Below are 70,073 nucleotides of genomic sequence, written 5' to 3' on the forward strand. Positions count from 1 at the left end.
CCTGGGATAAATGGGGAGGAGGAGGGAGCATGAGGAGCAACTGTAGGGCATGGCACAAGGCCAGGAATGTTCAGGAGGGACAGGGAGATCCTGGGACTGTGTCTTTGCTTAGGAAGACACCATTTGGTGGTCTCTCCTGAAGGCAGGTGGGTGCTGACAGCTCTGACCTGCCCCTCTGTGGGAGCCTGGCACCATCCTCAACATGTGCATCCTCTTTCCCTGGGATGGGGCACCAGCAGGCAGCAAAGGCTGCTCGGTTCCCCAGGATCCCTGGAGACACATCCCTGCCCAGCTGGAGTGTGCCTGCCCTGAGGGGCAGCTGAGAGCCCCCACCCCTCACCCAGGAGCAGTGATCCCTCGGGAGTGGGGGCATCAGTCCCACTCTTCATGGCCCAGAGGAGAGCCTGGGAAGAAGGCAATGGTAGAAAGGGAGTCTCTACATAGAGGAGGGGAGGATGGGCTACATCTTCATGTGGGAACTCTTCCTTCCTTCCCAGGGACACTTGCTGGGGTCTTCCAAGCTTGGGGTGAGTCTTGCCTTTGCCTGGTGGCACAACCAGAGGAGTCCAGTGCCCACAGCTCAGTAGAGAGAGGTGCAGTGCTGTGTGTGAGCCCAGCACCCACTAACGAGAGCAGCAACTCTACCCTGAGCCAAGAACCCCCCCTGTACAGCTCCTGATCCTGCCTAGTCCTGTGGGGAGGCAACCAGGGAAACACCACAACCATGGCTCAGAGAGCTCCCTGCAGCTGTGGTGGGAAGCAGCCACAAATGTGCTCTACTTTGAAGTGGCCCAGCTGTTTCCAAAGGGTCCAAAGTACCTAAAAACCATCAGCCACGCTTGGTAAAGGAGATGGTGAAACGGTGGGAAATGGATCAGGGCTCCAAGGAGCAGTGATGGAGGTTGGAGGGAATCTGGAGCACTTGATGTGACTGCCCATGGTTCCCACCTTAGCTGGTGACAGGTGCAGGCAGCCTCGGGACTGAAGATGTCTGTTCATTGAAACATTTTGGTTTTAAATCATAGAATAGCTTGGGGTGGAAGGGATGTGAAAGCTCATTTCATTCCACCCCCTGCCATGGGCAGGGACACCTTCCACTAGTCCAGGCTGTCCAAGTCCCATCCAACCTGGCCTTAAAGGAGACTGGTTTGTGGCAAACTGCTTGGGGGGGTTATTTTATTCATATCTGTGCAGAAATATCCTTAAACTGGAAAAAACAGTGGGGAGACAAGAGCAGCCACCCCAGAGCTCTGTGCACCTGGGGGAAGGCAGGTAAATCCAAGGCTCTCCAGAGCCTCCGTGTAAGGATGTGACAGGGGAAGAACCAGCCAGGCACAGGCAGCCGGGTTTTCACACTTTTATTGTAAAGCTTTAGGAAGGGCTAATTACAATGGAGTTGGTCATCTGACAGCTCAGCAAACAAACAGAACAGGAGAGAGAACGGAAAGGGGATCACGACGGTGTCATGCTCACTGCTCCGAACAGAAAGAGTTTACAAGGGAATCAATTGTGCTCACAGCGCCCGGGGAAAACCAAGCCCAAGGCCCAAAGCCTTCCCCGCACAGGGAAATGCATCACACATTGAGAGCAATACAACCTTAGCAAGAGGCGTCGCCTTAGACATAGGTCACCATCTGAAAAATAGTTGGGTACTTTTACTCTGCCGTAGGATTTCTCCTTTAGAAAAGCTACACCTGCATGTACATAAAACTGTACAAAAAACAAGGCATCACAAGCAAGGAAATGAAATCTCGTATAAATAGAACCAACACTGAAGAGCTACAAAGGGGTCGCTTAGATCCTTCCCACGCAGCCCGCCTGCTCCCTGGCTCCCACCTTTGGTTTTACCCCTGGCTTGTCCTAGTGCAGTGTGAGATACAGTGAACCCTCCTCAGAGGTGTCCAACCCCCTCCTCTTCCCTGTGCTTGTCTAGACTGGAGCCCGTGGGGAGCTTCCCCCTCCCCACGTGCACAGAGGCTTTATCCTTCTGGCTTATAATTGTGCAAATGAGCTTCTTTCCGACAGACAGCACCTCTTCTTCTCCCTCCCCCAGGACTGATCCCCAGTGACACTGTCAACTTCACCCCGGGACAAATCCCCAGCACCCCCTCTCCCAGGGCCTTCTCCTCCCCAGGGCCCCATCCCTGCTGCGCCCCACAGAGCCTCCTACCCCTCTGGCACCCCACTGAGGACCCAGTGCCACTGCCCTCTCTGTTCTTCCCCACACACCCACCCTCCCCTCCATGCTCCCCCCAGCCCCTCTCCACCCCCCAGCCCCCCGTGCCCTCTCCCCACTGTGCTGCCCTCCAAACCCCCAGCCCCACCATCCCTCTGTGCACCCCCCACGAGACTTATCCCCCCCAACCCTCCCTCCCCGTGGCACCCATGCCCACACCCACCCCTCGGGGACCCCCTCTGCACTCCCCCCTCGCGTCGTGCTCGCACTGAGGACATTGCCATGTGCTCCAGGAGACAAGGACAGCACCTCCAGCCGCGGGGCTTCCAACCTCAGGGGCCCTCTGGAGACCCCGGGCCCGAGGCAGGGAGCCCACCCGCAGCTGAGGGGCCAGGATAAGGTCGGTCTTGGACAAGCACCCCTCGGATGGGGCCACACCGCTGTCCCAGGGGGTCCCCACGAGGGGCACTGGACACTGCCACTGCCTGAGCCCAGGGGAGGCGTGAGCAGCCGGGTTGGCAGCGGGGTCAGAGATCCTGGCCAGCGCGGCCAAATTGCACATTCTGCCCAGTTTGGCCCTGAAACTACAGAGCTACAATAAAAACAAGTTCAGGAGCGGGACCTGCTCAGGCAGCCAGACCAGGGGAACGCGGGCCCCCCGCGGGCGAGGGGAGAGCAGGGATGCCCGGACGGGCGGGCTGGTCCACCGGGAGCATCGCGCCCGACGGGAGGGACGCCCGGCCGGTGGGCGGGAGCAGCAGGAGGCCGGGAGGAGGGTCCTGCCTCCTCCGGGGGCACCCCGGGTGCCGGGGCCGCGGGCGGTGCGTGGCACGGTGCCGCTCGGGGAAGGCAGGGCCGGGGCACGAGGGAACGGGGGCGAACAGGCGCCTTCTGCCGCCCTTCCTTTGCCACCCGGGCTCGGCTCGCACCGTGTCCCCTCCGGCCAGCGGGAGCCGCACCCGCGAGCTGGCCGCGTCCTGCCACCGCGGAGGGAGAGGAGCTGCTCAGAGAAGGATGCTGGAGGGAGGGAGGAGGCTGGGCAAGGGGGGCCCGGCGCGCTGCACCCCGACAGGCACTACAGCTATGGCAGGGCAGTCCCTGAGCCGCAGCCCCGGGGGTGTCCCTGTGCCGGCGGAGCCCCGCGGTGACGGACCGCGCGGTCCGAGGATGAGCCACCACGGGGGGAACCATCCCGCAGTTACCGCTGGCCCCGCTCCCTAAGGAAGATGCCAGAGATGAAGACGCGCGAGTACGGGAAGAACTACGGTGCAGCACAGCCCCTCCCCGCGCCCCGGCGGGGGAGGGCCGGGAAGGGCTACCCGGGAATGAGGCGCGAGTCGCCCGGACCCCTCCTGCCAGGGGGGCACGTGGAGCCCCCAAAAACAGGACCCCTCAGCTCCCAAGGGAGTAGAGAGAGTGCCCAGGCGGCCCCTCTGGGGAGTCCCTGGAGGGGCAGGGGGTCCTCTCCCCGCTGCCCACGCAGGGTTGCCCTGGCTGGGTGCCCTGCAAGGGAGCTGAGGATGCCAGGGCAGCGGGGACCTGCCAGGGAGACCGGTGGACCTTTGACAATGGAAGAGAAAGCTGGACCCCCTGAGAGTGGCCCCGTGGCCTAAGGGCAGCGGAGTCCAGTGGGCAGGGGCTCGGTGGCCCCCGGTGTGACCCTGAGACAAAGCTCCTCCTCACAAAGGCAATGGTGGCTTTACAGGCGGGTGGGACGGAGGTCCAGGGCATGGCACAGCCGCCTCACGGGCATCCCCTGCCCCGGGGAGGCACGAGGGGATGGGCTGAGACACCACAGCCGGTGACGGCCTCCCTGCCAGCAGAGTGGGACTGAGGGCTTCTCCGGACCCAGCCGGTCCCTGCACTGGGACATCCCCTCCCCGGACCCAGCCGGTCCCTTCACTGGGGGCTTCCCCATCCCTCCTCCACCCGCCAGGCGCCCGGCCACCACCAGGGAACCCCCCATCCCCCAAAAGCAGACCCCACCTATGGCACCGGGCAGTCCCTAAGGACCCTGCAGCTTGTGGGCACAGTGACAACGTTCAGAAAGAGATCCAGGCTGAAAAATAGCAAAGTCCCTACAGTCCAGCAGGGATGCTGCCCCTCTCCTCCAGCTCCCCAGCTGTTGTTTCAGGGACTGGTCACATCTCTATTTACAATATAGAACATGAGTGCGGGCCGGACGCTGCGCTCCCAGGGGCTCTTCCACGCAGCAAACCATTCCAAGCTGGAACTTGCTCCCTGTGGTTTGTTTTTCTTTTTCCTTTTCTTTTTTTTTTTTGTTTGTTTTTGTTTTGTTTTTTCCTCTTTTTTTTTTTTTTTATGTGTGTTTTGTTTGTTTGTTTGTTTCTGTTTAAACGTCTTTTTTTTTTTGTTTCAAGGACAATAAAAAGTTTCGATCAGGCAGGACTCGAATGTCATTCCTAAGTATTTACAGGAGTCTACAGCAAAGAGACAGGCAGCTCGCTCCCCGTGTGCGGGGACACCCCTCGTCCTATGCCCCAGGAACTCCACCAGCTCTGCACGGACCTTTGGTACGTAAGCCCTTCTCCCCAGCCGTGCCCTCCGCACCAGGAGCCTGCCCAGCCCTCCCCGGCGACGCAGCAGTTCGGAGACATGCACCCGCAAGTGCTCGGGAATCGGGTTTCGGATGCTTTTCAGCCTTCCCACCCACCCCCAGCCCCGGGAAACAGCGGGTCAAAAAGGCGCTCCTCGCATCCCTGCCTCGCCCCGCCCTGCTCTCTGCAGAGCCCACTGCCTGGAGGACCGGCCGGAGCCGTAAAGCATCGAAGGTTTAAAACGTTCCTCTGGGCACTGGCCTCAGAAGCGCGGCTGCTCCCTGCCCCTCACGCCCAGCCTCACAGGTAGATCTCCCTCTTGGTGGTCTGCGCCGAGGGGGTGGTGGCTGGCTGGAAGTCCGAGGTCTGGGTGAGAGGAATTTCCTCCATGGGAGAGTCCTTGCAGGGCTCATGGCTACTATTGGAGAAGGCACTGTACGTGGGGAGCAGGCGGAGGTTGGCCATTTTGGTGCTGCGCTCTTCCGAGAGTCTGGGGCTGCCATTCCCGACTTGCTCTTGACTCCCTCTGTCTTGGTAAGGCACAAAAGTGGAGAGTTTGAGGGCGTTCTTGGGCCTGCGGCTGGGGGAGGACTGGCCGGGCATCCAGCAGGTGTCGGAGTGGCCGAACTCCGTGCACTCCCGGGTGCAGGTCCCAGTCATGGCTACGTCGGGCAGAGGCCGGAGATCTGCGGGGAGGGAAGGGAGAGCAGCGTTACACACCCGGGGGGGCAGGACGGGGCACGGGGATGAGCAGCAGAGACTGGGGGTCTCCGTCCTGCCCTCACCCTCCAGCGGTGGGAGGGAACGGCTGGACCCACAGACACCCACGGAGCTGGACCCATGGACACCCCGGGAGTGAGGCAGAGCTGGGAGGGGAACCCAAGGCTCCCATCCAAGGTCACAGCTCCAGCTCCCCCTGGACAAAGGACCGCCCTGCAGCAGGTCCATGCAGAGAAGTGGGGGGCAGAGCGCTGGGCAGAGCTCACCAAGCCCACCCCCTTGGAGACAAGGATGGCACAGGAGGTGCTCCACAGCCTGGATTTGCACAGCAGGGGACACGCTGCCCCCAGACCTGTGATCCCACAGCTGTGGGCACCACCTGGACCCTGCAAGGCTCCAGGAACTCCCTTGGTCCAGCACCTTTGGGCACCACCAGTGGCTTCACCATGCAGAGATGGAACTGCCCTAAACACAGCCCAGCTCTTCACCACCCTGAGGCACAACCGTGTTTCCTGAGCAGGATCCTTGGGCAGCCCTGCCCTGCTCACATCAGTCATGGCAGCCCACCTGCCAGCCTCCCCAGGCACCCATCAGCAGGAGCCACAAGCCCAGCCAGAAGTCCTCAGGCATCTTCTGGTCTCCTGCGGGGTCTGAAATCCCTGAGCGCAGCAAAGCACACCTGGGCAAAACCATGTCCAGCCCCAGAGAGGCTGGACCTGCTGTGAGACCCTGTCCCCAAGCCTCTCTGTGCACCAAACACCTGCCCCTGGGGGAGCCTGGTATGTGAGGGCACCAGCAGCCCCCTGCTCCTGGCACACACAGGACACTGACCACCAGTTACACCAGTTCATGGTGTGGTGTCCTCCCATACCAGCCACCCCCTACCCCAGGCACTACAAGGTCTTCTCGAGCCTTGGCCATGTGTCCCTGACACAAGGAGTACCTGTCACAAGTTTTCAGAAGCCAAAACTTGGCATTTCCATCCAGAAGTGTGTCCCTCCAAGAGCCATCCCAGACAGAAGCCATTCCTTGACTTCTCTCCCCATCTGGGACACAACACAGTGCCCTGCTGCTGCCTGGGACCCATCACTGCCTGCTACCACAAGCACCTGTGGGCACATCAAGCCTGGTGCTGATGCTGGAGTGAAAGGGGGGGACTCTTTGTGACCTTGAGACTTGCAGATGTCCCTTGTGGTTCCCAGAAGTCCTGTCCACCTCTCCACCCAGGAGTTCACTACCTCACTGATAAAGACTGACAGAGGGAGCTGCTGAGGAGCTCTGGGACCTGAGGCACACAGGGCATCCCCCTTCCCACCAGACACACACTGGTACACACAGTTCCCTTCTCCTAAAAAAGAGACAGATCCAGTGGCACTGCCTCAGCCCTGGGAAGAAGGAAACCAGAGCACCGTGCTGGGAGTTCTGCCCTTGTCAACACTCCCTCCTGCCTCCAGTTTGGGACCTTCAGACACAGATGTCCCCATGTCACCCTGGCACAGCTTTCACACACAGGCAACCCCGGGATTCAGGGAAGGACTCTGCAGGAGAAGGCTCCACACAATGCTGGGAATGCTTGACAAGGGTTACAAGTGACAGGGGAATGGAAGAAGGGGCAAAGTTAGCAGCAAACCAGGGTGTGAGCATATCTTGCCCTAAAACAGCCCCCAGCGACTGCATCCCAAATTCTCAGCTCCTCTGGGGGCTGAGGCACCCCAGATGTTTCCCCTGGTTCCTGCAGGGGCTCTGGCCCCCGTGCTGGGAGCCGCCTCCTGTATCCCATGCCCTGGCACACCCGGGAGCTGTGATATCCTGGCAGAAGCCACGGGGACATACCTCAGCGCAGACCCCCTTCACAGCCTGCTCCGCTCAGGGGACTCTAATGAGGAGCAGAAAAAGGACGAGAGGGTCACATCAGTGCACAGCCCCCACCTCCACACCCCCCACAGGATCCTCCTGGACCCCTGACCCTCTGCCAGCCCGAGTCCCAGAGCATCCCCCTGGTCCCCGCTGCCTTCAGGAGTCCCTCGGCCTCTCCCGGCCCTGCTCCAGCCTCCTTGAGGCTGCTGGGCCACCGCTGCTCATCGCTCACTAGTTTCTCCAGCCTTATCCCAAGCCTTCCTGGAGCCCACTGGCCTCACACGTGACCCTGAGGCAGAGCTTGGAGCCACCTGGCTCGTGGCACCCCAAGTCCAGGCGTGCAGAGGGGCCGTGCATCCCCCCACAACACACAGGCACGGGCACACCACCAGCGGGACAGCGACCTGAGCACAGGGGACAGCCAGGCTCACACTGCGGGGACAGAAGCAGGAGCTCAAAGCATCTCAGGGGACGAGGCACTGGCACGGGGCAGCACGAGAGCAGAGCTTGGAGGGCATATTTGTGGGGTCATCTTCGGGGCTGGCCACCGACCAAGTGTCCTATTTCCCGCGGAGCTGCCTCGGTTCTCTCTCCTGGCTGCAGCTGGAAAGCAAGAGGTGACACCAGAGGCACGACAGCTTGGTTTTCATCTCTGCTCTGTGCAAGTCAAAGCAGAGAACAGAGCTTGAGCCCAGGATGATCCATCAGGTCTTCCTCTCAGGACAACACAGCATCTTGGTCACTTTGAGGTCACGTTATGTTGTTCTCCACCTCTGTCCGAGAGGAAATGTTGCCATCTCTTTCTCACCAGCTTTCCTACTGGACATCATTTCCTCCTCCAGCAATGCCTTGGGCTCCAAGGGCAGGCAGTGGATGGGTGCCATCCCTTCTTCCTCGGGCACAAGGTGCTTTGCTGAGCCCACAAAAGGGACTGGCAGGACCAAAATCAAACCCACCTCTGCAGTGAACAAAGCCCTGGCGATTTCCTCATGCCAGCGGCAGCTTGGAAATGGCAGGATCAAGCAGGAACGCTGTGTTCAGGGCCTTTTATTCTGGTTTTCTCATTGTTTGTTGTTGGCACTAAAGCCTTTTTCCAGTGTTGTCCCCTCGTTTGCAGTGGGATGTTGGCACTGGAGCTGCTGGAGGGAGGATTATGTGCCATGAGCTCTGCTTTGAGAGCCCGGGAACGGGGCAGGGTGTAATTCCTGAATAGCTGTGATTTAGGGCAAACACGACCCTATGGCCTAATTCTCAGCACATGCTGGTGCTTCAGACTCTGATGTGCCACCGCACGTAGGCAGGAATCTTTCTTTGGTGGAAATTTTACCCACAAAATGCTGACCTTGGATGCCCTGTGGGGTGGTAAGGTGCCCACATCACCCTACAAAGGGTACTCGGGATTTCAGATCCCTTCTCCACCCCAGAAATGCGGTTTTGTGCCTCTGGACCCCTGAAATCTGTCAGAGTTCCCAGATGATGAAGAGGATGGCCGTGCCCTCTCCAGCATCACAGCATCCTGGCTGCTCAGAGCGAAGCTGTGCCCGTGCAGTCTCCGTGTTTTCCTGAGCTTTGCCAGCTCCCAGGGCTGGCCCATCCTGTGTTATCCTCATTCCAAGTCAGAAGGCTGCACTCCTCAGCCAGGAGGGCTGTGGGATTGGCTGGGCATCCTCACAGCCTTCTGGCTCCCCCCTTCCTACAGCTTTGCGTTGCTCTGACATCCATCCCCTTGTCAGGTGCCTCCCAGAGCTCTCCTCAGCACATTGCTTAGGGATGAATCCAGGGTAGGAAAAGTGGGATACCCTTGATTTCTGCAGATGAAAAGGGGGCACAGCTGGGGTTTTACACCAGGATGCACCCTGGGCCCTCTCTCCCTGGCTGGAGGAGGGGAGGCTCTCTGGAGCCGTGGCACTGCTCTCATGGCTGTTCCCACCTCCTGCCATCCAGGGCACCTCTGCTCTTTGTGAAGGAGACTGTGCCAGGCTGGTTCCTCCGGGAAGAGGCACATATTGGTGCTGCTGCTAATTATTCCTCTCTCTCTATCCCCACCCAGGGCAGGAACACATCCTGTTGCAGCCATTTGCAAGGGCTCCTCTGGTGACATTATTGCTCTTCGTGGGGGATTGCAGCAGTACCCTGGAGCACTGTGAGGGATGAGACAAAAGCAGGCGCTTCCCTCTCCTGCAGGAGCCCTGCAGAGGTTCCCTTGCCCACTCCAAGCCAGGTGGCTTCAAGCAGAGGCTGAGAGCCAGCCCCAAGCACAGTTTTTATGCCACCATCTGCAACCATCCACAGCCTGGTTTGGTTCTCCCTTGTCTTCAGACATCAGCACTGTCCAGGGGAGCAGGATTGATGCAGCACAGGAGGCCAGACCTTGCAGGTGAGGGAATGTGGTGGAGCAGCTCTGGGAGGGGAGGCAGTGGGGCTGTGACAGAGCAGAGCAAGACAGAGGATGCAGAGAAGCCTGGAGAGAGGAGGAGGAGGGAAGCATAGCATGCTAGGAGGGACTGGAGAGGTTTGGTGGCATGGAGAAATGGGGGATATGAGTGTGGGGAGAGCAGCTCAGAGGCAAAGCAGGATGTTTTCCCAAAGCATTAGATCAGAAAGTCTCACCTTCCCTACCTGGGGAGAACATCAGCCACTAATTTTAACCAGCTACCCCACAAGCAGAGCCCAAAAACCCTGTACCTCTGCTACCCGGGCAGATAGAGGGATGGAGGGTGGCCCAGAGCACAAACTGAGGTGCAAGGTGTCCCTTTCAAATGTCCAAGGGGTCCCTTTCAAATATCCAAGGGGTCCCTTTCAAAGGTCTTTCTCCCAGCCAGGGAAGGATGCAGTGTTTCCAGTAGAGGCAGCTTTGCCACCTCATTGTCCTGCTGTGGACACCTGGAAACACCCCTTCTCCCTCTTGGAGCCCTCAGGGCTCTGCAGACCACCCTGGGCCATCCCCTATGGTGGTGCCTCCCCCGACATCCCACCCCAGCAGCGCTGTCCTCCCTCCCTGTGCCCTGGGAACAGCCTCCCTGATGCCGCCCTTTCCAGCAACTCCCTTCCCACAGCACAGCTCCCGGGAGCGGGCACCATTCCCTGCTCCCCTTCCCGGTGTCCCTACTCCCTGTTCTCCCGTGCCATCGCTCCCTCCGGGCTCCCCGGAGCGCCGCTCCCCACGGGCCCCACTGCTGACGGATCCCGCTCTCCGGTGCAAACATTCCCTACAGGTGCCACTCCCCCGCGGCGCCACTCCCCACAGGTGTCCCCCACAGGTGTCCCCCCCGGGTGCTGTCCCCCCCTCCGTGCCCACCCGAGGTGCCCCTCTCCCGTGGTGCCGCTCCCCACGGCGCATTCCCGGGAAGCGCCGTTCCCCGCGGTGCTGCTGCCTACAGGTGCTGCTCCCCCACGGTGCCACCTGCTCCAGGTGCCACGTTCTGAGCTGCTGCTCCCTCCAGGTATCGCCTCCCCCCGCTGCTGTGTGCCCCGCAGGCGCTGCTGCTCCGGTGCCATTTCCTCCAGGTGCCATGTTTTACAGCGCTGCTCCCTCCAGATACCACTCCCCTGCCGAGCTGCTTCCTCCAGGCGCCACTGCTGCTGCTCTGCTCCCTCCTCTTCCTCCAGGCACCACTGCTGCTGCTCTGCTCCCTCCTCCCTACACCTCAGTGCTGGATAGTGTGTCCCAACATCCCATTTCCTTACACCAGCAGCCCCATTGCTATCCTACCCTACCCTACCCTACCCTACCCTACCCTACCCTACCCTACCCTACCCTACCCTACCCTACCCTACCCTATTCTACCCTATTCTATCCTATCCTATCCTATCCTACCCTATCCTATCCTACATTTTATCCTATCCTATCCTACCTTCTATCCTATCCTATCCTATTCTACCTTCTATCCTATCCTACCCTATCCTATCCTACCCTATCCTATCCTATCCTATCCTATCCTATCCTACCCTATCCTATCCTATCCTACATTTTATCCTATCCTATCCTACATTTTATCCTATCCTATCCTATCCTATCCTATTCTACCTTCTATCCTATCCTATCCTATCCTATCCTATCCTATCCTATCCTATCCGATCCTATTCTACCTTCTATCCTATCCTATTCTACCTTCTATCCTATCCTATCCTATCCCATCCTAATCTTATCCTACCCCATCTTATCCTATCCCATTCTGTCCTTCATGCCTGTGCATCCCAACACTGCTGGAATAACTGTCCTGCATTATCCCACCCCTTTATTTAGCCCTCTCTGTGCCAGACCCAGTAGCCTGGAGGAGCCCCCTCGACACTGGCACCAGGAGATGCTCACCAGCCCATCCCCACGTGGCTCAGCTTCCTCTGGGGAACAGGAGCCCAGTGGCTCCTTCCCAACACATCTTCCCCTTTCGAGTGCTCTCGGGAGAGGGAGGCTGTGCTGGAGGGGGCTGTGGGGCCGTGACCTCCTTTGCAAAGCTCAGACACCTCCTTCAGGGTCCCCACATGATCTGGGCACAGTCAGTGTGTTATCCCAGCAGGGAATCATAGAGTATCCTGAGTTGGAAGGGACCCCAAAGGTCCTCAAGTACAACTCTTAACCCTGCCCAGGACACCCCCAACAATCCCACCCTGTCCCTGAGAGCGTTGTCCAAACCGTCCTGGAGCTCTGGCAGCCTTGGGGCTGTGCCCACTGCCCTGGGCAGCCTGGGCAGTGCCAACCACCCTCTGGGGGAAGAACCTTCTCCTAATATCCAACCTGACCCTGCCCTGGCACAGCTCCAGCCATTCCCCGGGTGCTGTCCCTGCTCACACAGAGCAGAGATGGAGCTGCCCCTCGGGAGGAGCTGCAGACCCCTCTGAGGTCTCACCTCAGCCTCCTCCAGCTGAACAAGCCAAGTGGCCTCAGCCACTCCTCATTTGGCCCCTCCAGATCCTTCACCATCCTTGTGTCCCCCTCTAACAGCTTTAAATCTTTCTGACATTGTGTCCCCAGTGTTGCAGGTGAGGCCATCCAGGGCAGAGCAGAGCGGGACAATCCCCTCCCTGATGCCCCCAGGACACGGCTGGACACCCTTTGGACACAGAGTGCCTCCCACAGCTCCTCAGCCCATCTCTGCCTCCAGGTTCCCACGTCCCATGTGGAAGTGCCCAGAGCTCTCCACCTCCGGAGCAGCAGGAGCACAACACCAATCCCACTTTCCAGGCCCTGGGGGAGGCTGCTGGAGCTCTGCCCGTTCCCACAGCAATGCTCCAGAGATCAATGAGCACAGAAACGTCGGGAGCTGAAAGCACAGGCAGAGAGCTCCCTGCAGTCCACGTCAGCCCCTGTTTTTCCCAGTCTGAGCTCACATCATCCCCCCCACCCAGGCAGACGGTTTGCAGGACCATTCCTAGCACTACAACACCCAGACAGACGGCTTCAGGGACCAATTCTAGCACTACAACACCCAGACAGATGGCTTTCCAAACTTACCACCGTCACTACAGCACGCAGACAGATGGCTCCTGGTACCAGAGACCGACCTGCCACTGCCCAGAAAGGTGGTGACTGCAGCTCCACGCCACACCTACAGCTCTCGGGGCAATAACGAGCAACACCCGCTCTTCCAATAAATATTGAGGCATCCTCGGGCTGGTGCCAGCACGCAGATGGATCTCTCCTCGGCACTGAAGTCATGAGATATAACACACAGAGCCATCTCCCCCAGACCCTACAGCACCGAGCATCTCTCCCCTCTTGCTGAACAATAGCAGCTACACCGGCACAGACAGCTGGCTCCGGAGTTAATGGCCTGTCAGCCCCCAGATGCGCACACGGATCAAACCGTGGCCTCTGGAGTGTATTACAACACTCACACGAGCTGCAGCTCCGCGGCAAACGACTTCCCAGCTCCTGCCAAGGGTATCCCAGCAGAACCAGCACGTAATGAATGTGGACAGATGCACCCACCAGCCTCAGCAGCACCGGCACAGGTAGTGCTGGAGCGCTTTGTCGGCAGCGAGGGCCCGAGCCCGGGCTCCCAGGGGACGTGTTCTTCCCGTGTTTGCCGGAGCTGGAGCATCAGGAACCACCTCCCTGCTGCAGTTACACCGCGGGCGGCTGTGTGACAGCGGCCACATCGCCACAGCAACGGGAGGCAGAGCTCTCAGATGGATGTTTCTGGACACTGACCGTGTTCCTGCGGGGATCAGGAAGGGCTCACAGGGCTCAGCAACACACTGCGGTACCCACAGGGCTCCCAAAATCCCCACCTGCCCTCCAGCTTCACTGCAATCCCTGTGATACCCAGCAAAACAAATTCAATCCTCCTATAACAGATTTTGTGCTTGCGGTGCCACTTACATGATCTTCTACCCTGGCACAGTGGGGCTTCAACCTTCACTGGACTATAAAAAGCAGAATTATTACATTAAACTACTGAATAATTATGTTAAGAAGTACCTTAATAGGATTACAGGGTTCAAAGGTTAGGAAATGCCAAAATTAGGATTGTCCATGCAGTCTTAATTCACTTCATGGAAGCCTGCTTCATGAGGCAGACCAGAGTTACACTCTGGGGGAAATGCTTTCCTCGGGGTCCCTTTGTGCCTCCCACACTTTGTGCCTCCCACAGAGAGGACAGAACCACCTGGAGACATAACAGGCTTTTCAGGAAGAAGATGCTTTCTCAGTGAGACTCTGCCCCAGAGGCTGCAGAAATTGGGGAAGGTACAAAGAAAGGGTCAAGAGATCACAGAAAATTGCTCCTCTAAAGAAGGGGCTGGAGGTTAGGGGGGTTGTTTTCCTAATGAGGAAAAACTGGCAATTTCCTTTCCTACCTCCTTTTGGAAGTGAAATACCTGGGCGGGTTTCACTGGCACCTTTCAAAATATTTGGTATGTGGCACATGTCCACTGTGAAAAATTGGGTCCTTGCAGCTAAAACTTCCAGCAACTGAAACCGGGTGATAAGCATTGCTGGGCAATCCTCTTCACTGACAAATAAAACGAAGAAATCCAGCTCCAAAATGAAATCCTTATATCCAAACTCTCTGGTCAATCATAACCGACAACAGACATTGCACAAATAACCACCAGAAAGGTCGAGGAGACCCGCAAACCAAAGCGTGCAGTAACCAAACCATCTCCCCTCCTCACTGTTTGCTGCTGCAACATCCACCTCCAGCCAGTAACAACTCCTGTGGGACCTTCAGGAGCACACAAAGGTCCTGACAAGGAGTCCGTGGAGCTGCCCTTCTTCCAGCCCTGCCCGTGGAAAAGGGACAGGTGGGAGCACACAGAGGGCTTTGGGGCCTCTCTCACAGGAGCTAATGATGGTTATGTAAATGCCATCGGGGAGCAGCAGCACCTGCTCTCCCCGGGGGCTGCCAGCTCATGCATGCCTTGTATGCGCATTCCTGCTGCCCAAATACCTCCACAATTGCTCCTTCCCCATCCCCAGCTTGCCTTTGCTGATGGATGCCTCCAGTGCTCAGGATTCCTCCCGGTGGGGGTCCCAGCCTGGATCTGGGGGGGTGGCCTGTCCTGCTCTCCAGCCAGAGGCTCCCTGGGGACACAGGAATGCCCGTCCCAGGGCTCCCTGGCATGCTCAGGGTGCCAGTGTGCTGCCAGCTGATGGGAAGGGGGTGGCCAGAAGAGGCCACTGGGGAGAGTGTCACCTGTGCCACTGAGAGCTCTGGCCACCCCCTGACCCAGTGACACAGTGCCACAGCCGAGGTGCCCTCCTCCAGCCCTCCAGACTCTCCAGCTGCATCTGGGTGAGGGACAGGTTGTGCCACCCTGTGGCACCAGGTCCTGGAGAGCTCCTGGTCCATGTCATTATGGGTTGGTGACATAGAGTGCTCCTCTTACCCCATCTCCCCAAGTCCCCCCCTCTCAGAGCATCACTGAGACACACCGTGGGTCCAGAGGGGACTGGAGATGTGACCCATGGCAGGATTGTGCCCTGCACTCCTGTCCCTGCTCCCAGGGCTGGGGACACTCACCCCACACCCATGGGGTGTGTTAGACCAGCAAATGCTTCTTACAAAAGGAACCTGGGCACCTAATCCTTGAGCTCTGCCTTGTGCCCGAGCCTGTGAAAGGTTGGGTCTGATCCTCCCTGACTTCTCCCCCCTGCTCAGGATCCGGGGCTCGGGGGAGCACACAGAGGGATCCCCTCCAGCCCACATCCCACACACGCTTCCAGGGGAACTGCAGCCCCCCATCCCTTGGGATGGCACAGCACCCTCCATGTGCTGCAGCCCACCGCTCCACCCAGCCTCCCTCCAAGGGTTAATCCTCCTCTCCAGAGCTTCTCAAAGCTAATTAGAAAGAGCCTGGGCAAGTGTGGTGGCAGACACCACTGCACTTATCTCCCCACTTCCGGGGCTCTGCCCTTATCATTTAATTAAAGCTGCAGTCGTGCTTCCCTTCCTGGCAGCAGCTAATCACGGAGGGCACTGGAGCTTGAGGCAGCCTCTGCCAGCTCGCCAGGGAAGAAGCAGAAGGGCAGGGAACAGGCCCCAGGAAGGACAATAAAAGGGAGAAGAAGACAAAGAAAGAGTCCCTCTGTGTTGGCAGCCCAGGGACTGGGAGGCCAGAGGTACCCTAGGCTGCCAGCCCTGGTGCTGTGGGGTGGGGGGGGCATGGAGTCCTCTGTGCTCCAGGTGGAATTCCACAGTGCCAGCCTGGGAGTGAGCCAAGGAGCTGCCTTGGCTGGGAGGCACTACAGGCTGGCTCCATCTCCCAGCAGGAACAGGACCTTGGACCCCCTACCTGCCCCAAGGCAGGTTTCCCACAGAACCAAAAAGTCACAGAATCATTGAGGTTGGAAAAGACCTCCAAGGTCACTGAGTTCAGCCATTGACCAATCCCCACCTTGTCCCCCAGCCCAGAGCACTCAGTGCCACATCCCATTCCTTGAACACCTCCAGGGACTCCACCACCTCCCTGGGCAGCTCCTTCCAATGCCTGACCACCTTTCCAGGCAGAAATTCCTCCTGATGTCCAACCTGACCCTCCCCTGGCACAGCTGGAGGCCGTTCCCTCTCCTCCTGTCCCTTGTTCCCTGGCAGCAGAGCCCGACCCCCCCCGGCTCCCCCCTCCTGTCAGGGGGTTGCAGAGCCAGAAGGTCCCCCCGAGCCTCCTTTTCTCCAGGCTGAGCCCCCCCAGCTCCCTCAGCTGCTCCTGCTGCTCCAACCCCTTCCCCAGCTCCGTTCCCTTCCCTGCACACGCTCCAGCCCCTCCATGTCTCTCTTCCATGAGGGCCCAGAACTGGGCACAACCCTGGAGGGGCCTCAGCAGTGCCCAGCAAAGGGGACAGTCCCTGCCCTGGTCCTGCTGATCACACTATTTTTGATACAAACCAGGTGCCCTTGGCCTTCTTGCCCATCTAGGCACACGCTGCTCAAACAATCACACCACTGCTCCCAGCAAGGCACCCCCAGGAGCACCCTGACACCAGAGCCCAGGCGAGCTACAAGCCCCTGTGGCAGAGCAAGCCATGCTCGACCCTCCCAGAGGAAAAGGGCAACCCATGCCATGGTGTACCAGAAAAGAATTTTCTTTGCTGTGACCAAAGAAAATTGGGCACCCCCAGAGTACTGGGGAAGGGGCACATCCAGGAGGGATGCCACCAGGCAACAGGATGGATGGTCATCAAGAACCAGGAGGGATGTCCATCAAGCAACAGCAGCAAAGTCCTGCACCAGCTCTCCAAAGGAGGACATGGATCATAGAATCACAGAACGGTTTGGCTTGGAAGGAACCTGAAAGATCATCCTGTTCCAACCCTCCTGCCGTGGGCAGGGACACCTTCCTCTAGCCCAGGTTGCTCCAAGCCCTGTCCAGCCTGGCCTTGGACACTTCCAGGGATCCAGTGGCAGCCACAGCTTCTCTGGGCAACCTGTGCCAGGGCCTCCCCACTCTCCCAGGGAACAATTTTTTCCTAACATCTAATCTAAACCTACTCTCTGTCAGTGGGAATCCGTTCCCCTGATGATTCCCCTGATGCATAAACCCTGGAAATGCTGTTGCTTGAAGGCCACACAAGGGTGTGTGGGCACAGCTCCCCAGGGAATGGTGCTGGAGTACAATCAGTGAAAGGCTCAGTCATTTTGGGGCAAGCAACCCCCAACTGATACCGAGAGCTTCCATGCCAAATTCCACACCTCTCTTCCAAAGCATGGTTAAGCTAATGGGGCTGGAAAAGAAATTCTCATAATCAGTTTGTTAGCAGGGCTCAGGCAGCATGTCTTGTTCTCAGAAACCAGCTGGAACAGCTCTGCTAAAACTTAAGAAAAACAGAAAAAGAAATCAACCTGGGGGAAACCCAGCATGGAAAATTGAAGCTTTAGTGCTGGAAATCAGCTGCAGTGATAAGCAATCGAAAGTCAGTCTGTACAATAGGAAATGTCAGGCAGCCCGAGGTTGCAGAGCCTATGGAATGATCCTCCTTGCAGGTTCCCAGGGCTGCTCCAAAGGCCCAGCCTGGCTGGGGGATGTGTGTGTGTGCTTGGGAGGGATGGAGCCGTGGGTCCAGCCCCGTGCCAGCACTGCCCAGCCTGCCCTGCTCCTGGAACCGGGAGCACGAGTGTCCTGAGGAGCAGCTGAGGGAACTGGGGGGGCTCAGCCTGGAGGAAAGAGGCTCAGGAGGGACCCTCTCTTCTGCCTGACAGGAGGGGGGAGCCAGGGGGAGGTCGGGCTCTGTTCCCAGAGAATAAGGGACAGGAGGAGAGGAAATGGCCTCAAGTTGTGCCAGGGAAGGTTCAGGTTGAACGTCAGGGAAAAGTTTTTCACGGAAGGGGTTGTCAGGCCCTGGCACAGCTGCCCAGGGCACTGGTGGAGTCACCTTGGAGGGATTTAAAAGCCGTGTGGGTGTGGCACTTGGGGACATGGGTTAGTGGTGGCCTTGGCAGTGCTGGGGAACGGTTGGACTTGATGATCTTAGAGGTTTACCAACCTTAATGATTCTGTGATTCTATGGAAAGGGTGATCACCTCCCACCACCTGCTAGTTCCTCAATCCTCCTCGTGCCCTAATCACATAAGCAAGTATTAGCACACAATATTTTAACTATTTTTAGTTCATTTTCAGCCAGGCCAGTTCTCTCACCTCACCTACAGCCAGGCAGCCACACGCACAGCCAAGGAGTGAACTGCAAGGAGCACCAGGTCGTGTGCACAGGGACTGGGGACTACTGGTGTGGCTTTATGAGCCCTCCTTGGTGGCTGCCTTTCATTGTTCCCCCTACTAAAGCTCTTGTGTCAAGGAGAAAAGAGCCCGGCATACGCATGTCTGCCTTTGAACAAAACCATTGTTAAGCTCCATCAACAATTTAATAATCTTTCCCCGGCAGGACAATGGATGGGGGGAAATTGTTCGTGCAGGGGGGCCCGGCAGCCACTCAGCAAAGCTCAGCTCCAGGCCTTTGAAGTCACGTAGGTGTTTAACTGACAAAAGAAATCACAAGTTTATGAAAAGGGCTCCCCTCAACAAGGGGATCTGGAAACAAAGGAAAGCCAGACCACTCGGAGAGAAGCAGAGCAGGCAGAAGGAAGAGCCCTTGGAAGAGAGTCAAGCCAAACCCCAAGGAAAGTGGGAGAGGAAATGACAGTATGGATTTGCATGCGGATGCTTTGTTTTCTTCCCATGGATCTTTCCTGGGCTGCTCGGGAGTGAAGTGAGCACACTCACATGTCATTTCAGCTCTTTTACAGTCTGTTCTGACTGCAGGAACGTGCTGGTTGCCTGAGCCACAGTGCAGACACCGAGGAGGAAGAGGTCAGACCCTGCCCGAATTCGTGGTGGCTGTTTGAAGGATCAGGGGATGGGCACGAAATCCAGGGCTGGTGCTCTTGGGCTGCCCTGAGAGGGAGATGCCTGTCCACTGATGGAGGGTGGACACACAGCCCTGGACACCCCAGCCAGCCCCCAGGGAACCAAACACACGTGAAATCCAACATGCAGCAGTTCTGTGAGCATTAGACCAGGGATACAGCCAGGAAACTTGGGAGGAATGATCCGACACCAGACGAGGACGTCTGACTGCTGATTGCTCAAAGATCAGGAGCAGCCCATGCAGGAGAGCCTGAACCCCTGAACTGCCCAGCCCCTTTCTCTGCAGTGAGGAGACGTGCCACAAACCCAGCTGAAAATGCTCATTATTGACGCCTCAAACGCCCACAGACTCAGTCACAGGCTGAAAATCTGCAGTGGAAGCAAAACAGGGAGAGATTCTGTGGCTGGCACGTGGCAGAGGCAGCATATGCACTGGTCAGATCCTCCTGTGGTGCAGCCAAAAGACGTGCCAAGGAATCAACCCAGGTGGTTAACATTTCTCAAACGGACCACTTGCCATGCTTCTGGCACCATTCCCACCTGGGCACTGAAAGGATCTGCTGCCCTGATGGCCAGGGTTGGGGAGAAGTCACCTCCTCCTGAAAATCAGGAGGTATCAACACCAATGCAGCTGGTGAAAGGAGAAAACGGGGATATGGGGAGGCTTAGGAATGGAGGCACACAAGTTATTTGGGAAAAAAAAAACAGATCCTGATGAATATTGCTCTGCCTTATGTTTGTTATTGGGGTGGCAGAAAGATGCTCTTGTGGGAAAGTGGGAAAAAGACAGATAATCACTTCCGATAGGGAATATCAACCTCCAGCTGCCCCTGGGTGCTGCAGTTTACAGGCTGCTGGAGGTTAGATGCAATAAAGTTTGCACCACTCGAGGGAGGCCTGCCAGAGGCTGTCCTAAAGGCAGCAGATGAATAAAACACACTTTAAAGAGCGAGCGAGGATTAATCCCAGTGCCTGAGATCCGGGCGGGACAACCGGGATCCGTCAGCACCCCCCGTTAGAGGCAGACGGGGTTTGCCAGCTCTGCCACCCCCAAAGCGCAGCAGGAGGGGGGCAGCAGGATGGTCACGAGGAGATTTCGATCTCACAGTCCAAGAGAGACGTGTGAAAATGTCCAGAATCGGTCCAAGGGCGTCGTTTTTGGAGCCGTTCTTTTCCGACAGGGAGGGGTTGGTACCAGCAGCTCTGCTCCCGCCCCACAGTCCGCGGCAAAACGTGTGCAGCATCAGGCAGAGCTGCCTGTACCTGTCGGAAAGAGCAGCCCAGAGCTGGACAGGGAGAGAGCTCCAAGGGAAGCGTGATTTGAGAGGTGCAGGATCAGCAATTGACCCTTTGAAGGAAGCTGTTCATCATCATTAAAGAGGTTTATGTCCCCGGGGAGCCAGAGGCAGAACAACACCGGTCCTGTGCCTCCCGATGTGGGTGAGCACAGAGAGAAAACAGGGCTTGGGGGATGAAAAATGGGATGTGTGTGGGTGGGTGGCAGGGTTTACCTGCAGCAGGGAACTGCCTGAACACGGGAAGGGTTCAGGATCTGGCTGCTGAGGAAGCTGATAGGGGGAACAATAGCCTGGAAGCCGCATTGTTTGCAGGAAAGGCAAGATATTTGCCTTCTCTCACTGATGTAGCTGCATCTCTGTGGGGGCCCCTTCCTGTGTGGTTAATAAGCAGCAAGATGCTAGACATGGAATACACAATTCCTTTTGCTTTTATTCATTTTCTTTCTAGATATAATAAGTCTTGCCTTTGTCAAGATCCCTGTTGTCTGGGTAATTTCATCTAGAGATCCTCAAGGAACAGAGATCTCCATATCACTCAAAGTTTAATATCTTGGTTTTAGTTGGCATATTTTCAAGCAATAATTTATACAGCTGAAGAAGAAAAAAAAAAGATTACTTATGTCTAATTGGCATTACACTAATTACCAGCAAAATACATCAGGCAAATATCACATCTACTCACTCTCTGTCATTTTACATTCCCTACTCCATCTTCTCTTTCCTCAGCAGCTATAAAACAACTCGACATGCCGTTCTGACACATCCCTGAACAAATATCAGATCCTAACCTTCTCCTCCTTTCTCTCACTGCCTCCCTGTTTCTCCACTTCAAAATAAGGTTGTTCTAAACCAGCCCCAGACATACAACCGATGGAGAACTGCTGCTCCTTCCTATGGACCTGAGTCCCTGTCCTCCAGCATCCTGGATCCCTTCTCTGCTGGATCCCTTCCCCAGCCTCTCCCACTGTTCCTGGTACAGAGGGTTCATGGCCATCCATGTAAGAACATTTTACCTTTTATATCTGAATAAGTACAGAGCACAGGCTACAACAGAGGCACACGTCTCACACATGGGCCATCTGAGCTGATTTTTTCCTGACTCCCAGCCTTTCTACCAGTTTACCCAAAATTAGTTTAAAAGTGAAATTATTTTAATGTTATTTTAACATGATAATGCCAGTTTTACACTGGAGCAGGGGTCACAAGTGTAAATCTGAGCATCTCCAAGACCCACCACGAGCACTGTCCTCATTGCCTGGCTCATTTTGATGTTGATCTGCTTTCACCTGGTTCAGAGCAGCTCCCTGCCAGAAAAGAGCCCTGGCACAACCTGGAGGTGAGCACTGGGGAGGGACATTTCCCTATTCTTGGCCTCCAAGCCCAAGAACAAGATGTGGCTGTTTGGTTTCCATGACACAGCAGTGGAAGGAGCCCCCATTGAGTCTCCATCAGCCCCCTGGGCTGTCCCATGCTTCCACCAGCGAGGTGCAGCCCTCCTTTTCCACCAGGCTGAAGTGCAGCACAGAGATTATTTGGGAAGCCTTGTACCCAGTGCAAAGGCACAGCCCCTTCTCCATCCCACTGGGTCCCAGTAACAACATACAGGGACAACTTGTCACTGTGTGTTCCCGAGACCTGTCCTGGGAAAGCCCTCCAGCCGTAAGGCACACAGATTTCCCCCATTTCTGGGGGGAAAGATCCTTGTCCTGCTCAGACCAGACAGAGGTGCTGGAAAGGAAGCCCAGGGAAGAAGGACCAGCCCACCATGTGCCCTGCCCACGCCGCTGTTGTGCCGGCCCATCCCTGTGGCTGCATCAGCTCACACGAAATGAGCCCTGGTTCCTGCTGGGGACACTCAGCTCTCTCTGAAAGGAGAGGCAAATGCAGGGGCTGATACGGTTTGGTAACCTCTGAGTCAAAGCAGCCTATCCCTGGGATCGCTCTCCACATGCCATGACTAATGTGAGATTTATGGAGTGTCCTCTCCGCGAGCAGAGCAAAGCGCCGGCGTTACAGGCACTTAATGGAGGTGACTTCAAATCAGGATGGATGAGAGCTTGTGGGAAGGAGACAGGAAGAGAGATCCTTTAATAGTGAGAGCACAAAGGATAAAATCCTGGGGAAGAGCGAACAACTGAGACTGACATTTGACCTGTCTCAATAGCAAAGCTCCCATTGATTTCACCGGGGACAGGGATGAATCCCTTATCCTCTATCTCATGCCGATGAGAGGGATTTTCCATGTGAGGGATCTGACCGATCCTTCAAACTCAGACACATGCTATTTTTATGAGAAAGAAAATGCAGTGTGAAGTCCTCAAGAAGCTCAAATGGGAGACTTTGTAAGCTTCTCTGGCATTAAGTTTAAATCCCCCACTAATGCAGGTCCCCTTACATGGGCAGAGGCACTGCCAGGCAGGTTTATAGAGACATCCAGGAGCATTTGGAGGCAGATAAAGGGGAAATAACTGCGGTAGATCACACAGGAGCTGGAAATGGCACGTCAAATTACTTCAAAAGGAGCTTTCTAAGGAAGCAGGTCTTTGAAAACAACAAATAGTCTGGGGCTGCTGAGGGATCCTGGTTGTCTGTTGCTTTTACACTTGGTCGCTTTTTCTGGTTTAGACGTGTTGGAAACCCGAACGTCGACCTCAGCTCCTGCAAAATCCCTGCTCCTGCTAGTTCAGCGCTTCATGGAGCCACGGAGCAGTCAGGTTAGGAAAACTGCTCTCCCTGAAGAGTAATATGGCCAAAAAAAAAATAAAAATTGATCCAGCAAAAACTTCAGCCTGCTCAGCTCCCCGGTCCAGCTGGCCAGGCAGCTGTGTTGGCACAACAGGGCACAGGGATGAGCAAACCAGGACAGAGAGGAGGGGACCTGCCTCTTTTTGGCACTTCTGCTACCAAAACATATGGGAGGGGTGCTGTGGCTCACCAACAGAAAGGCTCACAATTCCCATTCCTGGCTCTTCCCTGTGGACATCACATGGAGCACCTGTCCAAAGGTGGGACACCAGGGCTCAAGGGCTGTTCGAGTGCATATTCTAAAATGTGGTAGAAAACACGAAAGAAGAGTCTGACAGAGCTTCATCCAACCCCCCCACTCTGAGGAAATGTCCTCTCTGGAGAACAACATGGCACAAGGGAAGGACCCACCCTCTTGTTCCCATCGCGGATTCTAATTTGGAAAATTTCTTCCTGTAACACAGTTTAATGAACTTGAGTTGAAGCCATGAATAGTTTGAGGATGACATAAAGTATTTTTGGAAAATAGGCTTTATACCAAAGAAGGGATGTTTAGATTTGGTCCAGAGATAAGAATAGCTGTGCATGACCGTTTGCATGGGCATTTGCATCGGAATTTGCAGCCGTTTCCAGGCAAAAGTAAAATATCAAGTCCTGTGTGGACTGAGTTCCCTGGTTTAATGCCACCAGGGTACAGGAGGGCATGTCCTGCCATGTGAGAGCTACAACCCTTCCCCAGGTCTGCTGAGGTGAAACGGTGGTGGAAAGTGTTCCTGCCCTGGACTGGAAGAGGTGCCTGATGCTGTTTGGTCTCCCTGATCTGGGAGACTGGGAAGTCCTCCCTTCCCTGGGCCAGCAGAAGTCATCATCCCTGCATGAGCTCATTTGTAGTTCTTAGATAAAAAAATGATGCTCTCCAATCTGTTTGCAGCTCATTCCTTTAAGAAAAGTCTCAAAGTCTGCCATGGAGCTGACCAAGCCTAGTGAAGAGGGAGGAGTGTTTTTAAAGAGTGAGGTGAGTTTGGGGTCAGCAGCTTTCAGCTGTTCTCCAGTGTTCTCCAGGCCTGTGGTCTCTGCAGTACTGCCCTGTAAATCAGCAAATTTAGAGCAGGGTCACTCCCCTGAGATGTGCCCTCATGGCAGCACAGGGAGAGGATCACGTTGGGCAGGGCTTTCAGATAGAAGAAAGAATAAAGACTAAAAAAAACTATCAGATTTTCTCCATCCAGTAAGTTCAGAGCAGGAAGAATGTGAAGGGCATAAAACAAGGGAGAGGACATTCACTAATGTCCATCATCTTGCCACAGACAGCAAGAGGGAATGGAAGAGCTCACAGGATCACGAGGAATAGCAGAAAACTCCAAAAATTCAATCCTGAATACAGGAGGCACACACACAGCCATAGGGACCCATATATTCTACAAGAGAAGGCACCTTCCTACTGAAATATGGAGCTTTTTGTCTCTTGGGCATTGACTCAGAATGACTGCTCTGCCCAGGTCTTTCATAATCACATAATGGTACCACAGTTCAGGGACAGAAAGGGTGGAAAAAGAAATCACAACCCAACAGGGAAATCTGGTTTCTTCAAATAACTCCTCTAAAGGTGTCCAAGATCTGCAAAGGATCTTTGGAGAGCTTGAGGACAATCTTATATGTGCACTACCACATAATCCTGTGAGGCGGGAGGGACACTGCCAAATAAATTATTAAAGCTATTTTGGACAACGTCTGAAGGAAGTAGCATCCTTCTTAGAAGGTCTTGAGAGGATTAAAGGCATTCTCTGTAGCTGGTAGCAATGTACTCCTTACTCAGTCCGGGGAGGAGAAAAAACAGCTGTACCCTGTTTACCCTGGGATTCTTGGGACAATTAAGGAAGGTGACCTGGTTGACGTGGCGTGACACAACTGCTCTGACCTGAGCAGCTCTTTCATAAGAGTTTACCCAGCCACGGCTGCTGGAAACCATGGAAAATACAGACACGGGGTGAGAACGAGTTTGAAATTACAGCTCAGGCAGAAATGGGGTGTTGAAACCAAGGTGGTGTAATCCATGGCCATTTGCAATCTGTTGGATGTTGTCTCTGGTGATAAACATCTTTTTTCCCACAACTCTCCTCAGCAGTGATTAGGCAAATCACGAGCTGTCTTTGGGGATGAACCAACATTAAGGGTGGAAAGCAGACGAGCTCCCGATTTCTTATGGAGAAATGCAGATGCCTGTAGAGCTGAAGATCACTGAGGAAGCCAGTCGTGATTTGTAGAGGCAGATGAGATGGTCACAGAGACTGTGCACACCCTAAACCCGAGCAGCACTGGAAACTGCTAACAGGGACCAAACAGCAACAGCAAGGAATTCCAGCCCTGAAGTCACGTGTTAAAAAGGAAAGGGCTGAAGATGAGTTAAAAAACCCCAAAACCACAGTCTCAGCTAGAGAAGAGTCCAGGCACCAGCCAGACCTGATGTTCTCAGCTGGCCAGATGTGTGACCTGCTGGCCCTCAGTCAGCAAGGGCAGACTGGTGCCCAGTGCCAGCCACAGACCAGCTTTATTCCAGGGATGGCAGCTTTTATCCCATCCCATCCCATGCCATACCCTCCATTTTCTCCCACGAGGTGTGAGATCTTTCAGTGACAGAAGAGGTCTGGGCACCAGACAACCTGTCCATGCACCCTGGCATTGCCCAGGAAGAGCAGGGAGCTCAGATCCCACACCCCAGACAGAGCCCACTCCAAGGCATTTCCCAGCCCTCTGCTACAAAGCAAAACCGCTGCAGGGCACGTTTGGAAAAAAGCTCTGCAGACTGAACATGTGCCTGGAACTCTTTCTGCAAGACAAAAGGCACATTTAAAGATAATGTAGAAAAAAAAAGAATAGGTTTTAAGATCTAGACAAGTGGCTGTGCCAGAGAAGGAGGCAGAAAGTAATTTTTTTTGTCCCATCTGTTGGCTGGGAGGGATCTGAACAACAATCACAGTGTGAGCCTTAAAAAGAAGCTCATGACTGGACTGGCACTAAGCAGAGACAGGAGGTGGTGGCTGCCCAGTGCTGCAAATCCATCCTCACCATGAGCAGGGAGAAGGGACTGTTGGTTTGGGAGTCCTCCTCTGAGCCACCCACCTTCTCAAGGGACTGAGAGCTGGGGGGGTTCACCTGGAGAAGAGAAGGCTCCAGGGAGAGCTGAGAGCCCCTTCCAAGGCCTAAAGGGGCTCCAGAAGAGCTGGAGAGGGACTGGGGACAAGGGATGGAGGGACAGGACAAGGGGAATGGCTCCACACTGACAGAGAGTAGGTTTAGATTAGATGTTAGGAAAAAATTGTTCCCTGGGAGGGTGGGGAGTCCCTGGCACAGGTTGCCCAGAGAAGCTGTGGCTGCCCCTGGATCCCTGGAAGTGTCCAAGGCCAGGTTGGATGTCTGGTCTAGTGGAAGGTGTCCTTGCCCACAGTAGGGTGGTGGAATCAGCTGATGTCCAACCCAAACCATTCCGTGGTTCCCTGGCACTGCAGGGTGCACACACAGCCCGGTGCCAGCCGGGAGCCGCCGCGTTTGCACACGATGGACACACATGAGCACCATGAGGCCAGGAAGACAAACACAAGCAGGCACGTTATCCCTGCTACAGATGTCACTGAGTGCTGCTGGAGGGCTGTGGACCATCATCTGGACACGTCCACACCGCTAAGAGGTTGTTGGCAAATTGATGGTCACGCAGAGAAAAAAATACGATACAAAGGAAGGGAAGACTTGAACTATAATCAGAAGTGCAGCAAAGAGGAGGAGGACAAATGCTCCCCAGACTGCCTTTGCAAGGGTTGCCAAAAAGCAGCACATTACACCCAAGATGTGCCAGATGTTGCTGCTGCCCAGGAAAGGGGCTGCAGGTCTGTGGTGGTGTCAGGAGCAGATGGCAATGGTTGGGAGGAGCACGAGGAAGGGTGGGAGGAGAGGAAGAGAGACCCAGCTGCCAAAATAGCTTGCCTTGGCTCTGCTCACAGTGAGGGAGTTGATTCAGTTTTCGAGTGTATCAAAGAGAACTTTAATTGGTGACTTGCTTGAATGTTGCTCTACAAGTACACACCAGTATCACAGGACTCCACGGAAAGAAGTGGGAGGTAGAGCAGCTGAAGCAGAATTTAAGTGCAGACTGGTGAAACTGGAGGCAGAGAGGACCTACCACTGGAAGGGCTCACCTGGGGTCTCACACACTTGCCACCATCTGCTCTCAAAGTGGGATATTCCCAAAGGAGTGCTCAGAAATCACAGGGTGGAATTTCATGGCCGTGAAGCTGCTCCTCTGGCTTCACAATGCATCAACCTAAATCTCTCTTGAAACAAAGAAAAATCTGCACTGACGGGGTTTTATTAAGCCCAGCAGTCAAAGCCGGGAAATGGTATCTCAATTCATCTGCTCAGGCTGTGCTGAGGTGTACAGAGGAGGTGGGGGACCACGAGGAGAAGGCTGGTCTTGTCAGAAAAGCCCGTGGCTATGAACCAGACGAGAGGGTTTTACGTGCAGCCCTGCCACGAGGTCCCAAAGCCGAGCTGCTCGCGCCTCCTACGTCAGCAGCTGCCTGGAGGCGGCCGGCACAGCCTTGGCTTCACCATCCAAGAGCAGCTAGAGACCTGCCTTGTGGCTCTGGAGCACTGGGAAGGCTCTCACCTTCCGAAAAGAGCAGACAGAGGAGCTGCCAGCTCATCTAGGGGTCACCCAGAGCTTGCAGACACCTCCAAAATGCAGAATATAATTTCCTGTTTCATCCCCCCACCTACCGTGGAGTTTCTTCCCTGGAAGGGGAGCTGCGAGGATAAACTCATTAACATCTGTGAAGTACAGATACTACCACACCAAGTGCAGTGCCAAAGCTCAGGAGATGACTGTTAATTACATATTCAGAGCGGGGTTGTTACAGAATGCATTTAAAAATGGCATGGGGTCCCCACTTTAAATAACGGGGATAAAACAGATTAAATGTTTGCCCCTGTTCTGAGGGCTGAAGAACGCAAATCAAAAAGGCTTCATCCAATATATCATAATCTTGGGTACGTCTGGACCACACAGGAGCAGAGGGAAGCAGCCTCCGTGTAACGTTTCCTAAATTGCACATATTGGTCCTGTAATCCTACTAAATTCTCTCCATCGCCAATGGAGAGCGGCTGGCACTGTCATAATCCAAGCTCTGTGTGCATTATGGCAGGGCAGATCCTCTGCAGAGCACAATCACTCCCGGGCTCCTTCCAACTAAAGCAAATCTGTGATGCAGGGGGAACAGATGTCTCCAGAGAAAGCAACGGGTGGGCCAAGTGGGAGAGTGAGCTCCGTTCCCAGCTCAGCACACCCCACCAAAGCGGGTAACACCACTGCAAAATGTTGGGGAGGAAACAGTGGGCAGCCAGGTAAAATACCAGGGATGGCAAACCTGGGCTGGCTGAGGAGCTGGCACACGAGTGCCAAGATCCTGGAGAAGTCTTCATCAGGAACATCATAATTCCTCCTGAAAAGGACCTGGCTCAGCCCCTGCAATACAGCATTTTACTGCAGTCTGCACAGCAAAAAGTGTCCAAAAAAGGAGGACACTGATATGTGTGTTAATCAAGTGAAGAACCATCTACAAAGAAAAGGCATGGATCTGTCTTCCAGTTGAAAAGCTATAAATAGCCTTGCATACTTGCTTATCAGATTGGTTCGGCTGCAGGGATAATCTCCTGGAGAAAGCAATGGAAGCCCTGTTATGTTGGATATTTATAACTAGATGAAAGCCTAGAAAATGCACAGTCGTGTCAGTCTTGCGCTCGTGCCACGAGATAGGGTGTGTGGGATCCAATTCGTCTCCTCAGTTTAATATAAGGTCAAGAATGGCTCAGTCTTCCCAGCCTCACAAAAGCACAAGATCTGATCTCTTTGAGGGGCTGGTGCTGCTTGAGCCGAGACAAGGGCCTGGTGAGACAGTCCCCAAAAGGTCATGGTGGTCCCACAGGGCTGGAAGCAAGGCATGACCCTTCTCTGGACAAACGAGACGGGAAGGTTTTGTTGGAGCCACGGAGGGGTCGGACGTGCCACACCTTGGGCAGGCAAAGCGTGGGAAACACAGCTCTGATGAGCTGGTCTAACACCACCAGTGCCTGCTAATCCCCAAATCACCTGTCCCAGTGCCAGGGTCTGCTTAAAGGATCGTGACCCTGACCCTGCTCCTCAGGTCCCCCGAACAGCCACTGCCAGATTATCCACAGAGCACCAGGACCAGCTGGGCTAATGCTGGTGGATTCCCCAGAGCCTTGGCCCGCTGTGGCCTCTGCTCTCCACCTGCTTTACACGGGTCAGGACTGGGGCCTGACCTCCCATCCCCTGCCGTGTGAAGGGAGATGAGACAGGCCAGATTGGGGGACAGTGAGCAGAACAGGGTTCTGGTTCTGGTTATCCCCTGGGAGCTCTGCACCTCTCTGTACCACACGTGCATTTGTTGGTGGATGGGTGTGGGGTGATTCCTGTCCTCCTGCAATGGGAACGTACACAGGGAGCCTCGTGCAAAGAGAGGGAGCTGCCTGGTTTATAGGGCAGGTTGGGGTTTGTGATGCTGGGGGCAGGAAGCTGTGCCCTGCACTCTGTCCCAGTCAGAGCCACTGCTCTGGGCACTGTCCCTCAGCCTTCCTGAGCTCTGCTCATCACCTGGGGCAGACAGGGAACATCCCAAGGACTACAGACAGCCCCCTCTGCCCTCCATCTCCTGCTGCAGACCTCCCAAGTGCTCCTCTCTCTCTCCTCTTTCTACTTTCAGTCCTGCTCCTCCCTCAGCATCTCCAAGTTGCCTGGCACTTTCCAGGACTCAAACTTTTCTCTTCCAGGTCCCCCACCACCGTTGCCTCACCATATGCTTCAACACAGACACATGGAATCTCCTTGCCCGTATGGCCTTCAAGCCTCTCTTGACTTGGGAAGTCCAGTACTTGTCACTGTGTGCCAGGGTTCCAGGAACCTCTCCAAACTGCTCTTCCCAGTTGCCTGACCGGTACTTTTGGGAAGAAAGTGATCTGCACAACACTCCTAGCCAAGAGGGTGCCTCATATTGCAAGGGCAATAAATGGATTTGGGAGCCCTGCCAGACCTGGCCCCACCATGGGGCTTCAAAGGTAACACAGAGAACTCCAGCAATACTCCAGGAACTAACGAGGGAAGAAGGATGAGAACTTCCACTGGACCTTCTCACATGGTTCCTTGATAGAGGGATCCAGCAGGCTTGCAGCTCCCTAAAAACCAGCTGAACACGTTCTCAACCATTTTCACACCACATACAGACCTGTCCCAAAGTCCAGGATGCTCTCAGAGGTAGGAGGAGACTTCAGGAGAACCCTCTGCCACCACTTCCCTTTCCCTCCCAAAGGTTTCACTGAACTTTCTGGCTCCACAGCAACCTCCCCTCAGCACAAGAGCACAGAAGGCAGCAGGTGCAGGACAGAAGATGTTGTATGCACAGCGAGAGCCAAGTCTGAGGAAGCAACTGAAGCTGGCCAGAGAAGACAGCTGGGAGTGGGCTGCTGAGGGCAGTCAGGCAGGCAGCACAGAGGCAGCACAAGGAGCAGAACCGGGGGTGAAGCTGTGCCAGGGCAGGGGAAAGCCTGCAGTGAGACCACAGACAGCTCCTGGGGGGTCCTCAGGGGAAGCTGGGCCCGAGCAGGAGGTGCCCCACAGGGCCCAGTGAAGGCAGGACACGTCGCTCTCGGGTTTGCCACCCCCACGCTCTCTGATCCTCCACTCCACGGGTCTCCTCACCCCGGCCTGTGCCCCTAAACCTGCTCTCCCCTCTGCCCCCCAGGAAACTCCCACGGCTCTGACCCCCACCACAGCGTGGAGAGCTGCATCACACCCACCCACCCTGCCCTGCCATGGGGACAGGCGCCTGTGGGACCCCCTGAGCATGGCACACGAGCTCCCCTGGGCTGGGTGCCCCTGGGCTGCCACCCTGGACCACCCTGCTGGACCCCTTCTCTCCATCATGCCAAACCCATCTACCTCCTGCCAAACCCATCTGCCTCCTCGGCTCTTCCCGCTCCCACATCCCCTTGCCTCCCCCAGACCTCCCCTCCCTCCTCCTCGCTGTACCTGCTTTGAGCCTCGTCTCTCCCCCATCCTCCCCTCCCCACCACAGCCCAGCGTGGCCAGCCGAGCTCCTCGGCCCATCTCACCCCCCGGGGGAGGTGCAGGGCCGGGGATGAGCAGCCCCGGGGGAGGGAGGGGCGGGCCCGGGGGGGCGGGCACGTACCGTTCTCGGGGTGCTCCATCTCCCCGATGCTGCCGTCGGGCGTGGTGCGCTCGTAGTGGTCCTCGGGCAGGGCCAGCGGCCCGATGCGGGGCCCCGACGATGATTTGCTGCTGGGGGTCTCTGATTCCTCCAGCCCGCTGTCGTAGTAGCTGTGCTGGGAGGGATCCTGCAGGTCCTGAGCCTGGCTGGCTGCAGAGAACGTCACTCGGCGATGAGGTAACTGGAGAGAAGAGAAGAGCTGTTGCATCACCCACCCAAGCAGAGGAAGGCAGAGAGGGGGGTCATCAAACCTGACCCACAAACAGAGGCAGAGAGCTCCTGCCCGGCGCTGCCAACACCAGCAGGGTCCATCCTCGGCCCCCCACAGCCATCCTGACAGGCACAGTGTGGGGCCTTCCCCAGCCAAGAGCCCCCCATCAGACACCACCACACGTGGGGAGCACACTTTGCACGGTCCCTGTGCTCCCCCAACCCACCAGCTCCCCCCGCAGCTCCTGTCCCAGCCTCTTCTTTCACCCAGAGACAACCCTGGGCAGATGTCCTGTCCCATGGCAGGAAGGCTCTGGAAACACCCCCCCGAATCCTGAAGCACTGCCCTCCCCCCCCTTTCACCTGGGGTCCCCACTCTCCATGTCCCCTTGGTGTCTTCAGAGACCCAACCCAGAGACCCACGTGGCCAAACCCACCCCAGAGCCCCTCTAATGGGATCACTGCCCAGCACGGAGCCACGGCGACATCATCCCTCACCTCCCAGCCTCTGGCCTGACCCCATCTCTCATCCTCAGAGCTTCTCCACCAAGGGTCACCACAGCAGCTTTTGTCTGCTCGTTAAGCATTTCAAAGACCCTACTTCACACTTTCTCTCCCCAGCTTTGCCTCATGCTCGGGAGGAGCTCCCCGCAAACAGCCATTAAGCTACATCATTATCCTCCTCCAAATCCTTCCACAAAATCCTTCTTTGTCGTGATTGCCGAGGAGTGGAGAGGGTAGCACGAGTTCATAGGGCAAGAGTGGGATGATGCGTGCGGAGAATGAAACACAAAACACAAACACCGGCAGAGAGAAAAAGACACCACAGCGCCCATAAATGTAGGAAGGAGCCCAAGAAAGGAGCTGTTTGATGGGAATCTGGAGGTGATGAGGAGATAAGTGGAGACAACACATCGTTTAGCCTGAATACCTTTTTTTTTTTTTTTTTTTGCTGGTGTCTTTACTACAAATGAGTGGCAATCAGGCGTCCCACACAGCGAGCACCGACCAGGAAAGGGAAGGAATTGAGACAAACGGAGGGAAGGAACACACAGGGAGCATTTAGATGAGCTAGCTGCTTTAAGGTTGGTTGGACCTGATTAAATTCATCCCAGATGCTTAGAGACCTGATTTAAGTAACTTCAGAGTTGTTAGGGCTGGGTTGTTGGTTTTTTTTTTTCCATACTTTTTTTTTCTTGAAGAATTCGTAGAGAATCAGGGAGCTTCCAGAAGACTGGAAGAGAGCTAAAATAGCGCCTGTCTTTAATGATGAGAAAAAAGAAGAGCTGGAGAATTATAAAACAGTTAGCTTAATTTCAGTTCCTGGAAAAATACTGAAGCAGATAAAAGAACTCTTTGTAAGTACCTACAAGATAACAAGGAAATGAGTAACAGCCACTGTAGGTTTGTCACAAACAAACATGTCAAGCCATTGAACTTCTTCCTTTGAAAAGACAGCAGACCTGGTGGATGGAGGAGGAGCAGTAAATGTTCCACCTTGACTTTAGGAAGTTTTTTTGACACTATTTTCGATGACATTCTCATAAGTAATGCAAGAAAACAGTGTAAGTGCAGCATGTACATCTCTGCCTGGGTAATATAGTGCAACTCACTGCAGGGTGGATGCAAAGCATTTAGAAAGTTGCATTCACAAAGTCATTACTGCAGACAGGCTGGGACCACGGATCAAATTAAATTCTCTGGGTGTGTCCCGGGGCCATCTCTAGCCTGTGTTTTCATTAACTGCTGGGGTGACAGATGTGGGATGTATGTGTCACATCTGCCAGAGATGATCCCCCCCCAGCAGCGGGGCTGGCGGGGCCGGGGGCTGCAGCACACCAGGGCTGGGTGATCCATCAACCTCGCCCCAAAAAATGCATCTGTACTGGGATGTGTAAACAGCCTTTGAGCCACGCAGGGATCTCTCTGCTCTGCTCAGTTTGGAGGCAGAGCCGTGCCCTGCTTGGGTGCCACTCCCGAGGCAAACCGAAACAAGCGGTTGTTGGGAACCACGACAAAATATTAAAAAAAGAAATGGGGAATTTAGTTCAGGAAGGAGAAGGGTAAGGCTGGCAGAGGCAGCACTCTTGAAGCTTGCAAAAGCCTTCTGCAAAGAAAAAGCTGCTGCTTTGGACCACGGGCAGACAAGGAGAGTCTCAGCCATGGGAAGACTGAGGTTAATCACTACAGAAAAAAATACCAATGGTAGTGTTGGCCAAGTGCAATCACAGAATCCTGGAATGGTTTGGGTTGGAAAGGGCCCTGAAGATCATCTCGTTTCACCCTCCTGCCATGAACAGGGACACCTTCTACTAGATCATGTTGCTCCAAGCTCTGTCCAACCTCGCCTTGGACATTTCCAGGGGTGGGGCTTCTCTGAGCAACCTGTGCCAGAACCTTCTTGCCAAAGCAGAAGGTGCAATCTCTGTCATGGAGGGACAGGCAAGGCCCTCTCAGGAGGACTTAGTGCCCACCTGAGGGCAAGGCAGTCCCACCCACAGCAGAGCTGTGTGCTGATGACCCTCTGGAGTCCCCTCCCAGCCCTCTCCAAGGGCTGCCCAGGTGTGTAAAGCCCACAAAAGCCACCACTGCACAGACATCACTGCCTGGTGTGCCAGGAGCTGCTCTCCCACAGCCTCCTCCTGCATCCTGACTGCCTGCCTGAAGATGATTTCCTCCCTCACCGAGGCTCATCCCGAGCTCCAAGCTCCTGCTTTCACTCTGTGCTTGTAAAACCTCAGCCAAACAACCCGGGCTCCTCGGGGTGCCTGCAATAACACAAACAAACAGCCTCTGAAACCCAGCCTGTGACAGCTACTATCCCTCCCCTGAGGGGTCTCCGTCCAAATAGCATCCCTTTTACCTGAAAAACACCTCCTTTAAATGTCACATCCTGCCTGGCAGCCCTTGAAAGGGCTCTTCTCCTCCCTGGGGGGGGAAAGACAACCAGCACTCAACCCCATTCCCCCCCAGCCCAACGTGGGCAGTGCCCCCCTCATTCTCTGCCCAGCCCTGCCAGCTTGTGCCTTGTGAAGCTCTCCAGCCCGGAGAGCCTTGTTCTGGAGTCACGGAAAGACACTGAATCAATTTGTCTGGCACTGACTTACAGAAATTGGGTTTTGTTTGACCTTTCTCTGGTAGGTTAAAGAGCCTTTCAGCACGCAGCATCCTCTACACAAGGAGTTGCTTGTACAGTGCAATCCAGGCATGCCTCAGTCTTCTTTTCCGGTCAAACAAGCCAGGACCAAGTCACAACCTGCAAGCCAGCAAATCAGTTTTGTGGCCCTCATGTGTAATTGCCCTAGTTTTACCCCATTCCTCACGGGAGGTGATCCTCGCAGGAGCACCGCTGCCATCTCACCAGGGCTTCCTGCAGAGCCTTCCTTCTCCTACCTCTCAGGTTTTTCTCACCTGAGGTCTGCACTAGCCCTTAAGTGTGAGTGCCACGAGCGCTCACGCTGAGCTACTCATGCAGTGTGACCCTTAAATCCATTTTAAAGTCAGTGCTTCCCGGGATATAAACCAGCATTCCCCATTTCTCAACGCGCAGCTTTGCACTCGGCTGTGTTAAAATGCACTTTGTTTAAATGGGCCCAGTTTACCAAGCAATCTGGATTGCTCTGCATGACTGCCCTATCCTCATCATGATCTCCCACTCCACCAATCTCCATGTCAGCTGCAGGTTTTATCAGCGGTGATTTTATATTTACTTCCAGATCGTTGATTGCGGCGTTGAGTGGCAGCGGTGCCGCCGCCGGGGAGCTCCTCCAGGAGAACCTCCTTCCACCAGGACTCCAGACAAACTGTTCTTCGCCCAGCTGAGGATAAACCAGATCTTCATCCATCTCACAGTGCTTCGCTTGCAATCACAGAATCATTGAGAAAAGGCCTCTCAGCCCATGGATCCCCCCTGTGCCCCATCCCCACCTTGTCCCCCAGCCCAGAGCACTCAGTGCCACGGCCAGGCCTTCCCTGGTGGGGACTCCAACACCTCCCTCAGCAGCTCCTTCCAATGCTTGACAACCTTTTCCATCCTTCCTGATGTCCACCCTGAGAGCAGTGCTCATTCAAAACAATAATAATAATAATAACAACAACAACAAAACACATCATCAGCTCAGCATATCCATCAACCCCAAGCTGATCAGCCAAGCCCTGTAACCTCAAACCAGCTCTGCCGCTTCAGACCCGCAGGAGCGCCTCGAGCAGATCCTGTTCCTGCAGAGGCCAGCACCAGATGCCTGAGGAAAGGTTTAAAAGCTGGACCTGTCATGTAATGACACTGCCCAGTACCCCTTGCCATCAAGCTGCGGTGACTGACGTCAGTGCTATTTCCATCATCCAGTTGCCTGCCTTAGCTATTAATCCAGTTGTTCCCCGGGGCCGGCGAGGACAGTGTGCACTGCACACAACATCCCCACCACTGTCCCAGCTGGCTCATGCCCTCCCACTCCTCCTGGCCCTGCCTGGGCTCCCCAGCTCCATGAACACCCCCGGATCAGAGAGATCCTACTCCAGACTTCTGAATACTCTTTGGTACCAATTATTTCATTCAATTATATCAAGTTTCACTCTTTCGAGGTGATTTTGAATGACTTTGCTGGTTACCAATGCATGGGCAGGTACTACATCCTACGTTGTTATGTCTCAGTCCAAATTACTACAACTATTCATTGAATACTTCTGCAGTTTTCTACATAATTAACAATTTTGCAATCTCCAGTCGGATTGACAGTTACTGGATTCCACCTCTTCCCAGCACATTTTTTAAACTACTTATTGTGTTTACCTTGTCAAAATTGATTTCCCCCTAATGTCTTTGGCTTTCCTTGTTAATTTTCTACACTCCATAACTACTCATTTCTACTAATTGCTATCCACTCCTTCCCTTTTCCCCCAGTATTTATTGGTTTTCTATTTCTATTTCTGCTGCCTCCACTTTGCCACCGCGCCAAAATGGGATTTGGGGCAAAGCTGTCTATTTTCTCAGCTGAGAAATTGTGGCTCTGGAAAAAAAACTCCTTTCAAGGGCTCCCCAGTGCTAGGGAGATGATGGGGAGACCTGTGCCAGCCTCTAAATCTGAGGAACAAACCAAGCCCCCATCCCGCTCTTTCCTCAGGGAGCACCAGCAGCTGCCTCCAGCACTGGCAGATGCTCTGATGAAGATGTTCATCCCCTGGTAAGTCCTGTGGGTTTCTGTGCTGCCACAGTTCAGGCTTTTTTTCCTGAGATGGAACGGTTTGCAGCTCCACATTTAATGACCCCCCATCCTCTGTGAAGTGTTCTCTTGCCTTTTTGAGCCCCTGGCATCCTGCAGCAATGAACTCTCTGCTCCATGGAAAAAGCCCTTTGGTTCTGTATCTGCTGCCTGGTAATTCTGCCTTGAACTTCTCCTACCTGCAGGGTTGTGAGAAAAAAAAAATTGCTCCTTGCTCTGTTCCTTTCCAATTCCACAAATCCATGCTGCATCCTGCTCCGTGTGTTCTCCTGAGCGTGTGGGGACGTGCAGGTTGTCCTCCTGCAGACACCAGGCAGGTCAGGCCAGCCCTGCTGCCCTTCTCTCTGCCTCTTCCAGCTCTGCCACAGCATTCCCACAACGGGGAGGCCGGGGTCACACCCACGGTTCCAGTTTTGGGGCTTGTCTGAAGTAGCACGACCTTGTTTTGATGAGGAATTTTCTTGGGCTGCCCCCCACACCCTTCCCCAGCCTGCCTGGTCCTGGCTGCACACCCCAAACCCCCCAGCACCAGTCCCTGCCTGGGCTGGTGCCTTCTACCAAGAGGGCACGGTACTAAAAACATTATATCAGGAAAAATTTCTTCATGGAAAGGCTGGTTAAGCACTGGAAGGGGCTGCCCAGGGAGGTGGGAGAGTGCCCATCCCTGGAAGTGTCCAAGGAACGACTGAACATGGCACTCAGTGCTCTGGGCTGGGGCACAAGGTGGGGATCAGCCAAAGCTTGATGATCTTAGAGGTTTTTTCAAACCTTAGTGATTCTGTGATTCTATGAGGATTCCACCAACGGATGCTGGATGGGGACTAAGGGGACCCACTCTCTCCGCAGCCCCACTCTGCTCGCTCCTGCCTCTTCCCTTCATTAAAACATTCCCAGCTCTCAGGACCTGCACCAAACTGACTCTCCTTGCTAAACCCGGGGAAAACAAACTCAGCCCAAACGAGAGCAGTGCTAGGAGGGAACACTGGCTCCCTGCAAACTCACGGCATCACCCCCTGCGCAGAGGGCATGGATGGAGCAGCAGGAGCTGCGGTCCCGAAATTCCATTGTTCACAAAGGAAACTGTAAAATCCGCCCCGGGCACCCTTTTCCTGCCGCCGGGAACGGAGGAGAGCCACCCTGCTCCCCCCATGAGCGCCGATTAACGCTGGAGTGGTGAAAATTCCCGAAGTGTTAACTCCCTCGCTGCTGATCCCAAAGCAGGATCCGCGGCTCAGGGGCTCATCTGGCAGCTTCCAGTGGCTCCTGCGCCTCCCCACATGCCAGAAGCCTCAACGGCCTTTCAGCCAGCTGCCAAAGGAGCTTGCTTCCCCAACAGCCGCCACAATGCAGCAACTCACAGGGCTGAGAGTGAAAGGCAATGTCAGACCCAACGCCCGGAATATAAAAATAAGTGACAAGGGAGCCATTGTGGCGCAGGAGTTAGTCAACTTCAGACTAATTCATGAACCCCTCTCCGTTACAAACCAACCTGGAGCGAGGCAACATCCCCGGTTACTGAGAGAGAAAGGAGAAGATAAGTCCAGGGGACCACGCTCTGAACTGCACAGACCCAGCTTTTCGTGTGGGGAGGCTTTGTGGCGTGTGGGAATTATTTTATTTGCCAGGGTCGTGCCTGGAGAGGAGCACGGCTCCAGTCCAGTGCTACACAGGCTTCGGAGCAGGAGGCTGAGGGGAATATTTTGTCCGTGGAAACCAGGGCAAGCCTCGAGGAAAGCTGGACCTGAATTGACAAAACCACCCAGGGCAACGCTCAAGCTCTAGGAAACAGGACACCAGCTCGGCTCGTGGCTGTAAACAGCCGACCATTTTACAGCTCCTCTGACAACAGCCCTGCTCCTGACGGTGTTCTGGGGTGGGGATGGATCTGAGCACAGACAGCTCTTCCCCTCCTTTCCCCAGCAGCACACTGGCTGACCACTGCCCTGATTTTTGGAGAAGAAGCCTCCCAAAGGCATCCTCTGCTCCTTCTGCACCCACCCTGCCATACCTGGAGGGGATGGGAAGAGCTCATGGCGTTACCTGGCACAGCAGCAGCGGGAGGGAGGGTGCAGACCAGCAGCAAAGGCAAACACTGCAAAGCAAACACTGCCCTGGCTTGGTGTCACCTCCTGGCATCTACAGGAATCTCTGGCATCTCTGCTCCTCCAGGAGCTCCTCTGCCTCTCCCTCTTGTGTCTCCCTGGTCCCCTTAGTGGCCTGGGCACGCTGTCTGCCCCAGAGGTCTCTCCCTGCCCTGCCACAGCATCTCCAGATGTCCAGAGGCACAAGAACAGGCTATCTCTTTGTTAAGCAAATCAAGACAGCCAGAGCTGCATTCCCAGCAGTGCTGGATTGCTCCCTGTTAGCACAACATGCAGGAATTGAGGAAAGATCTTGTGCCAGAGCAAGGGAACAGGTCCCAGAGGCTCTCCCTGCTTGGACAAGGGAGGGATGGAGCATCCAGGTAGGAGCTGCAGCCAGCACAGACAAAGGAGGGAGACAGATGGACCCAGCTCTGAGCAGAGGTGTGGGCTGTGCACACTTGTAAGAGCCCTCCTGCATTCAAAACAACCTTCTCAAAAATCTTCCATTGAAGGTGCTGTCTCCAAGAGAACACTGAAAACTCTGGACAGGACTACCGGGAGAATTAAAGGCTCAGTTCTCTGATCTACCATTCTGACAATTCAGTGGGTCACCATCCCAGCTACTGGGGTCACACAGGGCACATCAGCCATGGGGCTGACAGCTCTGGTCCTCCTGATGCTCGTGAGTCTCACTTGATGGCTGTGCTCTGCCCACAGATCCTTGTGTCCATCCCCATCCCAGTGTCTGACATGAGGATTATTCCCAACAGCCCGTTAGCTCTTTGTCCATCCCAGTGTCTGACAGGAGGGTTGTTCCCAACAACCCTTTACTTCTTTCCCTGTCCCAGTGTCTGGCACAAGGATTATTCCCAACAACCCTTTAGCTCTTTCCTCAATCCTGTGTCTGACATGAAGGTTGTTCCCAACAACCCTTTACCTCTTTCCCCATCCCCGTGTCTGACACGAGGGTTGCTCCCAACGACCCTTTAGCTCTTCCATTGTTGACAAACAATACTACAGAAGGAATCTGCAACCAGAGGAAAGACCCACAGGAATCCATATGATTCCAGCTCCCCAGACCAGGTATTACCCTAAATGCAGCTGCTCACCCTTGTGAGTGGCTGCTCACATGGCTGCCACTGCTGACAATTAGCGAGTGCTGACCTTGCAGACAGAAGAGACAGTCTCCAAGTCCTGCCGAAATAATGATAGCAGAACAGCCATCCTAAAATGGACATCACATCCCCAGGCACTATTTAATGAATAAATCTGGGTAAAATGTGGGCTGACTCCACATAGGTGCCCTGAAGCCTCCTGAAATTTGCATGATGCTCAAAGGAGCCGCCAAAGCCCGGTGCCAACCTGCCTGGTCAGATCGAATTTATCTAACTCATAGCAAGATCTAACGCAATTAGAAACCCATTTAGACAGCCTCAGGACAGAGCTTGCCTAACCCCTCAGCCTATCAGAGCTCTGAGCCCATGGAGGGTGTGCAATTTGGCTTTTCTTTGGGTGAAATGAAGATTGGAAAGGAAAATATGGAAATAAATCATCTGAAGGGTGACTCATAAAATCTAAAGGGGTCATAATCTTTATGGAATAATGTCTCAATTGGACTGGCCGTGGTGTCCCGAAATGTCTGTCACTATCAAGCTGATAATAGAGCTATTTTGGAGATGGTTGGTGTAGAGTGGAAATTGCCCAGGACACAGAAGGAGGTCTCATAATCACATTAAAACCATCTGAAGATCCCAGGGAGAAAAAGGTTCCAGGACTGGGAGTAACACTTGAACAAAGCCCTCGAGGAATCCAACAGCTGTAGAGTGGGAAAATAATGCTGGGAAAATAATGAGCTAATCTGGCTCCCAGTTGCACCCAGTGGAGCTGACAGAGAGTATTGAAAGCTTGGGGGGGAGCAGGGGGTCCTGAGCCATAAACTCAGGACTCTATCAAAAACCCAGAGACAACCAGGAACGCTGCAACGGGAAGACTCTGCACAGAAAACCTGTCAATTTGCTGAATTCAGATCATTATTCAAGTGAGTTTCTGGTTTCAGGGTTGGGGCAGGGGGGAGATCTTTGCTGACATGTAAAAATGAAAAAATGATGCTCTTGCAAAGGTACCTTTCACTTCAGAATTCAAGCCAAGTATTAATTATGATTCAAATTCAAAAAGGTCAGTGGGAATCATGCCTTTGGAAATTACTAGGAAAAAAATATATTTATGTATTATATGTATATTGATTGACTTGGGAAATGGGGGGGGGGAATGCCGATTCTTCCTGATTTGTTTTCAAATTGAAATTTTTCCTCTGAGGGCAAACCTGTTCTCAAACCACCTCTATTTTCACTGGCAAAGGGCAGAAGCTTTTCCTGTTTGCCCAAGGAATTGTGACTATTCCATAAGTCTGTGCACCAACATGCTCTGCTGGGCAGAGCCCTCCCTTTAGTGGTCTGCAACCAGCCTGCAGCTCCTGATGGACGGTGATACTGGGTAAGTCAAGCCTTCATTTGGAGACATCAAACAGGTAGGACAAGTAATAGTGTGAGGCTTGGTAGAGCCACTTCTCCTGCCTGCACTGCTCTGGCATTACCAGGTCTGGCACAGAACCCCTGGTATGGATGAGCTGTCCTCAGATCCTGGGAGAGCTGTCAAGTCCTTGGGTCAAACCTCGCAGGCTGCGGCTCGAGACAAATTTCCCGAACATTAGAGCTCTCTTCTCTTGGCAAGAGACACCCCTAATAAACTGTGATCCACTTGAAATCCTTGGGAAAAAAAAAAAAAAACAGCCCAAGCTCCTCCAGGCACTTGCAGAGCCTTGAATCACAACACCCCAAAAGGTCTTGCCCAGCCTGAATAATAACGAAGGGCTCTTCAAACATCTGAAACACTGATTTTGCTTTCTACGGGGCTTGAGTGCTTTTGATGAAGAAGCAGAAAGATTAATAGATTAGTGTAAGAGGAACATCAGACATCACTTCAGCAAGACATTTTGAGCAGGATCTCCGTCCAGAGCTCAGACAAGAGGTTCCCCCCCCAAGCAGGGCTGGATATCTGTCAGAGTCTCCTCGGCAGCAGCTTTGCAGCTGCTCCAGAGCATCGGGGAGTTTGGAGGATGTGAAAACCAGGCCGTGTGGGAGCAAAATAGCTGCAGGCTTTCAGATTGCTCGGGCCTTTAAAGATGTCTCAGAGGAGCTGAATCAGGGCACTCTGCTCCGACAGCTTCGCCACGGAGCAGGATCAGTGCAGAGGGAGGGAGGAGGTGACTCCCTGCCCGCCCCAAGTGATGGCTCTGAACAGCTTTGATGGAACCCGCCAGGATCCGCCCGTGCCACGTGCAGAGAGGAGATCACAGGTGGGCATTTTGCAAGCAAGGAGGTGCTCAGAAGGATGTTTACCTCCCGGGGCAGGGGCATCTTCAGGGATCTCTGGGCAGCACCCACGAGGCACGGCTGTGAGTGCCAAAATGGATGTAAATGAGGAGATGGTGTACGAGCTTTCTCCTGCTCTGCCAGCAGGTCACATCCCACTCTCCCACCACAAACCCACCCACGCTTTCCTGCCAGCATCTGAAGGACTGAGGGAGTAAACAGTTTACACCACACAAGACACTGATGCAAAACAAATAGGGGTTGTTTTTAAGGGATCCAGGGGAGTTGTTTTCTTTGTGGTCCTCTGCCTGACCTCCTCTTCCTCTCGTGCTCTCAGCCACAGGGTTGAGTTGGGAACATCACCGGGAAAAGAAACCTTTACTGCTGGTGGGATATGGAAAGCAGGTCCTCGAGGGTGCAAATTGAGACCTCCAGAAAGTCAAGAGAGAACAGAATCACAGAATTGTTTTGGTGGAAGGGACCTTACAGCTCATCTCGTTACAAACCCCTGCCATGGGCAGGGACACCTTCCACTAGCCCAGGTTGCTCCAAGCCCCATCCAACCTGGCCTTGAACACTCTCAGGGATGGGGCAGCCACAGCTTCTCTGGGCAACCTGTGCCAGGGTTGAACCACCTGAATCACTCTCACAGTCAAGAATTTCTTCCCAATATCTAATCCAAATCCCTCTTCTTTTAGTTTAAAATTGTTCCCCCTTGTCCTATCACTATCTTCCCATGTTAAAAGTCACTTTCCATCCTTTTTAGAAGCCTTCTTGAAGTACTGGAAAGGTCAAGAAGAAAAGGTCAATGAATGGCCTGTTAGGGGGAGGCTGAGTGGGTCTGAATCACAGATGACCCAGGCTCCCAGAGGAGAGGCCAAGACTGAGCCTCATCCAGTTGGACTGATAGACCCTGCAGCTGGTGTCAGAGGTGACAAGGGGGGACCAAGATGCCAGAGGTGGCCTTTGCTGCCTCCTCACTCATGTTCAACCCTCCTCTGCCCTAGCTGAGCAGACTGTGGGGCTTCCTGGGGCACTGAAGGATCAGGGCACTGCAGGAAAAGTCCCTTTTGGAGTAACTTCCACTGACCATCTTGGTTTCTCCCAAGAGCTGGGGTTGTGCAACTGCAGCTTGGAGGAACCAGCTTGTCTGGCAGCAGGAGGGAGCACAGCTCTACCATGGGCAGGAGCTCTCACACCACAGGGATGTGTGGGGATGAGGGTGGAGGGGGAGGAAGATGCTTTGGGCCTGGCACAGTGCTCAGATTCGGCAGGACACCACAGGGGCTGAATGTCCAACACCCCACGAGCCATAAAGGGGGATCCTGCTCTTTGCACAGCCCCACACAGGGGGATTCATTCCAGGGGTCCCTGGTGGACACCAGCTCCAGAGGGACACAAGGGCACAGGATCCACCTCTTCTCTGCTGCCCCAAACCCTGCCAGGGCTGCCCTCCCCACCCCGAGGTGACACAGTTCCCAGGGACAGAGCCACTGTGTGCCCTTTGCTCCAGGCATCCTTCAGCCCTCGCCCTCCTCCACAACACCCCTCCCTGTCCTGCCCTACATCACACAGCCTCTCATTACCCCAACCTCCTCTCCATCCCATCCCAGAACATCTCAGCTCTGTCCTCACCTGGGAACACTCCACCCTCCTCCCCCTCCAGCTGCATCCCACCCTTCTCCCTTCACCCCATCCACAGCCTTGGAGGGACCACCAAGTGCCCGGGATCACACAGGGATCTCCAAATTCCCAGGAACACACGGGGACCTCCAAGTGCCCGGGGACACACGGGGACCACCAAGTGCCCGGGATCACACAGGGACCTCCAAATTCCAAGGGACACACGGGGACCACCAGGTGCCCGGGGACACAGCCCGTCACAGCGCCGGGTTTTTTCCCCGGGATTTGGGTGTCGGATTACGGAGGCTGCAGGGCTGGGCCCCGCTCCAGGGAACAGCACTGCAGCTGAGAGCCCGGCCGAGCGGGCAGAGCAGTGCTGGGAATATCAATCAGCGTGGCTTGGAGTGGGCGGCTGCCCACACAGCCAGGGCTTTCATCGCACAGGGGATCCACAGCTCGGCCGTCAGAGCCAGCCAGGACTCGGCTCTGCGCTGCAGAGGGCTCAGCATCCCGCTGTGCCATCCCTCTGTGCCATCCCTCTGTCCCAGGGCCAGCACACAGCCCGTCAGGAGAGGCTGGTGCCGAGGGGAAAGCCACAGAGGTCAGGAGAGAGGGGTGGAGAGCAGCAGATACACAAAAGAAAAAGAGGGGAGATAGGGGAGGGAGAAAAGGAGAAGTAACCCAGATCCAAGCTAGGAAAGCCCATGTTCACCACAGACCAACACTGGCTCCAAGGGCATCTGGCAGGGGAGAGGCAGGGGGTCTGAGAACAGAGAGGAAGAGGAGGGCAGGGAGGAACGAGCAGCATCTTGTTCAGCAGGGTGAGAAGAGCGGACTGGGCAGTGCTGCAAGTCACCCAGCCCGATGTGGGGAGCCCCAGGAGGTGGCACACGCTGGGTGACCTTTCAAGGGAGCAAAGAATGAGGTCCCAAGTGCTGGTGGGGCCAAGGACTGTCAGGCAGGAGAGACTCGATGCTCTCCTGGATGGGTTAGGGACAGCAAGTGCCACTGCCTCCTTGCAGATGTGCTGCTCACAGAGGAGTCATCACCTGCCCTGGGCTGCACACTACACACACCCCACTGTCACCTCCTGCCATGTCCAGGCTGTGTGCACCCCACTGCCACCTCTCCCTGTGGCTGTGTACCCCCCCGCCACCTCCCACTGCAGTACAGGCTGCACACACCCCACTGCCCCCTCCTCGGGGGACAAGGGTTGTACCCCTCCCTGTGCCATGTCCTCCCAGGGGCTGCACCCCCTGCATCACCTACCCCTGACAAACAGCCTGTCCGTGTCTCTGCCACCCGGTCACAGACATCATTCACCCCTCTGTGCCACCCCTCTGTGAGGTGCTGGCTGTGAGCACCCCGCTGTCACCTCCCCCTGCAGCACAGCCTGCACACACCCACGCTGCCTCTGGCTGTGCAGACCAGCCCGTGCCACGGGGATCCTCATCTCCCGTGGTTGAAGCTCCTCATTTTGAGGTCCCAAATACCCCACACTGCTCTCCCAGGTACAGGCACCACTCCCTGCCATCAAGTCCCCCAGCACAGACCTGCCGCGAGCCACTGCACGTTCCTGCCCTGCCCACAGGACTCTCAGCATCCTCACCAACACCCAGAAGCCAGCACGGTGTACCACCCACTCCTCACCCCCTCTCGTGCTGCCCCAGCTCCCCCAAGCACCCAGTGAAGCTCACAGACTGTTGTTTTGACAAGCCCAGCCACTCTTCCCAGCACAATCAGGGATCTGCAGCCCCCGGGACCTCACCAACACACTCCCTCATTTGGTCTCTGCACAGCAGAGCCAAATCTGACCCAAGTCCAGTTGAACCCAGGAGCAGGAGCTGATTCACAGTTCCCAGGAATTGCTCCCAGCACAGCGTCTCTCTGAAACTGGGGAAAAACAGGGCAGGTCCCCCATGAACCCTCAGCTCCATCTGCAGCTCGTTGCTGGATCCATTTATCAGCTCATTCCACGTGAACGACCTTGAGAAAACCCACTGACCCAGGACAGTGGGAGACTTTCCCAGACATCTGCCAACACCCAAACCTGCAATTTATGGAGACTCCCAGCTAAATTCTAAAACAAGACAATTTCATTTCTGTCCATTACAGCTACAATATTCCTCTTATCCCCCCCCCGCAGAGAGTAATTAATGCTGCACCGCGCTCCGGAGCCCGCGGGCAGGTACGGGCACCTCTGCTGAGCTCGCCGAAGTTAACACCACTCCAGCCAGCTTCTGGGATGGTGGGGGCTGCAAGGACCCGAGGCAGGCTTGGGTTTGTGCAGCCAGCAAAGGATGTAGCATATCCCCCCCGCCCGGTACGAAAGGATGGAGCCTGGGAGACAGGCAGAAGAAAGAGCCGCTCCCCACACGTCTGTGTTCTCACCCCGGGCTCATCAAAGAGCTGCGGAGCACAAGGAAGGAAGGGAAACTTCTCTCAGAAAGTTCCCAAAGGCAAGCAGATGGCAGGGCTGAGCCAAGCCCCCAGACTGCCCTGCCCAGCCCTGCAGGGACTAGTTATTTAGGTGGTTGCTGGTGTCTCCTTTCCTCCTCTGCAGCCATCGCATCTCCCCGCGGGTCCCAGCCCTGCCTGCCCAGGAGGCCCAGACACTTCCTGGATGGTTCAAGATAAAACCTTATGCTGTTAGCAAAACAAACGAGGAGGCTGTGAGAGTCAAGGCTGGCACAGGGCTGAAACCACCGAAGCCAGAACCACTGGTTTCCCCAGATGATCTAATCTCTCCCAGCGCCAGAGGAGCCAGAGCTCCTCTTCCCCAGCAGCCTGATGCAGCCAGTTGGAGGCCCTGGGGAAGAGGTGAAGCTGGTGTGACGAGCACAGGGATGTCTGCCCCAGTTTGAAAGAAAAACCATGAGAAACAGGAATGGATGGCCAGGGAGGGGGTCCCTGAGATGTGATGCTTGGATGGTGGGAGGGGGATGTAGGATGGACTCATCCACGGCCTGGGGAAGGGGTGCTGTGCTGCTGCCGCCTACCAGGATCCATCCTCTCTCCAGCCAGCTGGAGACAAGACCCTGAGCAAGCCCCACGGCAGCAGCATCACCCCCAACCACCCCGCCAGGAGGGGCAGAGCCATCTTTATGGGGAGCATGTCTGCTCGGCTCCATCACCCTCCTGCTGCCAGCAAGCTTTTCTGGGAGCACCTCTCCTTCCCGACGCATCCCGGGGTGGGGGAGCACCTTGATCCGGGTGCTTCCCCCCGGCGCTGCCGACACGCCAAGGCTCCATCTGCAACCGCCAAGCGCGTCCTCACTGCAGCACTGCGGCTCCCAGCCCTCCCGGCAGGATTTGGGTCAGGGCACTGCATGGCAGCGATCTGCTCCTCCGTGCACCGGCTGTGGGACACGGCTGGGGCGCAAGAGGATGTGGGGATCCACCAGGAGAAGCTTTGAGGGAGGATGTTGGGGTGGAAGAAAGCCGGGCTGGCTGGTCCGTGGCTGTGCGTGTGTGTGTGTGTGTGTGTGTGTGTGTACATGCATGTGCTGTGAACCATGTCCTGGAGGAAGCTGCATCCTTGAGGGCCAGGCAGTGACTGGAGATGGGAGATGTACTTGGGAATGAGGGGTCAGCACCATGAGGCCTCTGGACTGGCCATGCTGGCGTGTGGTGGAGGGTTTGTTGAGATGGCCAGCCCACGTGATCATCAGCTCTGGGCTCTGCGGGGCCTGACTGCTCCAGAGGCTGAGAACATGGAAAATACGCCTGGGAAATTGCTGGGAGCAAGAGCACCTTCAGGGGCAGCGGGGAAAATAAGGCACAAGTGGTCAAAAATAGAAAACTTTATTGAAGTCAATCCAACAGGGCAGCTGAGCTCAGCCCCACGGCAGGAGCCCAGCCTGCCGCTCTCCGGGGTACAAAGTAAGGAGCGGGGGTCTCCATAGGGTGTACAGCTCGGGGGGAGTGGGTGCTCCTCACCCAAGGGGCCCCAGGAAGAAGGCAAAGCCACAGGCACTCATCCCCCCTCTCCCTCCCTAGCTAATTAAGGATAGGCCCGACAGGTGCCAAAGCAGAAACGTGGTGCAAGTTAAGTGGCCAGACAGCCCGAGAAAGAGGGTCCTGCAAGCTCCGTGCTCACCCCACGACCTCCCGGGACAGCTCCAAGCTCCAGTGCACACCAGCGAGCAGCCCTTCCCCGCCCGCAGCCAAGACCTGCCTCCGCCCCGCCCCGCACGCAGCACGACCCCCGGCTACACCACCAGCAGTGACCCCGCAGAGACCCCGGTGCCCCGCTGCCCCAGCCAAGAGCACAAGACCCAGCCCTGGCACACGGACGGCCCCGTGCCCACGCCACCAGGACCCGCTCTCCCTCCCGGCAGCCGCTGCCACGCGGCTCTGGTGGAGCCGCAGCTCCGGGCTCGGTGCTCCCGCTCAGGAAGCCCGGCTTTCACCGCGCCAGCTATGGCAGGGGGCCCAAGCCTGGGGGAAGCCAGAGCCTGAGCCTGGGAAAAAGGCAGAGCTTTGCTCCTCCACCCATCCCCACCTGCCCGGGCAGCCGCAGCGGGCGCTGAACTCCCTTTGAGGTGCCTTGGCACAGGGATGGTGGAAGGTTCAGCCTCACCAGCAGAGCCGGGCTGGCAACAGCGAGGCCAGTGCCTTCCTTGCTGCTCCCTGAACCAGGGCAGGGCTGGAAACCGGCTGCCCAGAGCTGTGGCAAGAGCAAGACCAGTCCCTCCTACCCATGAGCCAGCCCAAGCAGAGAGATGGATGGGAGGGTGGGCATCGCCCTCCTCAGTGCTCTAAAAGCCAGTCCCCAAAGGGGACACGGGTGGGTGGGATTCCCTCCCCAGAGCCCCACATGCAGAGGAACACACATGCAGCGCCCTTCACATCACCATCACCCAGGCAGCGCCACCAGGACCCAGCCCCGGGCACTCTGACAAGGGCTCCGACAGTTTTTGACCTCCCCCTCACCATCCCCGTCCCCTCCCTGCCCCACGACCAGGCTCCGTGGCTCGGCTCCAGGGTAGTCCTCCGCCAGACCCCCGGGCCACGCATGCAGGGCTGGAGGCCAGTCCACGCTCACTCCCACACCTCTGTCCAGATGGCTCCCCGGTGCAGCGGGGGGGCCGCTGCCGGCCTCAGGATGAGCTCTCCTACCTGCTTGTTGGTGTATTTCTGGGGATTGGTGCGGTAGCTGTAGTCCGAGTACTGCTCGGAGCCCGTCGAGTTGTTGTCCCCGGTGCCAACAAAGGTGTTGGTGGCCGGCAGGTCCTGCACCACTTGGTGCTTCTTGGAGGCAGAGGGTGACTGAGGCTGCAGCTGGATGGAGGGCAGTGGCGAGTTGGAGCGGTAGTGGCGACCCAGGTCTGGGCTGCCCGGCGGGTAGTTGAGGGGCAGGTGGATTCGGGGGCTGTCGCTGACAGAGTCATTCATGAGGTTGAACTTGAGCGACTTCTGCAGCCCCGTCTCCTCCTCATCCTCCGTGGGCTTGGGCGGCTTCGGAGACTTGCTCTTCTTCACCTTGCTCTTGCTCTTCCCGCTCTTGCTGGCCTGCTTGGGTGCATACAGGTCTTTGGTCTCCTTCTTGCCCGCCTGGTAGCCGCTCTTGGCCTCCCGCTGCCGGCAGTAGCGCACCAGGACGACCAGCACAATGACCAGCGTGACGGCCACGATGCCGGCGATGACTCCGAACAGGATGTTGCTCCGCTGCTTGCTGCGCTCGTACTCGGGGTCCCCGGCGATGTCGATGTCGAGCGGGGTGTCCAGGCTGTGCCCCACCAGCGTGTCCAGCAGCGTGCGGTTGGCCAGCGTCTCGTTGACGTAGAAGTGCACCAGCGCCGTGCCGTGCCGCGAGGGCTTGCCCTTGTCGTTGACGCGCACGACCAAGCGGTGCAGGCCATGGTGCTTGCGCAGGATCTCCTTCTCCAGGGTGATGTCTCCGCTCTGCGGGGAGATCTGGAAGAGCTCAAAGGGGTTGCCTCCTGTGATGCTGTAGATCAGCTCCGCGTTGACACCAGAGTCAATGTCCTCCGCCTTGACCTTGCTCACCTGCTGGCCGGGGCTGGTGTGAGGCAGGATGTGTTTGTAGGTGGCATTGGAGGGTGAAGTGATGAAGGGGGCATTATCATTCTCATCCAAGACGTTGATGGTCACCCCCACGTAGGCAGACCTGGGAGGATCCCCACCGTCCACCGCCTTGAGTCGGAATGTATAAGTGCTCTGCTGCTCCCGGTCAAAGGAGATGCTGGAGAGGATGGTGCCAGTGCCATTTTGGATGACAAAATCCCCATTGTCTTGCTCCACCGACAACTGGATACGGGCATTTTCTCCTTTGTCAGCATCGATCACTGTCACCATGCCCACAGGGCTGAGGGGCGGCATGTTCTCCATCACCGAGAAGTTGTAGCCGCTCAGCATGAACTTGGGGTCGTTGTCATTCCTGTCCATGACGTTGATGGCCACAGTCGCTGTGCCCGTCTTGCTGGGGCTGCCCTTATCTGTCGCCACCACCGCGAACTCGTAGCGTTCCCGCTGCTCTCGGTCCAGCACTGCCTTCACCCGGATCTCCCCAGAGTCGGGGTCAATGGTGAAGGAGCCCTTGGAGGCAGGGTCTGTCACCAGGGAATAAACCAGCTTGGCGTTGGAGCCACTGTCAGCATCGGTGGCACTGACCTCCATCACCAGGTCATCAGGCTCGTTGTTTTCAGGGAAGGCCACCTCAGTGAAGCTCTGGCTGAAGACGGGAGCGTTGTCATTCACATCCACCACCTGCACCTTCAAGGAGTTAGTGCTGGAGAGGGGTGGGTTCCCCGAGTCCACCGCCACAATCTCAATAGTGTACTCCTTCACTGACTCGTAGTCCAGCGGCGTGGTGGTCTGTAGGAAGTACTTCTTCTTGCTGTCACTCCCCGTCTCGCTGGCCTGCCGCAGCTGGAATGGGACATCACCAGCCACCACGCAGGTCACCACAGCGTTTTCACCCTCATCTCGGTCGGACACCTGCACCAGAGCCACCGCTGTCTCTACTGGCACGTCCTCCGAGATGTTGGCCATGCCATCCTGGTGGGTGACCAGCCCTATGCCTCGGATCTCTATGGAGGGCGCGTTGTCATTCATGTCCTTGATGGTGACCACCACCTGGGTGCGGGCACTCGTGGGGTTGGCGCCCTTGTCCTTGGCCATGACGGAGAACCTGAGGGTGCCAATGTCCTCGCGGTCGATGGGCCCCTGCACGGTGATGAGCCCCGTGGCGCGGTCCAGGCGCAGCAGCCGCCGCACCACGTCCGAGGCCTGGTGGAAGGAGTAGTCGATTTCGGCGTTGGCGCCCTGGTCCGAGTCGTTGGCTTTCACCTGTGGGACAGAGGGATAAGCGGTGAGCAGGAGGGCCCGGTGGAGTGAGCCCCTCCACAAACCACCACAGCCTTCCCTGGGGACAGCCGGAGGGGAAAAACCAGGATTTCCTCTTCTGGGGCCAAGGACTATGGGGCAAAGAGCCTGGGACCGGCAGAGCAGCTGGGAGCCGCCCTCCGGCACGGAGGCTTTGCCTTGCTCTTCCGGAGAAACCGGCTGGGCCGGTTGGCTGGGCTCCCCTCCCGCCGGCTCCGGCACGCAGGGAATCCTCAGGAACCGTGCCACTGAGACCCAGCCAGCAGCGGGGAGGGACCTTTCCAGCTGTGCCCCCAAGGAGGGGCTCGAGCAGCTGCCTGGCTGAGGTGAGGATGAGGAGGGAGGCAACAATGTGTGGAGCTGCAGCAGATCCATCCCGGCATCCAGGGATGCAGCCGACGGGAACTGGGGCTGTTTAAGCTCTGCACAGCACCGTCCATCCCTGCCTGCCCGTCAGGGGCTCCGCATTCCCATAAACCTGCCTCTACGCCTATTATTTGCTTTCTAAAGAAGATGAGGTTTGTCTAACATTTGCCTCCCTAATCGGCTCTCTGAGCAGCCTCTTCTCTGCACCATTTGCTGCTCCACCGTTATCTTGCTCAGCAGATTTGGATGGAGAACGAAAGTTGTTAAATGTAAATTCCACCTTTTACCTCCACTCACAAAACAGGCGGAAGTCATTTTCCCCCTGAAAGATAAAAGCTGAGCAATGGCAGCAGCGGCGTCTCAGCCCATTCTCCTCCCGGCCATGCAGCTCCCTTATCTGCTTCCAACTTCCATTCTCTTAACAGTGAAAAATGAATTCTTAAAAAATTCACATCAGAATTAGCAGGCAGATGAGAGCTGGCCGCGCTCCGCTTATTAAGATGGCAGCTGCAGATAAACAGATGTCGACTACTATCATCTCAATGCCCCCTCCAAGCCAAATCCACCAAGATCCACCCCCTGGGCTCCCTGGGACAGTTTGCACCACTGTCTGAGGCAGGGCAGAGCCCCTGCTCCCTGCAGACAGTAAGGCACCTGCAGAGCCATGGGCAGCTCCCCCAGGATGGACAGCAGGGATGCTGCCTGCCCCCCACCTCCTGTGCGAGCCTGAGTTTCCACGGAGCAGCCAAGGGAATGCAACTTATGAAAGGGTCTATGTCTTGTCTGCAGGCACCATTGAGACCGGTCTGGCCTGAAGCCAGACTCCTTGTGGACCTCGGGTCCCAGCCCTCCCAGTAACCCAGCTCCCTGCTCCCACACACCCACCAGCCCTGCTGCTGCCCCTCAGCCACGTCCTGCAGCCCCCGCTCCGGCTGTGCCCTCCTGCACATCCTCTCCAACCTCTTTTGAGCAGATGTGACATCCCAGGGACCAGCCTGCCCGCTGGCTCCGGGGTGACACTGTGGGCTCCTCCATCCATCCCTCCCTCCTCCCCATGGCAACGAGCAGCCCGCGTTGTCCCTGCTGCAGGCAGGTAGGAGGGGAGCTGAGGAGGAGAAGAAAGCCCCCACACTCACCTGGAGGACAGAGTGCCCCACAGGGCTGTTTTCGGAGAGCTCCGCCTCGTACAGGGCCTTCTCGAACTTGGGCGCGTTGTCGTTCATGTCCAGGATGGTGATGCGGAGCAGGGCACTGCTGGCCCGCGGGGGGTTGCCCCCATCCTGCACCTTGATGGTCAGGTCGTAGGAGTCCCACTGCTCCCGGTCCAGGTTCCCCATGACGATCAGCTGCGGCTGCTTCTCGTCCTGATCCTCGGCCACCTGCAGCCCAAAGAGCTCCTGCGCCTCCGGACCTGCCGTCAGCTCGTAGGAGGCCACGCCGTTGGGGCCCGAGTCCCGGTCCATGGCCAGGGGGATGGGGAAGAGCGCCCCAATGTTGGTGTTTTCGGGGATGGAGAGGGTGAGGACGGGCGAGGCGAAGTTGGGGGTGTTGTCGTTGATATCGAGCACCTCTATCTGCCCCTCGAGCAGGCGGGGGCCGCTGGTCTGCACCAGGTCGGTGATGGACACTTCGAACTCCAGGAAGCAGGGCTCTCCGGGCAGGAGGTGCTGGCACTCCCGCAAGCTCTCCCGGTCGATGGAGGTCTCGGTGGTGTAGATGTCCCCAGTCTTGCCATCCACACGCAGGTACGGGGCCCCCACTTCCAGCTTGTAGAGGTGCCCCACGTCCGGCAAGCCGTAGTCGGAGGCCAGGCTCCCTATGAGGGTGTTAGGGGGTTGTTCCTCCTGCACTTTGTAGAGCACACGCGTCCCAGAGACCAGGGCAGGGAGCTGGAAGAGGAGCCACAGGCCCAGGCAGGATGCCAGTGGGTTCATCCTGCGCTGCAGGGGAGCTGGAGGAGACACAGATAACCGGAGGTTAGGGATCACTCCACCCCAGCCCACTTCCCTGGCACATCCTTCTGGGTGCACCCGCTGTGCCATGTGGGACTGCACATGGTCCTGACACAGCCCCCCGAGGGAAGGGGCTGCAGGGGCTGGCCCAGCCGTGGGCTCCTGGCAGCCCCCACCATCCAGTGCCCTGAAGGACCGATCCCACCTTGCAAAGTTCCTGCACCGCCCTGCTGGAGTGAGCAACCCAGTCACTGAAACCTCAGCCCTGGCTTCCTGCAAGGGACAGGAAGCCACTCCTGCCACTGTCCACCCTCTTCGTCACCACACAAACTGTAATTAGACCCAACGAGGCACACTAACAGGGTGGACTGCAGGCAGCCTGCTGCCAGCAACCCGATGGGAGCCGGCCAGGCTCAGAGACAGCTTCTCACCACCCAAACACAGGAGCATTGTGTGCCACCAGCACAGGGGCACTGCCTGCCATGCACGGCAGGGACACACAGGCACTGAACGCAGCTGCCAGCCCCGCAGAAACGGGAGCACCGAACGAGGAGCTCTGCCTGCTCTGCAGGGATGCAGGGCTGACACCCACCCGGCACTGCAGGGACATGGGGCACTGCTGGGGTGCAGAACTGCCACCCCTCCGTCACTGCAGGGACATGGGACACTGAAGGGATGCAGGGCTGCCACCCATCCAGGGATGCAGGGACAGAGGACACTGCTGGGATGCAGGGCTGCCACGCATTTGACACTGCAGGGACATGGGGCACTACCAGGATACAGTTACCTCCCAGCCATCACTGAAGGTATTCAGGGCACTGCCTGTACTGCAGGAACAGGACCCATCCATCACTGCAGGGACACAGGACACGACAGGAATGGAGGGCTGCCACCCACCCAGCACTGCAGGGACATGGGGCACTGCAGGGCTGCCACCCCTCCAGCACTGCAGGGATGCAGGGCACTGCCTGCACTGCAGGAACAGCACCCCTCCATCACTGCAGGGACATGGGGCACCGCAGGACTGCCACCCATCCCTCACTGCAGGGACACTGGGCACTGCCATGGCAGGGACAGAGCAGCGCTGCCCTCGCTGCACTGCCGGCACTGCCAAGGTACCAAGGCACCACCCACTCAGCACTGCAGGGATGCAGGAGCCCCACGCATCATCCATCCTGCACTGCACACAGGGCACTGCCACCCCTCTGTGCCCCTGGCAGTCAGAGGGACACAGCCCCCCTGCCCACTGTGTGCTGCAGTGCAGGCAGCCCGCAGGGGCAGCCCCCGGAGCAGCGGCACTGCACAGCCCCGGCACACTGCAACGGCAGGCACAGCATCTCCCCTCGCTGCACAGTCACTAGGCAACCCCACACCCTGCGCCAGCAGATCCTGTTCCCTTCGCTCACTGCAGACACGCTGTTCCTTCCCATTCCCTCCCACTCCAGTCTGGGACACTGCACGCAGGCAATGGGTGCCCACCCAGTGCCGGTGCCCACCCCGTGCTGCCCCCCTGCATTGCAGAGACACCGGCTGCACCACAGGCACCCCGACACTGCAACCTCCTCCCGTACCCACACACTGCCCAGGCAATGCCAGGCACCACCAGCCCCACAGACCTGTGCCAAACCACATGCCCTGTCACCAAGCCCCTGCCTGGTGCTGTGCTTGGCCACCAGCTTTCCTGTCCCCTGCTTTCCATTCTGGGAACACATCTTACTACTCCAGGGCCCAGGTGCACCCACACAGCTTTGGCTGAGCTGTGAGCATGAAGTGATGCAGCTCAGCTCACCAGCACCCGAAAACACAGTGGTTGGGTGTCCTAAAATCAACAGCCACAAACATCCGCCAAGGCCCCGCAGCATCAACTCTCTCTCCCTGCTCCCATCACTCCCCCTCTCCACACTCTGCACTTAGTCTGTGGGGTGGGCGAGTGCTCCATCACCACGTCCCCTCCATGGTGCCACACAGAAAATGCCCACTTGCTGGTTGCCTGGCATTGTACAGATCACCAACAAGTGGAGCATCCTGCACTGTCCACGTTGGTGCTTCCCACAAGCCAGCAGCTCCTGGTCCCTCCACCCCTCGGCCTCCCCATGGACGAGTGACATGGAAGAGAGGAGCTCTCCCTCCTCAGGTAAAAACACATCTGTGCCTGGAGATGAAACGATGTCCCTGCATCTGAGCTTGACTCTGCTCCCTTGTCCTGCCACATCCTTTGAGCAGAGAAGAGCCATTCCCGCCTGGCTGAGGCCGTGCAGAACTCTCCACACCAGCACTGCTGTGGTTCCTAGGATTTATGTCTCCAGGGGGAAAGGAAGAGGAGAGCAAGAGCTCTTCCTTGCCTGGACCTGGCTGAGGATGAAGGAGGCAAGAAGCTGAGCAGAAACACAACACATCTCCGCACCACCACAGGCAATGTGTGTTATGTGCACACGCGTGTGTACACGTGTGTGTGTGTGTACTGGGAGGATTTGGGGGCTGTGCACCCACCCAGAGCACGGCTGTGCCTGTAGGGAAAACCAAGCATACCACATGTGTGCACTCGCAGGGTGTGCACACACATGGCAAGGAGCACATCTGTGCACCAGCCGTGGGTCCGTGTCCCCGCACCCAGCGCACGTGTGTGCGCGCCGTGCCACGCGTGTGCCAGCGCGGGGGCCGCGTGTGCGCATGTCCCCGTCCCCGCCGGGTGTGTGTCTGTGTGATGTCACCCCGTGTGGGAGCACTTGTGTGTGCGTGCACACCCCGGCTGGGTGACACTCGTGTCTGCCCACACCCAAGGAGGGCACTCGCCCCAGACCCCGCCGTGTCCACCTGCCTCCGTGGGGTGAGCCCTCGTCCCCCGTGCGCCCTTTGGAGGTGGCTGTGCAGTGAGGACAGGGGAGATGGGCAGCTCCAGCTGTTGGGAAGGGGCTCCCAGAGGATGGCCCTGCCGGGAGAGGTACCTGCACCCACCACCAGCCTGTTTGCACAAGGCTGTTTGCCCTGGGCTGGGCCGTGGCTGCCGATGACGTAGCACCGTCCTGACTAAGCCTTGGTGTGAGGTGAAAGATCGCAGGTAAAGGGGAAAGTCTCAACGCAGTGTGATGTCTCACACGGTTCTGAGTGAGCCAGGAGGGAGGGCCCAGGAGCTGGAAATGCCAGGAGCCCTGTGCCAGCCTGGAGGAGGAAGGGTGTCACCCAAAGGTGCCGAGCACCCACGCTTTCTGCTTCAAAAATGGGGCTGGAGTCTGAACCCAAGCCTCGTTCCTGCAGGTGAAGGAACCCTCCAAAGCAGGGAGGCTGGAGGAGGAGAGGGGTTGGGAACCTGAGCGGGACTGCCGGCAGGCACGAGGGGCCCGGGGCCGGGGCTCGGCGGGCTGAGGAATCCTGCTCAGCACCCAGGGGTGCGAATGACACAGCGCAGACGTGAGAGCCCAGAGCTGGGCGTGAGGAGGAGGAGGAGGAGGAGGAGGAGGAGGAAGAAGCCTCCTCCACCGGGGAAAAGCACGTCTGTGCAGGAGACAGAGGCTTCCCAGGGGCCAGTCCAAGGCATCAGGCTATTTTCCCATGGGATCTAAGGACCATCCCACACTTTCTTCTTCGGTGCCAGGCACCTTTTCACCAACCTGCTGGCAGAGCACAGAGCACTTAAAAATAAAAACCCCTCCCAAAACAACTATTCCTCCGCACACACAATTCTCCCTACGGGGAGAGTGTGAGAGAGACTGAACCACATGAGAGAGGCGTTAGTCACGCTGCTTAATGCATGACTGGGAAGCTCTCGGAGGACAGTGGCATGCAAAATCCGACAGAATTCAGCCATCCCCACCAAAAAAAACAAGCCCTAATGAGAGAGAGGTTATAAAGCACCGAGAATTTAAGCAACTGCTTGAACAAGCCTGTGCTCCCTGTGATTCCCACAGCCTCTTGGCCCCGTTCCACGGAAGGCAGCACTGCTTCGGGAATGGGCACCAAAGTCCACCCTCTCATTGCTCCCAACGGCTGATTGCGTGGCTCGGAGCCATGGCTTACAAGTCTGTCCAAACCCTGTACTGAGCACACAAGTACTAATCCCCCCCACAGCCCCCCCCTCAAAGCCCTGCTCTGACACTCGGAGCTGGAGCAACATCCCAGCAAGCAGCAAAGGCTCATCAGCTCATCGCGGCTCGATCGGCTCCGCGCTGAGATCGGGGATCGTGTTGTCCGCGAAAACGGCCACTGATGGTCAGCCCTGCACCGAAGGCAAGGATGGGCTGAATCCTGGGTATTTTGTGGCACATCCCAGGATTTCCTCCAGCTCCGGCTGCCACTGCGGCTGCTCAGCATTTCTGCAGGCTGGGCCCGAGCCGGAGCACCCCGCGAGGAACCCCACTGGCTTGTCAACAGCTTTACCCCAAAATCATCTCTAGGAGCTGTGCAGCGATGAAAAGCAGGCAAAGCACAGGGCCCTCCCTCCTCCTGCCGCCTTCTCCACATCCTTTCCAACTCTGGCAGCCAGCGAGGCAGAGACCTGTCAGAGCCTCCCTAGGGTGGCAGCCTCCATCCTCCTACCCAGGGGTCCTCCACAGCCCCTCCGGTCTCCTGTCCCCTCCTGCCACCGTCCCACCCACCACGCAGGCTGGAGGGGGGCCCTGGGGAAAGACAAAAATGTCGCGGGGCCTGAAACACCCCGGCAGGGCCGCAGGGAGCTGGGAACAGCGGGAGCGGCTCCGCTCCAGGGATGCAGCCCGGAGGGATGAAGGTGCCTAGAGGAGGGGGGAGAAGGTACCCCCGGCCTCGCAGGGCGCCAGGGGAGCCGCTGCTGCCGGTCCCGCCGGCTGGGAGGGTGGATGGAGGCCGGGCTCCGCTCCCGGCCGCCGCGGCCGAAGCTCCGGCGTCCCCGCGGAGCTGCCCGGGCTGAGGCTCCCGCAGCCGCCGGCTCCGGCTGCGGGCACGGAGCGGAGCGGAGCCCCCGGGGGTGAGCGGGGGGCGCCTCCGCCAGCCCCGCTGACACGCACACACACGGACACACCGCACACGCACGGACACACACGCACGGACACACCGCACACACACACACACACAGACACGCACACGCGGAAAAACCACGGGAGCCGCTCTCCCGGCACCGGCTTCGCGCTCAGCGTCGCGTACAGGGAAATAGGGATTCTCCGAGGCGCAGGCACGCACAGCCCGTGACACACTCACCGGCACGCACAGCCCGCGCCGGGCACACACACATCACCGCACGCCCCGCTCCCGCACACACACACACACACGCACCCCACTCCCGCACCCGCATCCCGCTGGCACACGCACACCCGCGCAGACACCCCGCCACGGGCACAGGCACCCACCGGCCCCCCGCACCCCGCTCTCCTCGCACACGCACACGCACAGCCCCGCTCCCAGCCGGCTCCCAGCTCACCCGCAACTTCTCTCGCTCCCACGCACCCGCGCAGCCCGCGGGCGCACACACCCAGGGCTGGACGGGGGGCACACACCCAGGGCTGGACGGGGGACACACACCCAGGGCTGGACGGGGGACACACACCCAGGGCCGCCCCCGCGGCGAAAAATAAACACACAGAAACACGCGCGCACCTCGGCACAGCCGCCTTCCCGCAACCGCCCCGCGCCGCCCGCCCTGCCCTGCGCGGGGCTGGCCCCGCTCCGCGCCGCACAACAAGTGGCAGCGCCGGGCGGGACCGGGGACAAGCGGGAGCCGCCGCGCTGCCCGCGGAGCCCCGCGCAGCCCGGCGCGGAGGGATGCGGGATGCTCGGGAGCGGGATGCTCGCCAGCGCCGCTCCCGCCGCCGCCCGGCCCCGCGCTCCCGCACAGCGGCGGGCTCCCGCGCGGGGCATCCCGCAACACCACCCCCCCTCGCGGTCCTCCCCCGCCGCGGGCGGGGGTCCCGGCCCCGCCGCAGCTCTTACTTGGATGGTGCCGGCGCTGCGCTCCGTGCCGAGCCCCTGCGCGCTGGTCCCGCGGCGTCTCCATCGCCTCCTGCCCGCGGGGACCGGGCTCCCCCCACCCCCCCGGCTCCTCTCGAGCGTTATCCACGGATGAAAACCAAATGTAAAAAAAAAATTTAAAAAAAAAAAAAAAAAAAGAAAAAAAAGAAAAAAAAAAAAGGGGAGGGGGGGCAAAAAAATCTATAAATGTTCCGTGGGAACCGCCCCCCTCCCCCGGCCGGGGCTGCGGCTCCTCCGGCGGAGCGGCGGCTCAGGCTGGAGGCAGCCCCGCTGGGCAGCTCGGTCCGTGCCCGCCTCCGTCCCTCGGTGTGTGTGAGGATGTGCAGGGGAAGCGCAGCGCAGGCACGGCCCCTTCCCCCCCCCGCCCGCCGATGCCTCCGCCTCTCGCCGCCACCATGGGGAGGTGGAGCTCCGGCTCCTTATCAGATCCCGAGCGCGGTCGGGCTGCCGGGACGAGCGGGCACCGGCTGCCGGGCAGAGCCGCCTGTCTCCCGGCTGCCGGCACCGCGCCCAGCCCCGTGGCCGTGGAGAAGGGGAGTCCTCGCAGCCCCCAAACGCCCTCAGCCCGGCGACCCCTCCGCTCCTCGCCCGCACGCGTGTGGCTCGGGTCTCCCCTCTTAATAATTAATTCATTTATTCTTCCAGCCGGCGCTTCACAGCCCGTGCCCCGCCGCGGGGACAGGGACCCTGCGGGCAGTGCTGTGGGGAGGGTCCCTCCGGGGGAGCGAGGTCAGCGGGACCCCCCAGCCCAGGAGGGCTGGTGGCAGGCTGCAGACCTCTCCTCCCGGAGGTGGCGGGGCCCGGAGCGGCGGCTGTCCCCTCCCGTCACACCTCGGTGAATCATGGTTTTATTGCAGGTTGCAGGGACACCTGCGACTCCCAAAAGCACCCGCGAGCTCCCGGTGCCCTTGTGGTGCCTTCACAAGCTGTTCTGCCTCAGCTGGGCAAGCAAAGTCCCCGGGGGCTTGGGGACAGCGTGTTCCAGGGGTGCCCCTTCTCTGGATGCCTCCACTGCCCCTGTGTTCCTGCAAGGAGCGGCCGTGCTCCCTTTGCCAGCCAGAGCTGCAGCCTGGCCCCGCCAGAGGCCTCAGCGCTCTCCCGGGGGGATGCCGCGGTGGCTCTCAGCACCCTGCGAGGCTCAGGCACCCCGTGGAGCCTCTCACCGAGCAGCACCCACTTTCCCGGGCGGTTGCAGTGCAGATTTCTCGCCAGGATGCTGGAAAGTCCTTTCCGCTCCGCCGCAGCGCGGGGATGGGAGCGTTGCTTCCCGCTGAGCTACGCCAACCTGTTGCGCAGCTCCCTTCGCCGCACACATGCTCAGCTCGGCTGCATCACTGCACCATCTAGAGGCTGCGCCCGCCTGCTCGGAGGAGCCTGGCTCCATCTCAGCCCAAATCACCCCGTTTCTCCCCCAAATTGCACTGCTTTTTTTTTCCCCCCCGAATCGCCCCGTTTGTTTTTTTTTCCCCGGCAACAAGAGAGCTCAGCCCTTGTCAAGGCTTCGTCTCGCTGAGCAGAAAAAAGGGGCTGGAGAGTCATCCCCTCAGGATGGAAAACACAGCTCTCCTCCCAGACTTTCTGCTCCTGCAGAGATGTCGGCTTCTCTGTCCCTGTGTTGGGTTTTTTTCAGAGTGTCAATTCTCATGAAGCCGATTTAGCAGAAGATGTGAAGTGAGAACCCAGGGAAGGTCAAAGCCCACCTTTGGGGCAGGGAAAGGAGCTGTGGGGTTTGTCAGGCTTTGCCCTGCTGATACAGAGTGAGCTGGGGATCTGGGCAGAGAGAGGGAATTAAAATCTCCGGAGACAACGTGAGATTTGATGTATCAGTCACTGGCAAGATTTGATGTATCAGTCACTGGCAATGCTCCTTGGAGGGACAGAGAGCTGGAGCAGTGGGAGGAACTGAGGAGTGACCCTGTGGATCCAAGGCTGCCTGTGGAGCAGGGATGGCAAACTTCAGAGATTGCTGGGGACCAAAGGTTTCTATTTCACAAGAGTCACGGGGCAGGCGGGAGGCAGCTGTGCAGGGAGTGCCCTGGGCACACACACAGATCACTGGATGCCGCCTGTTTGTGGGGCACCAGTGCCCGACACCTACAGCTTCTGCACAGGCACGTTTATGTTTCTGAGGGGCAGATCCAGGCTCTACAAAAGTGAGGGGGAAAGTGTCCTGGCATCAGGAACCACCTGTGTGCAGCCCAGGTGTGTTCTCTGGCAGAGCCCTCTGCAGTGCCAGTGACCTGGGAGCTGGTGGGGAGCTGTGTCCAGGCCACTGGTGAGCTGGCAGCCCAGGGCTGCCGTGTCTGTCTCTACCTTCCTCCTCCACCCTGCTGCCTTTGAAAGCAACCAGGCCCCTCCCAGAGTGCCAGGGTGCTCCTTGCCCTCTGACAGCACAAAAAGCCTGATACGGGCACTGCCATTCCCTGCACTTCCTTCTCCTGGGTGTTAGCATAGAATCAAAAATGGGTTTTGGACAGGACCTTACAGACATCTCATTCCACCCCCTGCCATGGCAGGGACATCTTCCACTAGCCCAGGTTGCTCCAAACCCTGTCCAGCTTGGCCTTGGACACTTCCAGGGATCCAGGGGCATCCAGAGCTTGTCTGGGCAACCTGTGCCAGGGCCTCCCCACCCTCACAGGGAAGAATTTCTTCCTGCTATGTAACAGTCACAGGATGAGTCACCCATCCTCACCTTGTCTTCACCATTTCCCGGAAAGCAGAGCCAGTCTGAGCAACAAGAAACCATCAAACTGCAGCTTTGGCTGCAGAGTTATTTCATGAGGCCCTCCAGACCCTTCCCACCTGCCTGTCCCAGTGCTGGCAGTGCCACCACCCCCGGAGCTGCTGCTGGAGGCTCTGCCTTGCCCCGTGCCACGGGTACCCCGTGCTGGGATGCTCTGGCATCACCCAGAGACAGCAGCTTCGTGGTGCCAGTGGGGCCTTGTCAGAAGAACAAAGCCTGCAAGGGAAGAGCATCCAGCTAAATCTCGGGGAAAGCGAGAAGAAAGGGGAACACGGAGAGCAAATGAACCTTACAAGAGAATAAATACCCCCTCCCCAACGCACACACGCAGCAACCTGGCTGCCGTCTGCTGCAAGGAGTTCAAAGGCTCCTCTGTTCTCTCTCTCATCAGCTCTGGGCTCTGCAGGAGAAGCAGCAGCTCGGATTTGGGTAGCAAATGCTAATAACACAGATGTTCTGACAATTCGCTTGTTTCTACAATTAAAAACAAAAAGATCCTCAAAACCCAAATGCAAGGAAATGAGCACATTAAAGGACTTCTCCCCCGCACGCCTCCCGCCTCAGGAAGGGCTGCGGGTCTGCGGGGGAAGGAGCCGGGCGGGTTCAGCCCCATCCGGAGTGGGAGTGGGATGCTGAGGGAGCAGCACATCCCTCGGACCACAGGGATGCTCTGACCATGGGATACGGGCGGCCAACCCCGCGTTGGGATCGATGGAAGGGCTGGAGGGCTCGGATGTTCACTGCCTGTCTTGCCTGTGGGACACTCGCTGCCGAATTATTGGGAGATTGTTTTTATTACTGTTTTAACTCTTTTTTTAACCTTGTTTTTCTCTTGGCTGCTCTTTCACTCACTCATTAATTTTGGTATTTTTCTCACGGTATATAACCCCTGTCACGGCTGCCATGGCAACAGGAGGGAATGTGCTCGGCGCTAAAATATCCTCTCAAAAATAACAAAAATAAGACAACAGAGGCAGCTTCTGTGGGCTGCTGCAAAGGCAGATCTGGCCCGGCTTCGTGGTGACGGAGGATGAAAGATCCTGCAAGCCAGGGAAGCCCCTGAGCTCTGGTCCTCCCACAGCCCTCAGCCCACCTCGTGTCCCAGGGCCACACGGGCTCCACCACTGCCAGGCTGGAACCTCCTCCTGGGATGGATATTGGGGCTGAGCATCTCAGACCTCCTCATCCAGCCTTGAAAGCTCATCCCCTTCCCCAGGGACCACCATCCCTTGTCCCTCAGGGCCACATGGGCCCCATTGCCACACTGGAACTCCTCCTGGGATGGACATTGGGGCTGAGCATCTCAGACCTCCTTGTCTACTCTAGAAAGTTCATCCCCTGTCCCTCAGGGCCGCATGGTCTCCACCATTGCCACACTGGAAGCTTTTCCTGGGGTGGACATTGAGGCCAAGTATCTTGGACCTCCTTGTTGAGCCTTGGAAGCTCACGCCCTTCCCCAGGGACCACCATCCCTTGTCCCTCAGGGCTGCCTAGGCTCCACCATTGCCACGCTGGAAGCTCTTGCTGGGACAGATCCCTGGGGCTGAGCATCTCAGACCCCTTCCTCCACCCTTCCTCAAGGACTACCATCCCTTGTCCCTCAGGGCCACATGGGCCCCATTGCCACACTGGAACCCCTCCTGGGATGGACATTGGGGCTGAGCATCTCAGACCTCCTTGTCTACTCTAGAAGTTCATCCCCTGTCCCTCAGGGCTGCATGGGCTCACCACTGCCAGGCTGGAAGCTCCTCCTGGGATGGATATTGGGTTGAGCATCTCAGACCTCCTCGTCCAGCCTTGAAAGCTCATCCCCTTCCTCAGGGAGCACTATCCCTTGTCCCTCAGGGCCACATGGTCTCCACCATTGCCATGCTGGAAGTTCCTGCTGGGATGGACATTGGGGCTGAGCATCTCAGACCTCCTTGTCTGCTCTGGAAAGTTCATCCTCCTCCTCAGGGACCACTGTCCTCTGTCCCTCAGGGCTGCATGGGCTCCACCATTGCCACACTGGAAGCTCCTCCTGGGATGGATCCCTGGGGCTGAGCACCTCAGACCTCCTCGTCCAGCCTTGAAGGCTCATCCCCTTCAATCTCCCTCAGGGACCACCATCCCCAGAATAATGAGGAGATGTAGGTATGGGCTTGGAGAAGACGGTGAGGGCATTGCTTGGGGGGGGCTGCTGCTCTCTGGTGGGTTTTAGATCCACAGATGGATCCCTGGGCCGAGGACCAGGTGGTGATGGGATGTCCCCAGGCTCAGGAGCTGCAGCCAGCGTGGTGGCACGGACAGCAGGGCTTGTCACACAGACCTGTTGTCTCTCCCTGACAGGATTGCCGGGCTGGTTGAGGGAGGCAGTTGTGTTGATGCAGCACACTCGGATCTCTCCAAGGCATTTGACTTACTTCCACCTGACATTTTGATTAAAACTTGCATTATAAGGAATTAACAGGGCACATATTAGATGGATTAAAAATGCTTCCCTGGCAGATCTTAGAGGAGCTGCTAATGGGGAGATATCAGTAAGTAGCACTATTTCCACCTCCCTCCCCCGGGGCCCTGCTCTTCGTCCACTGCTATTAAACGTTTTTATCAATGATGGAGATGAAGATATGAAATCTTTGCTGGGAAAACTTGAAAATGACCCCCAGAGCAATGAGATAGAAAGGGAAGGGGATGGTTTCACGCTGAAACAGCTGGTGAAATGGGCAGGGTGTATTTGGATGCAGATAAACATGGGAATATATCTGGAAATGAAGTTTGGATTTTAAGCCTGCGGGCTGGATCTTGGAAAGCAATGACTCCAGGCATGTCTGTACAGGCTGGAGATAGGAGCACTGGCTGTTAACCAGCAACCAAGGGAGCTCATTTAAAGCCCTCCCAGGAATATCTGCCTCATCCAGTGACGCAGATTTGTCCATGGAAGAGTAATTAAGGATCAGTGTGGACAGGTACCCCAAAAGGCACCTGGTATGTCCCTCTGTGGGGGTCTGAAAGGAGAAAGTTAGTGACTAACTCACTGCTGGAGCACTGTTTTTGGCACCCACACCCAGGGGATGTCAGGGAAATACCAGGAGAGCTTGAGGGAGCACCACAGACCCGATCACAGGCTGGAAAGCCAGGCCTCATGATGTGATGCTTGCTAAAAAGTATGTTATCAGGTGATCTGAATACCTGTCCTCCCACTTGGAAAAGATAGTGGGAGACCCTTAAATCCCACAGCAAGGTGTACCAAGAGGGCTGGAGCTGAAGAGAGGCAGATTCAGCCTTGAATTGAAATCCAGTATCCAAGTGGTGAAAGCATTTGAAGGCTGGAAGAGCTTTTCTCAGGGAGATGATGGGCTCACAGCATTGCTGCAGCTTTTGTCAACAGATTAGATCTCTCTTTAAAAAAGAAACCCTTTAATCCAGCATCTGGGAGCAGCTCTGAGGCTGAGGCACTGATGGGCTGGGGTGAGTGACCTCCCCTGGCCCAGTCCTCCACCTCATCCCTTCCCTTCACAGGCCATTGGGAACAGATTGTCTGCAGTGCCCTGCAATTATTCAAGCAATGATTAATCAATCTCTTGCCTCGGGGTTCAGACAGACCTGTGCAGAGAGCAGGAAGGTTTCTCCCATCTCCACCCATCCTCTGCAGCACCAGACATCTCTTCAAGAAGAAAGCAGCAGCAGAGCCCCCCAAATGAAACCCTGATGGCAGATTGAGCTTTGGTGCTCAGTGCCCAAGCTGATCTTGGGATTTAGACTTGAGAGGAGCTTCCCAGGGACTATTAGAAGCCTGTGGGATGCTCAGCTTCCCCAGGCTGTGAGTCACCCCCAAGGGGAAGCTCCTGCTGTTCCCAGTCCCATGCCAGGGACTTGGGCTGTGGTGGCCTCCCTCCCATCCCCTGCCTCTGGTACTCTCTTTATTCCCTGAAATACTCAAATTCTTGTTCAAGGGGCTTAGCGTGGGGGATCCTGGGCAGGAAGCAGGGAGTGGTTCTGTGCATGGGGTGTGAGGTCATAGAATCATAGAATCACAGAATGGTTTGGGCTGGAAGTGACCTTAAAGCCCATGTCATCCCAAAACCCTGGCATGGGCAGGGATGCCACCCACTAGATCAAGTAATTCAGGTCCTCTGCCCCCCCTGGCTGCCCCCCAACCTGGGCACCCCCTGACCTGGCAGGGTGCAGGTCTAGGAACAGCACCCTGGCTGGGACACTGGTGGTTCATGTCCTGCCAGTGCTGGGGCTGCTGGAAGGTCTGGCAGAGGTGGCCCAAAGGGGGAAGAGGCTGGAGAGGAGCAGGAACAGGGAAGATCTCAGGAAGCCCAGTTTTGCAAGCAATGAGCTGAATCTCTCACATCACTGCTGCTTTCTGAGCTGGCCTCTCCTCCTCTGGGGATCTGCTATTCCCACCTCCTCCGAAAGGAGAATGACACCCATTTCCTGCCTTTGTTAGGGTCCGACGGTCTCCTGCTTGCACACCCACCTCCAGCTGCTGCTGGGGGATGGTCCAGCCCTGGGGACAAGCAAGCAGGGCTGGTGGAGGGAGATTTCCACATCCTCCCAGCAGGAGCTGTCGGCTGGGCAGCCGTGACCAGTCCCCACAGGATCCCGCAGTCTGAGGGAGGCAGGAGGAAACTCAGGCAGAGGAGACCAGATCAGACCTGCCCTGCCCAGCGTGACTGACACGGGGGATGGGTCACACAGCAGCAAGAACCTCGGCTCAGGCTGGAACTTGCCCGTGGAGGCCGGGCTGGGCAGGGCAGGACAGGAGCTGCTCTGGGTACGGAGAGAGGGTTTCCCTCATCCCTGCTCCTGGAAGGACAGGCACAGATCAGGGAGCCATGGCCAGCCCAGTTCTGTGGGGCTCGGGGGGACATCACAACAGGGACCATGGCAGGGAGGGTGCTGGGTGTCAGCAGCTGTGCAGGGACTGTGGTGGGGACAGACAGACCATGCCCAGGGACTGTGGTGGGGACAGACAGACCATGCACAGGGACACCAGAGGATGGAGAGATCAGGCTCAGCCTGGATTGGGCAGGAGATGGCAGGGACAGACTGAGAGGGAGCCCAAGGCAAGGTTAGTGAATGGAGGCAGCAAAGGAGAAGGGAGGTGGAGGTTGGAGGGACCATGAGCATCAGCAGGGGAGGAACAAGATCACTGTGGACACGGGCAGGGACAGGCAGCCCTGGTACTGGGATCTCATGGATGGAGAGGGCAGGGAGTGCACTGAGGCCATGCCCCAGTCTCTGGTGGGAGGTTGGGGTGCTGCCTGTGGAGCTGGCACGTGGCAGGAGCACGGGCACAGGCCTGGGGCCAGCAAGGGGCTGGGGGTGGTGGTGGCAGTGAGGGACCCCTGTGACCTTTGCAGGGGTGGGATGGAGGTCAGAGGGTTGTGTTTGCTCTGAGGGGACAAGGCTGCCTGTTCCCTCTGCTCTGTGTTTGCTCTGCAATACCCTCGAGCCAACACTCGTTCAGGGCAAAATCCAGAGGTGCTGGAGCGAGACTCCAAGGGGAATGCAGTGCTAAACAAGTGGCAGACGAGCTGGGATATGTGGAAAAGGCTGACCAAGAGTCTCTCCCAAGGGATGCAGTCCCCAGCATTCCTGGCCATGGTGGCCCTGATCACATAGAGCCATCCCTAAGGAGGGAAGGAGCCTCAGCTAGGGTGTCTGGAGACCTGGAGTGTGGGATCCTTGTATTGGGGTCTTCACTTGGGGATGGGGCACACGAGGATGATGGATGTGTCAGGGTGTCTGTGCTGCTGTGGGGATCAGCTGGATCTGGGATGCAGCAGGATGGGATGCACGTGCTGAGCATCATTCCCTGCTGGCACAGAGCACACAGCACACCCTGCTTCCCCTTGTGCCTGAGCATCACCCTCCCAGGCTGGGATCCAGTGTGGATCTTCCCTCCTCCTGCTCCTTTAACAAATTCCCTCTGTCCCCAAAGCCCAGGAGCCACCCTGACCCATGAGGGAGGCAGGGAGAAGAGGCAGGGCTGTGTGGGCAGGGTGCTAAGGCAGCTTTGGGGCAAGTTCCTGAGGAACTGTGAGCAACATGTGTCCAGGGAGAGCAGACTTTACCCATCCTGGTAAACAAACAACATCGATTGCTCTGAAGCAATAACTGACTCAGCCATCCATTTCTCCCCCCAACAGACACAACCTGCAGGGCCCTGAACTTTTGTATATTTATTTTAGGACAAAAGCATTAAAGGGAAAATATCAAACAACAAATAATCTACATGCACACTGGCTTCCCAGGAAATCTCTGCTCCCCAGGGCAGGCTGACAGGTACAGCCTGTGCTGGTGAGTCCCAGATCATATGTCTGCCTGTCCCCAAACCCACAGTAAAATTGTCTCTGGCCCCTCCACATCTACCCTCCATCCAGCATCCCACAGCAGAGCAGTGTGGGTGGATTCCTCCAGGAGGGGAGGTTTTCTTCAGACCTGTTTGCAGCACCGGCCCTTGAATTTATTTTTCCCCTCCAGATGGACCTTGTGGGTCCTGGGGACTCGAGGATTTGAGCAACCCCTCACAGTGCAGGGTGTCCTTTGAACACCTCCAGCATCTCCACATAATCCTCTAAACATATTCCTTTGTTGGTTGCCTTTCCTGCCACACAATTCCCAGCGTGCACCCCTCAGAAACGAATTAGAAAAGCTCTGTGTTGGTGGGCTGTGCATGAGGGGGAGGTTGCAGCCTGGAGGGTGGCTCCTTTGGCCAAAGTGCCTGTCTTGGGGCAGCCCCAGGCCCGCTGCCCTTGCCCAGAGCTCAGCAGCAGCCCAGCCTCACCAGGGGCTCCAGCTTGGGCAGGGATTGCTCACACTTGCAAACAGCCTTGTTTCATCTCCAGAGGAAACTCTTCAAAGCCACCCAAGCACTTTGATTTCAGAAAGGTTTTCGTTCCTGTGAAGATAAGAAAAGCTCCCTTGGCACGGTGCAAGGGCCCCCAAGAGGGACTGCAGCCCACATGCCTGTGAGCCTGTCAGCCAGGGGGTGAGAGAGCAGGGCAGGCAAACCAGCCCATGGCCACCTCCAGCAGCACCACTGGTGGCCTGGCACAGGACAGGAGCTGGCCCTGACCTCTGCCAGAGCCAGCAATGAGCTGGGGTGACCCAGAGACAGGCGTCTGAGCCCCTGGGAAATGGGGGGGACACCCCCAGGCACTCGGGACAGGGTTGGAAATGGGTGACAGGGAGGTGACTCCTGGTCAGGGTCTGGGAGGAGGTGAGGCCATGTCCCATTGGCCTCTCAGGGATGATGACACAGTGCCCTGGGTGCTGTGCCCAGCTCTGGGCTCCACTGCCCAGGGGTTTGTTTTGGAAAAGGTAAAGTGTGTCTGGATGTGAGAGAAGTGAAATAAGAAAGTGCAAGAGGGACAGGTTGATGGGGTGGACTGAGAGTGGGGAGTGATGGGTGTGAAGAGCCGTGCAGGGACTGGAGAGGGTGGGGACCAGGCTCTTGGGACAGTCTAGGAATGATGGGGACAGTCTCATCATGGGGGGAATGTTCTTCCTGTCACCCCTCTCGTGGGCAGAGCCTTTCCCTGACCCTCCAGCCTCATCCTGGCTCAGAGTCACCAAGACTTAATCACAAGAGACGTTGAGCTGCAGGATCTAAGGGCCAAGAAGAAGAAGCACTCTTGGTGTCCAGGTCTTCTCCATAGCAAGATGTAAAAACTGGTGTCCCTAGACAATTTGGAGGGGAGGTTTGGCTGATGAGATCCCATTGGTAATCCATTGATCCCATTTCAAAGTAACCAGATCCCTCAGCCACTTC

The 70,073-nt window shown here is 56.9% G+C and overlaps 1 protein-coding gene across 4 annotated transcripts; it reads right to left on the reverse strand.

Moving 5' to 3' along the window:
• Positions 1–4,362: 4,362 nt before the first annotated feature.
• Positions 4,363–59,683, reverse strand: PCDH1 (protocadherin 1). 4 transcript variants are annotated; one of them, XM_051793772.1, is made up of 6 exons: positions 59,521–59,683; positions 52,807–53,621; positions 49,076–51,268; positions 31,409–31,628; positions 7,288–7,330; positions 5,278–5,420 (listed from the first exon to the last, which is right to left on the reverse strand). In XM_051793772.1, exons 1-5 carry the CDS (start codon positions 59,582–59,584, stop codon positions 7,305–7,307), a joined length of 3,318 nt encoding a protein of 1,105 aa, XP_051649732.1. In that variant the 5' UTR covers positions 59,585–59,683; the 3' UTR covers positions 5,278–5,420; positions 7,288–7,304. The 4 variants fall into 4 exon arrangements, with proteins under 4 accessions (XP_051649731.1, XP_051649734.1, XP_051649732.1 ...); XM_051793771.1 differs by lacking the exon at positions 7,288–7,330 and having other exon boundaries at positions 4,363–5,420; XM_051793774.1 differs by lacking the exons at positions 7,288–7,330; positions 59,521–59,683 and adding an exon at positions 55,613–57,358 and having other exon boundaries at positions 4,363–5,420.
• Between the last annotated feature and the right edge of the window lie 10,390 nt (positions 59,684–70,073).

Source organism: Manacus candei, unplaced genomic scaffold, assembly GCF_025592945.1.
Source record: "Manacus candei isolate 608988 ecotype Guabito, Panama unplaced genomic scaffold, ASM2559294v1 h1tg000037l, whole genome shotgun sequence".
NCBI classification, from domain to species: Eukaryota; Metazoa; Chordata; class Aves; order Passeriformes; family Pipridae; genus Manacus; species Manacus candei.

Bases quoted from the DNA above. Each gene is read 5' to 3' on its own strand.
- PCDH1 (XM_051793774.1), bottom strand. From the start codon at position 55,856: ATGGCTCTTCTCTGCTCAAAGGATGTGGCAGGACAAGGGAGCAGAGTC. The intron at 53,622-55,612 runs GCAACCAGCAAG...TGTCTCCTCCAG, and splicing joins GGTGATCTGTACAATGCCAG to CTCCCCTGCAGCGCAGGATG. The intron at 31,629-49,075 runs GTAGGAGAGCTC...TCTTCTCTCCAG, and splicing joins AGAAATACACCAACAAGCAG to TTACCTCATCGCCGAGTGAC.